The following is a 71082-nucleotide window of genomic DNA, read 5'->3' as shown; positions in this document are numbered from 1 at the left end:
TTCAAACAAGTGTCCGTCACCTCGGCTGACAACAGGAAGCCGCTGTGTTCAGAAGGAACTTCCTGTTCCTGTCAGCTGGCTGGCTTTGATGTGGCTCTGGGATGGCCTTGATGGCCTCTTTCGCGAGGAGCGGGATGAAGTGTCTGTGGAAACTGGGAACTTGGGATGGGGGGGTTGAGTTTTTAATGGCTGTCTAAAAAAGACAGCGTTATTTTTAGCGAATGCCAAGCCAAAGGCTTTCTGCTTTCTTTTTCCTGAGTGTTTGAAGGAAAAACAGGACAGAGAAAAACAGAGGTGGAGCTTTGTTATTCATTTAATAAATCACCTAAATGTTTGGCCCCTGGCCTTTGGAGCTATTTATCTGTGTTTCCTCAGAAGGTTTGATTTTTTTTTTTACTGCTAGTTAAGCCTCATCGTAGAAACATGTTTCATTGAAAGAAGAAGCCATTTGGATGAACAGTGACAAATAACAAGTGCAGCGAACACATTTTACTCATTTACTGCATTTTGACAAGCAAAATTCATGCTCAAATGACACGTACAAACACAACCAAAGCTACATGCTACTACGCTATACACTACGCTAATTAAATACATGCAGAGGGACCAGTTGGTTAAATAGCTGGTCACGGTCATGCAACGAACTTCACATTTAGTTAAATAAATTACCAAATAAAGTGAAATTCAAATATGAATTTTAAGTCTTATGGTAATAGATTCTTTCTATTGCATGATAATAAAATCACTGCTTCATTCTTTGTCTTCCCTCTGCTTCAGGAATCCAGCTCCTCCTGGTTGGACAGCATCGTATCCCACCTAGCTGACATCATCCTCCTGGAGGACACTCCCTCCATCCAGATGGAGGTTGCTGTCCTGGTGAAAGAGTTTCCAGATATACGGTGAGGCTTTAACAAATTACCACTGTGTTGAAATGTTTCTTTTGTGACCAGGAAGCGTCTATAAAAACAGATATTCTCTGCACTGTACCCCCGAAGGTCCTATATTCTTTTATGCTTACTGCTTCACATTCACAGTGCTGTTTTTGGCACAGAGCCAAAGCAAGGAAAATGTAAGGCTATGTATGTTTTTCTGTCACAATGGATCAAAACAAGGAAAAGAAGCATGGAAACATATCTACACCAACTCTGCTATTTTTGGAGAGGAGCATGGGTCTGTTTTGGGAATGGATGAGGCAGAGAGGCCTCGGGGGGGAGTCCCAGCCGCTGAGACTGTTTGTGCACAGATTAAGATTCAGGTGACGGTTGGCAACCCAAGACCGCGTGTGACGCATAACCCTCCCCGGAGCAGACAGGAAGCTGCTGCCGAGTACTTCCTGTTCCTGCTACCCTACAGGAGACAGACTGGTGCCACACTGGAGGGAGAGGTGTGGAAGAGGAGAGCAAAACATAGTAGTTCAGACCTGGAGACATGCTAACTCACTGCTTGACTCACTCTTTGTGTTTACTGTATGGCATCCCCTGCTGGTATTTTAGGAGATCAAAGCCTGCCGGCCTTCCTTGAGTTTTCTGGGTGCTTTGTGCACATGTGACTGTGCTTACACAGGGGCATACACATCAGTCCTTCAAACACAGTTCTTTCCTCTTTAGTCAAACACGTACTTAGGTGCCAACTGTTGACTTTTTGAAAAACAAAAGTTGTGTTAATGCTCTGTAGATGTGTTATAAGTCACTAGTAAGACCACCCTTTGATCCCCAGACTTTATCTTCTTCACTAACACTTCATCACTTCAACAATAATTTATCAAGACACACAACAGGAGATTTAATGGACTACTGTAAAAAGCCTATTTATAGCATTTGTACCTGCAGACGTACACATGGTACTAAAGCTGTGTCCAGGATTAGAAAAAAGAAATGCAAAGGATAAAAATAAAGAATATATGTAAATTGTACATACAAACAGTAATTGTTCTTACAGCCAATCTAGAAAGCATTAAAAAGATTTAGTAACCACTGATGTAGCTCGGGATCAATAAAGTTGATCTTATCTTAGTTACAAACATAAAACTATGCATCTATTATATCAAAAAATTCCTTCCCAGAATCATGCTCTGACTCAGAGAGATGTGACTGTAACTCAAAGTCATGACCGCCTTTGGTGACACCAAACAGACCCAAATTCCATTAACACCCGTCTATCCCTCTTCCTCCCCGTATCCTTCCTCCCCACAGGAAGAAGCATGTCTCCACCCTGCTCAACATACGGGGGATGATGCGGCAGGCGGAGCGCCAGGAGATCCTCAACATCGTCAAAGACTTTGAATGCAGCAATGCTCTCATGTGCCGGGACCATGCCCTCTTTTCTGACATCCCCATCACCTCTGAGGTGCACTGCATCAGCCTGGGTCTCCTCCGCCTCGCCATGACCGTCTCCAACTGGTTCTCAGAGCACCGTCCAAGGCGAAACCGGAGGCCAAGTGCCAGAAACACAACACCTCAACCTGCTGAGAGCCAGAATATGGAAGAGATAAACAAGCCTCACAGAGAAGACTAGCTATTGGTGTTTGTTGGTGTTAGGAGAGCAGTCACAGACATGCTGTGAAGACACTGATGAGATGTACATGCACCTTGACCAAAAACTGATTGTACCAAATATTGTTAGCAGCCACTTAAAGAAACTTGACCTCAGGTACTGCTCGTACTGTACAAGCTCACTGACTTACTGACATTTCTCCATCTCCACATGTGCATTTTTAATGGAAATGTGAAACAGTATCAAATTAGCTCACAATGATTTGTAGTGTTTCTATGTTGCTCTACACATCTACAGAAGTAAACGCATGGTATCAAATATCTTCAAAATGTAACCTCTTCAGGCTCTTGTGTTTTATTCCCCCACGTCATTGCAGAAACAGCTGCTAGCCGATGTAATGTCATATGATCTAGGATATTTTGCTGTTTAACATATATTTACTCCACAATATATGCCCATTTTCTGGTATATAGTCCATATGTATGTGAGGATATAGTGTATGGAAATGTAAATGTGTTGAACTCTCACTGTGAATGAAATGGATCTGTTGCTGGAAACATAATAAAAACCCATTGACTGGGTGGACGAAACAGATTCAACAGCTCTGTCATTGTGGATATAAATACAGTATTTTGTATGTGAGGTGAAAAACATGAAGGGATTGTTTTTGTCTGCATACTGTCACTGTCACGTCAGAATGGACATGTTATTATACAATTGTCTTATCGGCCTACGTCTAACTTTAAGTGTCGTGGCCCCTGAAATGGGAGTGTCGGACACCAAGTCTACAGCTATGTTAAACAATACATACCAAAAGGTACAAACAGATGAGGGTCTGACGTAGAACCAAAGCTGCCAGTACATATACACACTTACTTTATACCTCACTTGTTTATCTTAAGGATATGGCAGCTTTGTTCAGTATACTGAGATCTTGAAATATGGGGCTCCACCAGGGCTACTATATGACGCTCTGCCGCCATACAACAAGAGGGGTCACACACCCCGAGGCCAACAACGGGATGTTTTGCAGTAAACAAAGATTTCCTGTTGTCCACGGAGGTGCCAACGGATGCTTTTATTGGAGCCAAGTTTACGTTATGCGGTAGGAGGGAACTTCCCCTCTGCTGTTTAGAGTGAAGGTGCAGCAGCCGCGCAGCTTTTTCATGTCTGAGCTGCTCGTGAGCTTCTCAAAACAAAGTCAGGCAGCCTCAGCAGGGGTCACCCTGCACACTGACCTCTGCAGCCAGTGGCTCTACAGCTGAATGTGAATGAGCAGCTGGCTGCTTTCAAATCAAGAAATAGCTCCCAAGGTCTGATGTCAGATTGTTTGGTTTTACAGCTGAGGGTTGGACACACTGACACATGCAATCGCTGAATTAAGTCTGGTCAGGTGTTTGGACGTCTCATCATCACCAGACAGCAGTGAGCTCAGCAGAGTAACGTCACACTGGTCCCCTGGGGGACATAAGGGGCCTCAGCCCATCACGGTGATACAATTAATTTACATATTGAATTTTAAACCTGAAGTTTAAAGATAATTCCCCTTAGATCCATTAAAATGTACCACCTAATGATGGACGCACAAAACATCAAAAGTAACAGAAATTAAACACGTTTTAATGCATAAAGAACAACTATTTGTGTTTTTCCACAAAAGCGTTAAACTATCCACTCAGAAAGTCTTACAGCTACTCCCTCTCCCTCATTGAATCTGAACATATACAAATATGTTTCTTATCAAATTGTTTAACTGCTGCACACAAGACGTCTCCTACTTCACTCAGTAGTCAGTTCTCAGTGTCATTACTGATGTCTGGAAATATGATTACTTTGTAATCCCACAGTGTTTTTAATAGAGTCTACCTACTGACAATACATTGTAAGAATGGACATTATGGGCAATCCATGTTTTTAAATATTTTAGTAGATACATTTACATTTTGGATTTAAGCATTGCCAGATATCAGGCATGGTATAATAAGATCAGCTGTTACTGTTGACAGTATTTCAGTAGGTCCCACTGAAGATGTGTCTGTTTATCTGTTTTTCGTTATTGTCATTCATGATGGTGGCGGATTACTTAATTACTTCAATGCTGCTCACTGCTTTGTTGCATTCACAGGTTAAATGTGTCTGACTGTACATGCAACATATTCAGCCCTGCAACAGCAGCTCCCTGTTGTTGACAGGTGTTTGATTTACAGCTAAATATATGCAGCGTGGAAACTTACACCACAAGGGAACGATATATGTCTAGAAAAAAGCTTCTGAAATATTTCTTCATGCTTGTTACCTGTTACCAACAATCGGTCTCAGATATACATGTGACCTTGGGCTGCACTTGTTATTATTTTTTAATATGTTCCGCGAATTTGTGGGACAGAACAGGAAGAACAAGAAGTGAAGTTGGCATCAACTGAATGTTCAGTTTGGCAGTGCGTCTTCTGAGTCATATGTATATCTCAGAGCATTATCAGACATCCTTTCATATAGCAGGCTGAGGGCGGATTAGAGTCGCTGTTTTCCAGGTATCCCAGGCGGGGATTACCATCTCTGAACTGAGGAGGGCAGGTAGGAACGAGGGCCAAACTCTTGGAGGTTTCCCTCGATCAAGCTGTTGAAGGTGAAACGGTCCTCAGTATCACAATGCAGTCCCTGGGAAGCACTCCCCTGCTTCCTCTCATTAACACAGCTCTGCAATGGAAAATCCATCTGGCTGGATTCACTGTTTGTTTTCGGAAGCAAGCCGTGCCCTGTCTTTGTTCACACTGAGATGCACGTTTCACGGTTCCACTCTTTTCTGTTTGTTTGCTTCTCATGTCGTATAGTAATATCTAAACATATCCAGTTAAGAGTTAAGAATTGAGGCTGACAGGGGCACTTGTTCTTGGTCTGAGCACATGGGCTTGTTTAGTCCAGACGAAGCCGCTCCACCGATTTTTCCCCCTCTTGCTTCAGCCAATGCATCTATGCTCATAACTCAGCCTATGAGACTTGTATACCAGCTCACTGAAATATGTAACAGATATGAGTTAGTGCTGTCCACCTCCAATATGACGGGGGGAGCGTTAGTGTCAGTCTGCAAAGAGCAATAAAACCTGGCTCATCTTGGTTTAAAGGACGACTCCCGTGGCTGTGCATGTTTCAAGTGCCCCTTTTATTACTGATTTCTAAACTTACAGAAAACCAAAATTAACTTTCAGGAACCTCTGATTTTATATAGATAGGTGACTCTTCACACTGAACATTTACTTGGAGACAACTCTCCCTGCTGTTACACATAAATCCTCTCAGACATCAGATCCGACTGTCAAACAACATCCTTTAAATGCTGAAACAACTGAATTAACAGTGTCCTTTTTGCAGCGTCCAGGTTTGTTTATTGATTGACTGCATAAATAACAGCATATCTCAAGGCTTCAGTGTTTTTCAGCAGAAAACTCTCAATGCTTGGATGTCGGAGCATCTTTGAAAGCAACATTAGGCCACTTTTCAAAATGGCCCCTGTTCCCATCTTCACTGCCTCCAGACAACAATGTGGGCCCACATGTGAGTGAAAAATCTTTTGCATTTCTGTTATGTGTCTGCAAGTTGCCTGCACAGCTGCAAATGACAAAACCCACGGCAGCTTGGAAGGTAAAATGAAAGAAAGCAAAGCATACTTTTGAAAATGACAGGCAGTAAAATAGTTTATTTGTGGTACATTGGCACAACCTTTTCTGTTATGTAAATAATAAATTAAGCAATTGAGATTCTAGTCAGACTTTTACCATCATCTGTTTTATCGTACAGTGGACTCATGCTTGTGCTAGTCATGTCATTTCCTTGGTTTGAAATGACTACATTTAAGGATTTGAAAAGGGGTCATTGAATCACATCATCAAACTGAGAGTCAGTCAAAAAAGGTGGCAGTCCCATCAGATGTCTAGGCAAGGCAAATGTATTTCTATTGCATCTTTCAGACACAAGGCAATTCAAAGTGCTTTACAGGGACATAAAACACAATACAACAAAAAACACAATAAAAACAAGACACACAAACATTAAATTGCATGTTAAAGAAAATAAATAGTTAAAGCTTAAGAGAAGATGTGTTAAAAGACAATAAAAGCGTATAATGTGTATAAATAGTTAGAAATTAAAAGAATGTTATGTAGCTCCATTATTGGAAAGCCACAGTAAACAGTGATGTTTTAAGGCCTGATTTAAATACGCTGACAGTTTTAGTAGATCTTAGGTGTTTGTTCCATAGGTGGGGAGCATAGAAACTAAAAGCTGCTTCACCTTGCTTGGCTCTGATTCTGGGAACGCTGAGTCGACCTGCACTAGATGACCTGAGGGGACTGGACGCCTCAGACCTTACAAGTAAGTCAGTTATGTATTTGGGCCATTTATTGCTTTGCAAGCAAGTAATAGGATTTTAAAAACTATCCTTTGGCACGCTGGTAGCCAGAGGAGGGATTTAAGAACCGGTGTGATGTGCTCCACCTTCTTGGTATGAGTGAGGACTCTGCTGCATTCTGGACAGGCTGCAGTTGTCTAATTGATTTTTTTATCGTCCTATCCTGCTGAAGATAAATGTGTGAACAAGTTTTTCTGTATCTTGTTTAGACAAACATCTTTTGTGGAAATTGACATTTAGGTCTGAGTCCATTGTAACACCAAGATTTCTGGCTTGATTAGTGGGCTTTAATTTCTTTAATTTCTGTGCTTAGTTGTAGGAAATTCTGGCACATCCACTCAGTGATGTGTTTGATACATTTCTTTAGCGAATGTAAGGGACTGTAGTCATGTGGAGACACTGTTAACATGTCTAACATGTCCTATTCACCGGGTGGTTTTGCTTCAGGTGCGGCCCTGTCAGCCAACACATTGCGTAACCACATATAGACGACCTGCTCTGACATGACCCATCAGGGCAAGATTCAATGGAGAACCTCCCGTCCTCTCCCATGTCCATGTACACTGTCTGTCAGGATGGCTGCCCACTTGAGCCAAAACAATGGTGCACTTCGTCACTCCTGATGGGATATCCTGATTTATGCTACCCGAGTGTATCCATCAAGTGGATCTTTATTTAGCGGTGAGGAGGTGCGGGGCCCTGCCTGCCAGGGGCCCGTTCAACTCCAGATTGGACCGAAACAGACACGCCAACCCGCTTGTTTTGTTATCATCACTCACATTGAAGCGCTGTCAGGCCATGGCCGCAGACAGGGTGGAGGAAGTTCACCTTTGTTCAAAGCAGGGACTACAGTCTAAAATAAACTTCTTCAATCTTAAATCATTTGTCTTTCTTAGAATTAATCAGTAGAAAAGCGTGTGCTTGGATCAGCCTTTATTTCTTTAAATGTTTGTATTTTTGATTTGTGCTAAAAGTCATCCTGGGCGAACACGCTGATATAAATATTTTGCTCAGGTCTGCGCTGGCCTGATGCCACTTACACTGTAAACATCCCAACCTGTGGAGTTATTTGTTTTCCTTTGTTTAAACTATTTTGACGTCTATATAATAGTGAGAAAAAACAGGGGGAGGCTTTGTTGGTCCTGAATGTCTGTATTTATGCAAGCACATCCCCTGGCCTCACAGACCTGGCCTCATTACAGCAGAACGCTCAGCATCAACCAGTGATACAGCAGTAAATAGGAAGATGGAAAACCTCCAAGCTCCATCATAAAATAAGTAAACCAGGGATTTGTGGAGGCAGTGCTGGTCTGTCTGTCTGTCTGTCTGTCTGTGGATGGTGGGTGTATTACCATAAAGCTTTTTGACATCCATGGTCCCCAGAAGATGGCGTCTGCTGACTGTGGTGTTCTATATTGACTCCTTTTTATTTAGCACCACTTGGCAACTCTTGGACGGGCTGCCGTCTTGGCAGTTTAAGACCAAATTCTTACAAAACTATTGACATTCCCATGAGCTTCAGCTGTGCTTTGTGTTCAGAGCTAATAAGTGAATGTCAGCCATTTGGTTCTTATTGGCCCAAAATAGGTTGTCGAGACACGGTGCAGGGCGGTACAGTACCCTCCATGACATTCATCTTCACCTCTGACCTTCCAACAGCCTGTGTTCCTCCGCTTAGTTCCTCAAATCTGCACATCGAAGTTCCTCTTTACAATAACAGGCAGCATATTGCCAAACACTGTTGCTGCCAGCCGTTTGAGGGGAATATTAAACGTTCATATTGTCGTTATGATCCATGCAACACATAGTGAAATTCTGACTGAACATATTGTAGCTTGTTTCTTCTTCTCCTGTGCTGAGCTTGCATGAATTAAGGAGAAGAGCTCCACATGAAGAGCTGAAAAGACAAAAGATAAAAGACCTCACTGGCCCACAGAGTGACAGCATGATTAGAATAATTCTGCCTCTTCTCCTTGTTGGTGACAGAGGGCTGCTTTCTCTGCAGCTCCCACAATAACTTCACAAAAACAAGAGGTTAAAAATAGATGAGAGGCAAAAGAAAGAGGAGAGAGTGGGGATGACATTGAGTGAGTGTGCTGTCAGATCTTTTCATGGAAAACAGGGTGAACAAACGGACATCCTTAAAGGCTGTGTGTTTGTGAGGGAAGTCCACGGCCTGTCCTAGAGGCCTCACTCACCTTTACTCTCCAGAGGAATTTCTGTTGTTGTGACCCCAAACACACGGATGGTCCCGGCACCTGAATATTTTCCTGATGACAGCATATTTGTGTCTGTCAGTGTTTGTGCCAGTGAACTAAGGTCTCCCCCATGTTGTTCTGTCACAATCTCCCCCGTAAGTTGTCTACTCCTCCGGTTAACAACAAATTTATTGGCTCAGGCCATTTGCAAGAACGGAAACTACTTTGCATGGCAAGGAATAAGTCTGGAGCTAAACAATGGTTCCTCTTGTGAAATATGGCTACAGGGTCTCACCTTTGGCTCCTTGTGCCTTCTCCCCCGGCTTATTTACGTAAGCAGGTTGTGTTCTGTACCCCATCAGGAAGAGGTGTTGCAGGAAACCCAAACCTGAGCTAGGATTTAGAGTAAACTTACAGCATTAGACCCCAAAACAGAGCTTATCTGATTTCTCATGGAAGTGAAAGGAAGGGTAAACACAAGCGTGACCTGTGCACCAGAACCCACGGGGAGCCGGGGATTCACATTACTGGATGTGATTGGAAGTCGTGTTGTTTCCTCATTGCTTGGAGGTTATGCTGACCTACTGCATAGATGTCTATTGTGTTCAATTCCAGCAATTCCAATTATTCCTGAACAGCTTGATGCACATTAATCTGTCAATAGCTCAGGACCTGATAAACAACGTCGTAACAAGAGTATGAAAACAGGTGAAGATTAAACAAGTGTATTAGAAGAAATCATTGAACGTTGTGTTTATACTTAATAGACTGAAGGCTGTATTACAGGTGCCTGTCATACTACCAGTGACTATAACCTGGGAAAGGGACATTTTGGATTTAAGTGAAAGATTTAAGTAAAATCTTTCACTGTTACTGCTACATGAATCATTCTGTATTTCTTTTGAGTTAATCCCAGTGGTGGCAAATATTATGGTATCATTTACTCTAATAAGACTTTCAAGTAAAAGTACAGAAACATCATCAACAAATTAACTTGAAGTATCAAAAGTGACAATAAAGGCTCCATTCAGACTGTTAGATAATATACTGTATATTGTATTGTTGGACTACTTTACAACCTCAACGTGGTGCAGTCTGTGTCAACAACACTGTCGGCTTCAGTGTATAGCACACACACAGCATACAGTACATGAGGTCTGTGTGAGGGCACTACCTCAGTGTGGCTGAGAGCTTAGGAAATTGGTATCAAAAGGGTGAAGATGCAGTTACTTTCCATCACTGTTTAATCCTACATTTAAGAGAGCTGCTGGTGTTCATCATCTACCAGCAGCATCCCTCCCTTTCCTCTCTGCTCCAGTCTGGTTCTCTTTGTCTTTACATTTCAGACAGTTTCCTGTTGTTGCATCCCCATTTCTATGAGACATTTCTATGACACATGTCTGTGTTATGAATATATCAAACTGTTGTTATTTCATAATGGTAATTCCTACCACAGGTATCAATGATTTCACATAAATAGAATTGTTCTAAAAAATTACAATCACATGTGCTTTTTTTTGCTTTTTCAGAATAAGTCATCACTGAGATCTCTTTGAAAGAGCAAACGATGGGACAGATGCAGGTTAGATCATTGTGTCTGACTGACTTCTGAGCGTAAGTGTGATTAATCATGTGATCAGTGAAGAGCGGCTCTCTGTATGTAGGAGTAAGTCGCTTGATGAATGTGCCTTATTTTTCACTCTCACTGAAGAACTTTTTTACTTCTAAAATGCTTCCTAAGAGCCCTGTGATGACTGGCGACCAGTCCAGGGTGACCCCACCTCTTGCCCAAAGTCAGCTGGGACTGGCTCCAGCTCCCCTGCGACCCTGACGGAGAAGCTGTATAGAAAACGGATGGATGGATGAATGGATAGATGGATGGATGGATGGATGGATGGATGGATGGATGGATGGATGCTTCTTAAGAGCGATCTTCAGTATAACTCAAAGAAGTTTGACAAATCTTGGACCTGATCCTCAGTGGCTTCTTGGGCTCCAAGAAAAGTATGATTCTCATAGACAATTGTATAAAACATGTTAGAAATATACTGATAAACATAAATGTGGAACACATATGCAATTAAAACAGGCAGAGTACAGCTCACTGTGTTAGTGTGAGGCATTTGAGCTCTCCAAAAAACCTGGGATGTGCCAGGAGACATGAATTAATGCTAAATGTACCATCTGATGCAACTTTTATAACATTAATATCAGTGTAGTCCTCACAAGTGTCTCTCTTTCTCTGTAGTTCATTTTCATCTGGTTGAGAGATAAAAGAGAATAATTATCATTGATCTATAGAAACATCAGCATTCTTCTTGCAGTACAGATGAGTTCAAATGATTTCAGAGCTGTAAACACCGCCAAACAAAATGGGTTGTGAATGCAACATGAGGTCTCTGCAGATTCTCTCACCCCGTCATGAACCCTCATCCATCTTTCATCAGTAGAGAGTCAAAGTTGGAGCCTAATGACTCCACATCCTCCCTGCCCTCCTGCTGACGGTGCGCCCTCTCACACTTAACAATTGGACCGTTTGACCTTCGACACATGAACCTACTCATCTTTTTTCACACCCACATCAGTGTATCTGTATGAGCACCCCCTGCTCCTGTCTGTTACACAACAGGTCATAAGCACTGACCGGTATGGACCATGAAACAAGCAGAGGGGCAGCGGGGCACATATCTAGCACAACCAAACCCCGGAGGTATTTAGTGTTACACGGAGGCTCAGCAGTGAAACCTACAGGGCAGCAGAGGCATAGCATAACAAGGTAGCTAGGTAGTTTATATACATGTATGTATACTATGCACAAGCACCAGAAGGGATCGTTTCTTACATGTGTCAGTTGAAGCCTTGAATCTCAGCTCTTTGACATGATACCAAAAGATCCCACAAAGCATTGTATCCAGTTTTAGGAATGCAAAGTACATGTGATGGTTCTTTTAAGCTATATAATTGTTGTATTGCTCCTTTTCCTTTCACCAATGTGGACAGCAGTGGTCAGTGACAACAGTGACACTTTGTCTCCCTCTGGTGGCGGTGTGTGGCACTACAGGCCAAGAGCACAATCACAAGGAAAATAAGATCAGTTAAAACCAAATGACATTCATAATTTTGATAAAAATGAAAAAGTATGAATTGAATGTAACAGAGTTATGGTGCAATTCTAAGTTGTAAGTTGCCCCATAGTAAAAAAACCCAGTTGTCTTCTCCACTGGATTGTACCGTCTTGCTCGTCATTCTCCTTTACTCAGACATGCAGGTTTTAGTTTGCTTGTGACAAACTAAGTTTTACAATGTGTCTCTGACTGCTTGTAAAGGCAAAAGTGTTTATGCTTTTTCCAGAGTCCAAGAAGCCATAGTGTCACATGACTTTACAGCAAGTACTTGGACTTACTGAGGAAGTTGTTTGAAGTTTTAGACTCTTCCTCTGTTTCTTTCATTGATGGTGATGGCGTCTGGCCTTATTTTCACAGAGACTTGTTTTGCAGCGCAGCATTTTCTAGTTCATCTCTCGGAATATTGATTCATCACATTTTCATCCAAACGATAACAAAGTTATCTGCCACAGTTTGACACAGAGTACAGTAGAGAGATATGACGATGTATCCATTGGACAATAGAAATGTGTCAGCAGTGAGAGATTTAGAGAGGTAGCTGCTCTCTGTCGTGTCATCTCACTGTGGGAAAAGGAGCTTCATGGAAATATTTGGTTCACAGGATGTTTTGTACATCATTATGATGAAGAATCTTAATTTTGGTATTGTTGGTTTGTCAATGAGTCGGTCCAGGACTGGATTTGGTTCAGACTGAAATGTCTCAACAATTATTGGATGGACTGACATGAAATCTGCTGCAGATATTCATGGTCCTTAAAGGATGAATCCTACAGAGTGTGGTGATCCCCTGATTTTTCCTCCAGCAGCACCATGATGTTGACTTTTGTGGTTTTGAGAGAAATGTCCCAACAACTATGAGGTGGATTGTCATGGAATTTGGTTTCATGTCCCCATCAGGGTGACTTGTAATAACTATGGTCATCCCATAACATTTCTTTTCATCTAGCATCACATCAGGTCAAAATTAGAATTTTTTCTGTACCGCAAAACTTATTCCCATCAGCCTCAGCTGTACTCTCTGTTAAGTGCTAAATGGCAAATGTTAGCATGCTAACAGGCTAAACTAAGATGGTAGTCATTGCACATCAGCATGTTAGCCTTGTCACTGTGAATATATTAGCATTTAGATGTTAGCATTTAGCTCAAAGCACTGTGCCAAAGTACAACCTCACAGAGTTGTTAGCATCTTGTTTTTCGGGTATTTCAATTCCTTGGAGTCACCAAAAATAGACATTCCCATTTCATTTAAAGGTTACAAACCTTATTCATATTTCCTACTTCGAATAAAAAGGCAAAGTATCTAAGTGGACCCAAGGGCACAGATAACCCCAAAATAAGTTCCAAATGTGTGTCCAAATGGATGAAAAGATTATTAGATGAAACTCAGGTCTTGTCTTCCTTCCTCTAGAAAGAGAGGACACCATCAAAGACAAACTCAAGAGGTTATTGTAGACAAGCTCTGCTCAAGGAAAGCACTGGACCTGTGGTTAGATGACAGAAAGTATCAGCTGGACCTGAGCTACACCCTGTAACCAGAAAACACGCTGGAGCACTGGTCTGCTGCCTCCTGAGCTACAGGAAGTCAGGAGAGGAGGATGAAGGGGTCCACCTGGTAGAGCTAGTCTACCATTATGAAGATGACAGTACAGCCATTAGAGGGACAGTGGAAATGAGAGAGCAGGGGATGGGTGGGGAGTATTGGTGTTCCAATGAGAGTCAACCACGCAGCATCTAAGGTCTGGGTGTCACCTACAACAGAAAACAAAGATGTCCTGTCAGTTACGTGGAGCTCACAGGGTAATTTGGCAGACAGAAACTTTGTGGGAGTTGTAGGAGATTCATCAGTCATACACCTCTGCAGTGATGGGTCACAAAGTAGCAGGGCTGGAGGAAGAAGGAGTGAAACACCCTTGTAGACCAGGAAATCCCTCTCTGCCTCACAGCTCCAAGTGAAGCTGGAAACTGAGTTCTCGATGAGGGTCATTAATGTGGCCCCACAGTGAAGACCCTCTGATGGAGACATTAGAAGACACCAGAACTTTCTGGATTTTCTACCAAAATAGGTGGTCAATAGTCCAGAACCAGATTTTAAAATCATAAAACCCAGTACGTGTCCCACACAAATGCAGAATGTATGTATTTAACATAGCAAACTAAAACACAGGTGGTCAAGCAGCTGCAGCAAACACTCCCTTCTCCTAAAGTAAGGCTCGGGGGATGTTACAGCGCAGCACTCCTCCTGCTCAACACACGAACCAAACTGAAGTGGCCGACTGACTGTCTGACAGCACCCTGCCTTAAAGGACAGGTTCACAACAAGTCTTAAAGCAGTGGTCAGGGGCCCATATGAACACTGAAACAGTGTTTGCTTGCTGTGATCATTCCTCCTGTTCATACTCGACATAAGAGATCCATTCCTAATGAGGGACATTTATATTAAAGTTAGTACTATAACTTTGTAGGATTGCCATGCGATGACTCATGTTGGCTACAGAAAAACTTTGGAAGGCAGATTGCAGATACTGTCCCTCATCAGTTACCTACATAGAAGGTGCTTTAGGGAGTGGTCATTTGATGGAAGGAACGATTACACCAAGCAGAACCCGTTTCAGTGCTCATACGGGTACCTGACTATTGTTTTAACCCTTGTGATGTCTTAACATTCTGTATATTCCCCTTACCCTGAGGGTCACAAATGACCCCCTTCACTAAACCCCTGAAATAAAGCAGCTTAATGGAATTTTAAATCCCAAATCTAGTTTGCATGATGAAACAACCTGTTATTCATCAATTCAAGTCAATTCAATTCAACTTTATTTGTATAGCGCTGCTCACAACACAAGTCATCTCAGAGCGTTTAGGGGGGTTTCTCTGCTGCCACATGGTGGAGGGTCATTTTTGACCCTTAAGACAACAGGAGGGTTAAGACTGAATCAAACCTACCCTTCAAATCCCTGTGTGAAGCACTGACGTGTACACAAGGCCTGCTGAACATACACAGATTTCCATACAGAACACTCATACATACCACCACAAAGCCAATGAGGACCAAGCACGTAGAAGCAGAGATGACCTCTGGAAGGTAATAAGGCCATTAGTGTAGAGCAGAGCAGGCAGCGTGCCATGGACAGGGTGGGGACACAAGTATCTATAGAAATGTTATTATTTCAGGGGTGAAGAAGAGCGGAGGAGAAGCAATGCTGTCTATATTTTATAGAGGCGCCCCTAGAAGACTTATGTAATGGCTGTGTGTAGTTTTCAGTGTGCTGGGAGGAGGATAGGGCTGGCACACAAAGCCAGTGTCAGAGGCTGAACATTTGCTCTGGACTGATGGAGCTCTTATGTCAAACACCTCGTGCTTCCTTCTAAACATTTAGTCTTCTTATGATTTGTGTTTGGGGTTTAATGAGAGGTGATCCATCTGTATAACGTGTGATCTGCCTTATCTGAAAGAAGAACCTTGGCACCCATGCACAGACTCCTGCAGGCCACCGTCAACCCATCAAGAACAGCAGACCGTGTGAAAGCAGGAAACACTCCAATGCATCAGAGGTTTGTGTGTAAGCCCCTGTGCTCCGGCCATCTTTGGAGAGTTAATGCTAATTTACGTAGAAATGTACGCCGCTGAAAGCAGCAGTGGGTTGTGTTGTGTGTGGACCTGCGAGCATCTCTGATGTGGCGCATCTCAGCTGCGTCAAGCCAAATATGGTCGGACAGATCAGACAGGAAGGGGAGAGTTTTCTTCTCCAAAATTAAAGTGTTTATCTTTGAGGAAGTGGGCTGTTGATCCGTCCTCTGTGGATGCTGATTCCCCCTCAGGGTCAGGACTAGTCATGCATCCCCAGCGTGCATGGAGGGAAGGGCAGGCACAAACGTGCTCATGTGGAATATTGTGTGTATCTGGATAGACTTTCCTGTGGACCACAATGACCCCGTGTGGACAATTTGAGTGAAGTGAACTGTCTCTAAGTGGCCTATAGAGACCCAGCTTATATGGCATCATGCTTGAGGAGCTCAGACAGCAGCTGTGTATCATCATATCCCTTTATAGGGACTAATATTCAGACAGGTCTTTTATTTGGTCTCCCCACTGATGGACTTACTTTTCCTTCCCCCTTCTGCAGGCTTGTTTCACTGCTCTCTGACTGTGACCTTTTTGATGGAGCTATGTGTACTGCTTATTACTATGTGGGATATATATCTATGTAATATGGTTCAACAGCACAACACAGGGCAGCCTCCAGAATGACCGTCCGCAGCTTCTTATAACCCTGCTGCTCCTCTGCAGGCCTGCTGTGGGAGAGTTCAGCGAGGTGAACCTAATAAAGTGGCAGCAGAGTGCAGGCCACGCTACAGTGACATACTGTAGATTCATAAAGGCTTTTACTTCCAAAGCTCAGACCGGAAGTGGTGTCTGTGCGCATTCTTCCGGGCTTGACGGTGGTGCGCATCTCACCGACCGGGAATACCGACTGCTGAACACTTCGGCCTTTTCTCCCGCTGCACCGTGAGCTGTGTTTTCCTGCTGCAAAGGGGAGAGGGCTGCTTTGGCGTCGCCGGGGTGAAAGCGGAAGATTCCATCGGCCAGTGTTATGACAGGCGGAGATGACACACATCCAGGAGGAGCCGTGTTTGTTTTGTATGGAGAAATGAGGCAGGGGGTGGAGAGTCGCCACAGAGACGCTGGGCTCCGGCCAAACATCACCGCATTTTAGCACTTATTCGATGCTCGGGGTTTGCATTGCATTGCATTTGCTGCATCGTTGATCGGCCGTATTTTTTTTTGCAAAGTGCATGGTGGAAAATGCAGCTTGTTTGAGGACACCCCCCCTCCAGATATCCATTGCTGCCATGATAGGCAGAGGTCTCCTCTCGACCGCGGCTCGGCCGGTAGGAGAAGAGGCAGATTGATTCGGGACGGTGGTCGTATCTGCGGATGTCATTCTGTCTGTGGAGCCTCTAGATATCATCCGTGCAAACACACCGTGATTCTTACTCAGGGAAAGAGGAGAAAGAAAACAACATGTCTTCTCGGTCTGCATTACCGTCTGGAAACGACAGGAGTACTGGAGACCACGTAAGTGCAGTTGCAGCCTATAGCCTCCGCTTGTGTGCATGCAAAAGACAAATCGTGCATCCCTCAAAAGGATCTCCTCATATGTGGCCTTTGGCATTCTCTGGGTCTGTTCACAGTGTAGATGGGGGTCACAGATGGAGCTGTTTTTCCTCCTTATGTGGAAGGACTCCGGAGGTGATGCTGGATGGATGTTTTAGCAGATCAGGCTCTTTGAAAATGGGCTAACCTTGAGTGTGTGCGCAGGGAAGAGCTGATGGCAGGCAAACAGCCCGGAATGAGTCCATCCGCATGCGATAACACTCAGCGGATATGCGCAGAAAGCCCGACAACCAGCCGTCCCCTCTTATTATAAGGCTGTGGAGAGAGAGTGATGTCACATTATACTCATGCTGCCGCTGCCGCCTCTATACATGCATATATTGTGCGTGCATGTGTGCGCGCGCGCGTGTATTCCCCAGAAATTGGATGGGTGGGACGAGAGCAGCAGAAGGCCAAAATAAATGTATAGAGGATCTCTGGGTTGTTCGTATGAAGCGAGGGGATTACTGCGTAAAATGATGTGCAGTCCATTGCTGCGCAGCCTACAAAGCGCCCAACCCCAGAGCCAGTGGGTGTCAGACAGCGCCATACATTCAGTACAGTGGAAAACAGTAGAGGCCTGCTGTAAAGGGGGGGGGGGTCATGGGAGACAGACAGAATCTATCTATCTATCTATCTATCTATCTATCTATCTATCTATCTATCTATCTATCTATCTATCTATCTATCTTATTCATGTATACGAAATGGTGACATGACTGATTGACGTTGCATTATGTCATTTCTCTGCTCTAAACACTTCTGGCAAGAGTCCCCCCCCCATCTGTTTGTTAGCAGAGCTTTCAGCTCAGAGGGGTGGTTAAGCCAGTTGGTGTGTGTATGTGTGTGTGTGTGTGTGTGAGAGAGAGAGAGAGAGTGTGTGTAAGTGCTTAAGTGTGTGAGTTTACAAGGTGCATGATTGATTATGAATGCAGGTCCTTGCCTTGCATTAGAATGCATCTCGATCTGCTGTCATCTCTCTGCAATTAAAGCGATGATGACAGAAGGGTGAATTGACCGGGTGAAGTGCTGTGTTGTGTTGCCATGTTGGCACGGTGAGGCTTGGCTTTACACTCGGTGGATTGGTGTATTCCGCTGCTCGCTGCGTGCCCCTCCAGTGCTGCTGGTTGAGACCCGTCTTGATCATCTAGATGTGTAGAGAGAGGGTCCAACCTGGCTCTAGGTGGGGCGTGAGAACAGGAATGGAAGCATGGGAACGAGGGAGTGTCTGAAGGTGGGGCTTAAGGCTGCGTGGCTGTGTTTGTGTGTGTGTCTGTTTGTGTGTGAAGCTGAGAGCAAGATGACATGCTGGGGGGATGGAAGTGTGATGCCTCAGGGCCTGGGACTGGCCAGGGACTACTGCGCTTGCATCTGCTCCCTTTTTTTCTCTTTCCTCCCATATTTCCTTCCACAGTTTGCCCTCTCTCTGGTTGTCTGCTTCTTCTCTGCCCTTTTTTTAATCTGACATCCTGGTCTCTCCATCTCCTGGTGTTGCCCCCCCCCCCCCCCCCCCCCCCCCCACACACACACACACACACACATCTGTTCTCTGTCTTTCCTCCTCTGTATCTTTGCTTGGTTTGTCACATGACAGGATTCTTCAGATGCTTCATACTGTAATACACCCAGCTTTGTTTGTAAATGCACATTGTTGTCCTCCCATTCTCTTCTGCTCTGCTTCCTGGCTGAACATTATCTGTGACTCAAGCTTTGGACTCGCTGCACAACAATGATGCTCTGAAGCGTTGGGGTCCACAATCAAGGTGGTGACATGCAGCAGCAGCACAGCTAGCTGGTTACAGGGCTGTGGGGGCTTCCTTAGATTGCAGTGAACGTATTACCTTTATACTCTGTCATTTTGCATGGAGACATCCTCCAGCAGCCAGAAGCAGACCCCTAAAGAAGATTATGCTGAACCCAAAACGGAAATAATGTGTTGAAGTGTTCATGTGCTGGACAACAGCTGTTAACCCAGAAATGAGGGGCATATATTCACATGTAGCTCAGCTCAGCTCGGCTCCTTTTAGTGTTTATGAAACAAACATCTGGTGGACTGATTCCGGTGCTGTGGCACAGACATTTCACTTTCTCACTCTGCCAGTAGATTATATCTGAAGCTGGGCTGCTCATTGTAAGCATGTTTACCTGTGCAGTTTATGTGAGTGATAGACTCATCTGTGAAACACAGAGCTGCTCAGTGACGTCCACAGATACAGCAAAACCTCAGTGTGAGCGATGACACAGCGTGACAGCATATTGTCTCCATATTCATTGTGAGCAGAGTTCAGAACTGGCTAGCAGAGGCAGAAGGAACTAATCCAGATCATTTTGCTTTTGGAGACCATCAGCGCTGCATGGGTACAGGCCGTCTGGAGGCCCTTTGTGTGCCTGTTGCTGCTGTTCTGTGTGATATTGGTGTTGGCACAGTGAGTGACCCCTCCCCTCGCTCTCTTCCAGCATGTGTCACTGGGGGCCAGCCGCTCAGACAAGGCCACCAGCCAGTCCAGCCGCTCATTGGGCGCCCGGTGCAGGAACTCCATCGCTTCCTGCTCTGACGAGCAGCCGCACATCGGCAACTACCGTCTGCTCAAGACCATCGGCAAGGGGAACTTTGCCAAGGTCAAGCTGGCCCGCCACATCCTGACGGGCAAGGAGGTGAGACACGGGGCAGCATAGGTGCAGGGTGGGAGAAGGTGGATGGGTAGATGATGGGTGATTAAGGGAAACTGGTGTTCACAGGTTGAGGAAAGGCGAAGGCCAGTTGATGCTGTTGGTGTCCTGAAGACATGATGTGTATTGAGTGTGCAGCATCATATATGTAAAGAAGAAAGAAGTAAATCTCCTCTAACATACATTTCTCTGTTCAACAATTTGTATTAAATCAAATAGCGTCATGCCAGTAGATCGATTTCCATTACATCAAGACACCAGGACATCTCTGTGAACCGTTGTTCACTTACCTGAGGAATGACGAGCTTCAAACACTGAATACTAAATGATTGCTCAGATAGGCGCCACTTTAGGATAAGGTGCACTTTATACGAGGTGTATATGTTGTAACTAATGGCTTTTTAAATGTTTAATAAGTTATTTAATAAAGCTTTATAGATCAGTCAGAAACCATTAAGAACAACTTTAAGTCTGTTTGACTGATTGGACTGTATGACCACTTACTATCCTCTCGATGGATTACCAACATTTACAACTGCATTATTACCAAATAGAACGGATGAACAGTCAGAAAATAGATCTTTTACAACCTGGAAACACCAAATTTGATGGATCTGAAATGCTTTAGTACATGACTTATTAGTCATAATGCCATGAGAAGCCCTTTGTAATGGAAAGTGGTACACAAACTTCACTATTATTTGTATTGTTCGTTAAGTTCTCGTGGTGATGTGTTGAACTTTCTTGATGTCTCCCCCAGGTTGCAATAAAAATTATCGACAAAACTCAGTTGAACCCAACCAGCCTACAGAAGGTGAGTTTTTCCTCTTTGTACTGATGGATAGTTTAATGAGAAGTATGTGCATCATGTTGTCAGGTACAAACATGTGACACATGCTGTCACTGTCTAATGCTGTCTGCCTTCATGAGCAGCAGCGCGGCATTAGAAATGTGGATGATTTGGTCACATTGATGTAACACCGGTATGCCGTTGGGGACTTGGAGAGGTTTAGGTTTATCCTCAGCTGTTTCCTCCTCGGAGGGGGCAGGAATGAGAGAGCAGCTGATAGAGAGAGGGCTCGTGGGATGTGATGCTGTTTGGCAGGTGCTAGGGACTGGATGGGAGGGAGAGGAGACCTCTGTTCCACAGATCATCTCTCTTCTCTCTCTGGGCTAATCACTGCCCTGAGAGGGGGTGACTCATCTCAGAGACCGCGGTCACCCAACCCGTTCTTTTTTTTAATGTTTGTGTTCCTAATTTGTCTTCCCCGAACACACGTTGCTGTGGATAACAAAGAGGGCCGCGATGCTTGTGGTCAGTGATTTTGGGTTTGGTGGCCGTTTTGTCGTGAGAGATGTGTTTAGAAAAGCTTTGGCGTGTGTCACAAGGATGGCTTCTGATGGACTTGCATCTTTTTCCCTGCTGGTCAGCATGTTGAGTGCTGAGGCCGAGTGGTGGACACTCGAGGTTTGTTGTGCATGAAGGTCAGAGGCAGAGAGCAGTGGACACTTGGGTTTTGCCAGCTATCAAGGACAACCTCAGCATGGCGCAGACACACACTCGACTCAGATAGGAGCTGGATTGGTAGATATCTGGAGCAGGAGACCAGGGCCGGTAGATATCCAGACACAACATGGCTGACATGAAGGCCATAGTAATCGAGGGTAGCTCTGATATCTTATCTCCCAACCACATCAATCAAGAGCTTTCCTGCCCCGTCATGTGTGCCTCATGTAGCTGGATCACACAGAGTCAGGTATAGAACTGTCTCTCCGTGAAGGAATACATGTTAATAAAAGAGAGACAAAAGATGTAGACCTCCATTCAATCAGCCCTTATTTGCCCACAATGCTGCTTATATGCACATGTAGGCCAAAGTGTCTCCCTCACTTAGCCCTAAGTCTTCCCCTCCCTCTCTCTTATCTCTTTCTACCTCCCTCGGCCTGCGTGAGCTTCTCTGCCTGTGGGCAAGAAGTGAACAGAGCAGAAGGATCAAATCAGGGATGAAATAATTGTTCTGTATATGTGGTGTGTGTGTGTGCGATTTAGCTTGAGTGGAAGATGTCTACATGTGCTACATACATTGAACAGCGTTGAGGGCATAGCTGAATTTCTGGATCCCCTAAAAGAAATATTGCGAAGGGATCCCTGTGGTTATGTCATATATCCTGCTGGAAATGTTTATTTCTTTACTAGGAACAACACTTTGAAATGTCAGAGAAGATTTGCCCAGAATACATAGCGATTAAAAAAAATAATCCTTTTGATTCTATTCTATTTTTTCATTTGACTTTTTTTTTGTAAATAATCTTTTCCTCAATCTCTGTACTTACAGTGCAATGACAGCGATGACCTTGGGTCGTATTATTATCAGTATTATCGAGGCTCCAATGCATAAATGCAAGTTCTCATTGTTTTTTTTGTCCTCATAGCCACCCGTTGCCCTTTTGATCACTGGCTTCCTGTAATCCTGATACTTTGACTCATCATATTTCTGGTGCTTATATCATGACAGAAAATGGATTTTCTGTACCTCACCTGGCTAGAATATTAGATGCTTTGCAGGAGCTGTAATCCCAATTTGTATGTTATCCCATGTTCCCGCCTGGTGCTTTTTGTGGACCAGACTGGCTGCTGTGAGAGACAATGGTGCAACATTTGGGACAGGATTGAGGAGAGAGGCAAAGGATTGGCCACTGATTGGACAGAATACTCTACAATTGGCCGGTGATAATCATAGCGGGCTTCTTTACATACCCATAGGCTAGAGAAAATCCTTAGTACTGAAGACATGAAAGAGCCATATTAGCATAATCTGGACGGTAATGTATGTAGAGGGGAGAAGGAAAGACGGGGATGTATTGTACAGGGGTGGCTAAAGAGAAGGAAGGAAGGAAGGAAGGAAGGAGATCACTGGTGAGAAAATCAAACCTCAACATCTGTGAAGAGGGATTTTTTATAAGAGGAAACAGCAGATTATAGGAGGAGGTATTTATACTGACCTCTCCGATGTTGGAGGACACCTGGAAACAAAATATGTGTGTTAGAAATTACATTCAGTGACTATTTGATAGTATATTTTGTGACACAACACAGCCAAGCTGAAATATACATTTTAATGCAATTTTTTCCATCATAAATCTTCCATCTAGGTTTATAATTAAAGCTGGGAGCCTCATTGCCACAGAGGATGAGCGTCCATCCTGTCTGCTTTATTGTAGGATTGCTATTTATTTGCGGTCATTAACGATGACCGGGGTTGAACATGCTGCCGGGGGATTGTTTATTTGTTTTGACGGATCTGACCGCCCGGCCCCGCCGCAACGAACAGGGAATTAATGGGACGCCCGGATGATGAGAAGCTTCAGCACTACGTATCCCAAGATTCCCTGTAGCACAGCTGGAGAAGCTGGGAAAGAGCCCAGTCTTAATACCTGGGTCGCTATGGCAACAATGACGTTGGGGCACTGCTAGAGGAGAAGACTGCTAGAGGAATTGAATGAAGGAGGAGGGAATGGAGGGAGACACGTCGGAAAATAGGAGAGGGGGAGGATTGAGAAAAGAGGATAGAAAAGCTTATCGCACCATCTCTTCTTTCCAGTTGGAGTTGACGACGCGGAGGAGAGTCGCTGGTTTTCAGCGATGGCCTTTTGTTAAGGGAGTGTACTGTCATACACATGGAACCATGGGAGCTGGCTCAAATTTAATCCCCTGCTCTGCTCTGACAAAGTCTACAAATATATCCTCTAGAGTAGACATATCACACGCAATGAGGAGGACTCAGACAGAGAAGTTGGTCCGTTTTTGGCTGCAGATTCATCACATTTGTGTGTGGGCCATTTGTTGTTGTTGTTTTTAGTGGTGAAGAGGTTTTGTTGGTCGTTGTCACCCTCGCAAACTCTCATTTGGATGAATATCAGAGTGATGCTGTTATTTTTAGGACATAAGTATAAATTTGTCTGCTTGCACTGGTCCACCCCCGATCTCAGAGGGGCTCTTAGTTTGATTTCAGCAGCAGAATTGATTGCACATTAGTGTGCCATAAAGACTGTATGAGCCTACATTACAAACTGATGTTACCTCAAGTGACATCACTAAAGGCATTGCATCAGATTCAGTTCTCCTTTTACATGCTAATAATGTGATTACAGCTCATTTCTCAGGTTATCTTCATAGTGAACTCTAACACTAATCCATAACCCTAATAGGAGAGATTTAGGAGTGTAATAGAAGCAGTGTAGTAAATCATTGAGCCTCTTCATGTTTGACATATGACAGCCTGACAGCTCTCTGCCAGGGGTCATGTGAATTATGGGAACCTTAAGACAGGGTCACGAGCCACATGCTGAGAAAGCCCACCTCAACTCCCCTATATGAGCGTACATGTTCTCTCTAATCTCAATGTATTTCTTGCCATGAACATGATGCCCTCATTGCTGTCCTTTAAAGCACAGATTTATGGCAATGTGGAGAGACACTGTGTTAAACATTCAAAGACAGTGTCTGCAACACAAGCTGTGTTAATGTGATACTATCAAGACATTAAAATTCTGTTTCTTCTCCCCAGCTCTTTCGAGAGGTACGAATAATGAAAGGCTTAAATCACCCTAACATAGGTAAGGCACATACATACATCTCAATGGGCTTTATGGTTGTGTGTCTGAGTGTGTGTCCATGCGTGTGTGTTTTGCCGCCATGTGTGTGACCAGACGGAAGCATAATGCTTTGAATAAGCTTTAGAGCATTCATTGACCGAACTGTAGCAAACGACGGTGCAGGCCTCGTATAGAGGTCACGAGGTTGGATTTTCTAAAGCTGAAATGCCATATGGATCAAAAACCCCCACAGCATTATCAGCGGGTTCCTTGGTATTAAGACAGACAGGCAGACGGCGGTGATATGATTTAGAATGTGAGCAGGATTTGTTTATATATATTTGATTTTAATCTGATTCTCTTTTGGGCCACAGTGCAGCTGTTCGAGGTGATTGAGACTGATAAGACCCTTTACCTAATCATGGAGTACGCCAGTGGAGGTGAGTACATCGGCCATCACCTCCAGGAAATGCCACAAGTACAAATAGTGCAGGAGGTCACAGATTTGGTTGAACTACATCTTGTAAATTCAGCTCCAACGGGAAATTCTTATGTGAGAGATCAGCATTTGGATCATTTTACACTGGTATAGTTTGTCATTTTTGGGAAATACACTTCTTTGCATTCTTGCTGTGAGTTACATGAGAGGACTGAAAACACTCTCATGTCTGTATGCAGAGTATACTGGAAAGGCATAGCCAGGAGATGCTTAGCTTAGTTTAGTTTAACAGCAAAAACTGGAAGCAGAGAGACAGCTAGGCTGGCTCTGTCCATGGTGCTGTTTTTACTTTTTAACTTTATTTAACAGAACAGTATGTACATACAGCATATAAAAGCCTATAAAAGCTGTTCTTGGGATATAGCCAGCACGTATGTATGTGTGTGTGTGTGTGTGTGTGTGTGTGTGTGTGTGTGTGTGTGTGTATATATATATATATATATATATTTACTCTTACATTTCATTTCAAGTCAAAAGAAAGTGATACAGGTAGAATTATTTTTAAGTGAACTGCCATTAATTGTTCAGATGTCACCAGATCATCATTTTACTCTTTACCCACCCAAACACATGATGTTCAGGCACTCTTAGATAGGGGCACCATGTAGTCACCATGAGATGAGTGAGGACCTTCCTCTGATGTACAGTTAGGCATTCAAACTTAATAGAGTGTGGATCCACAACATAAATAAGTGAGCGGCCTCTGTGCAGTAGTGGTGTCACCGTTTAAACTGACTTTAAACACTGTCAGGAGTAATGGCAGCACATTCAGCATCAAATGCTGCTCTCCTTTTCTTTTTGCTTCCATTAGTATCTGCTATGTTTCTCTTTGTATCCTTTTCTTGTCACCAGTCCCTTTTTTTCTGTGTTCAGGCTCAAACCATATCGTTTGCTCACTGTGACCTTGGAGAATGTCACAGACACAGTTTCAAATGTGGTGTTCGCTTCGCCCATATTACTTTAAGTTGGGGGAAAATGCCTTCGTTAGATATTTTTCATTATTATTTTTTTTTCCATTTTATTTATTATTTATTATTATTGTTTGGAATTCAGGATGGGGCAACAATATCAAGGTGTTAATGATAACCACATATGTAGAAACAGTTAGTCAGATTAGAGAGTGGCTCTATTTCAGATTTTGAAGTCAACAGTAGCGTCCAATGAAACTATTAATAACATCGGGGTTGGACCTGCTTTTATATAACGAAATATAAGATTAAACCCCATTCTAACCTCTTCTATATCTTCTACTTCTTCTTCTTCTTCTTCCAGTCACTGAAAACAACATTGAAAAGATATTTTCTATCTAGTGTTTCCTGTTATGAGTCAAAGCTTGTGTGACAGCAATGAAAAAGATGGTGTGAATCCATCTGGTCTGAGGAATCACAGGATGATATTGATGAATCTGTGTAAGCTGATTAATGATTAAGTGTATGGGGGCTTAACAGCTCTGCATATACACACTCACATTCGATGAAGTCTGGAATTTAGATGTAAAGATGCATGTTGCTGTAGATCAGAATAACGGACAGGTTTCACCACATGAAACCAGCTGTACAATGGGTTCTGACATTTGATTATTTGTTTGTTATCCAAAGCGTCAAACAACTCCTTTATGGCTGGGTGCTTCTATGTTTCATTTGGCTATAGAGCAAATTTCCTCTTGAGGACATTGAAGCTGAAGTTGACACCGTGACACCATGATTACCTTACAAATATTAACTAATATCGACATGATTGATAAAATCTTTGTATATCAGCTTCATGTGGTCAAATAATACTATGGCTGCGATGCTTGTGGCCTCATGACCTGGCTGACCTTTCTCTGCTGCTCACACTCACAGGTGAAGTGTTTGACTACCTCGTGTCTCATGGGAGAATGAAGGAGGTTGAAGCCAGAGCCAAATTTCGACAGGTACGAACACACGGCCTCGTGATGACCACATTGTGCCAGTCCTCACATTTAATTATCAGTGCTTGAGTTTGGTGTTTCTCCTCGTGTTCACAGATTGTTTCCGCTGTCCACTACTGCCACACGAAGAACATTGTCCACAGAGATCTGAAGGTGAGAACGATCAGAAGATGTTTTGGGATGCTTGCAGAGGCGGTGGATTAAGGCTAGTCTGAGGCTCGGGCATTTCTTTCACTGACTGATTACACTGAACAGAAAGTTATAATCTGGGACTAGTCTTAATCTGTGTCTGTGAAAAGGGTCCTTTAACATCTTAATCACTCAGTAAAGCACTGATGAGTGGAAAGGCTGTGTATTTTTACCAAGCTGGGAGGGGTAAGAGGCGGTCAGAGCCAGCTCCTGTTCTAATAGATTATTCCATCCCTAAACACACACACAGTGACTTATATACAGTATGAGTCATGTCCAGTAGCTATGTTGTTGGACAACAGGCAAGCCCCCCCCTCCCCATCTGTCTCTCATTTGCACTCTCTTTTTGTTCTGCATCACAACTCCCGTTCTTGTGTCCTCCTACTTTCTCATTCCTCTCTTTCTATCCAACTATTTTCTCGGCCTCCCATCCTCCTCCTCTGCATTGATACATGTGTGACTCAGGCGGAGAACCTTCTGCTGGATGCCGACGCCAACATCAAGATCGCCGACTTCGGCTTCAGCAATGAGTTCACGCTGGGGAACAAGCTGGACACGTTTTGTGGCTCACCGCCGTACGCTGCCCCCGAGCTTTTCCAGGGCAAGAAATACGACGGGCCCGAAGTGGACGTGTGGAGCCTCGGAGTCATCCTGTACACGCTGGTCAGCGGCTCGCTGCCCTTTGATGGGCAGAACCTGAAGGCAAGTGGATGGGAGGGGGGACTGACTGACTGTCTGTAGACCTGTCTGTCTGTGTCTGTCTGTCTGTCTGTAGGTCTGGGTATATTCAGAGGTAGTTTTCCTCAGGAGTTCTGGGAACAGTAAAGTGTCTTTCCCCTGATGCACTGTCACATGTCCATATCTGAATTAGTTCTCCACAGTGTGTCCTGTTGAGCACCATTTCTGGATGACTGTTTTGCTTTAATGTAAATGTTATTCCAGATGATGTGATGAGTTTGGTTTACACGAACAGTGGATGATAGAATTTGATTGAAGCACCCCAAAGGCTTTTCTGCCCCTTGGGGTATTCTGATGAGAGTCTGAATCAGGTCCAGAGAAGCATTCACATCCTGGTGGCTCAGTGTGTGACAGGTAGACGTGGCATCCTGGCTTTGTGTGTGTGTGTGTGTGTGGCTGTGAATTATGGTTAAACCAGACATTTGAAAGAAAGAAATTATACTCTGATGGATTGGATTTTGGAGGCCAATATGGGTATATGAGAGCATGATCTCGAATCTGTTAATAATGTATTGGCCATTATCCCTGAAATTTGATATATCTTCATCAAACAATTTATCAGTCAAGCTCTAAAACGAAGGTAGTGACAGACGTGTGTAAAGTTAGCGATTATTAAGTGCACAGACGGAGTATAAGAGTGTAAGGTAGCTGATGTAGATTGCTGTTTTCTAAATTATTTAAAAAAAAACAGATAAGTATCACTATCAAGACATGGATTCAGATGTAATCATTTGCCATTTAAGTGTGTTTGTCTGTTAATCTTTGTGGGATTGTAATGGTTAAAGCGTCTGGAATGAACATGGTTCATTTGCATGTGGCTGAATTCCTGCAGGTCCTTGTGTCCTGTGTGTCAGTTATCATGATCAGAGAAAGTGGCCTCTGTAGGTGTGCAGCAGTGCACAGTCACAGCATGTACAGTATGTGTGTCTTGATGGAAACCATGGGACTTCAAGGATTCCACTTATTTTCACGTGTATTTACGTGAGAGAAGAGGACGCTGTTACTGTGGCTTCATCCTTTTCATGCTGTTTAGCCTCAGTGACAGTTGGTGGGACCTGGTAGCCCGAAGAGTCTTTTCAACCTGAACACTTCAGGAGGTCATTCAGAAAAGCTCAGGATTAGAAAAGCTAGAGTGATTTGTGTATTTAAATTAAACCTAGTGTTTAAATATTATTTTCCTAATCAGGTTTTCATACAATAATGTGCTTATTTCATGTGTATGGAGTATGTTTGCCATTTAAATCTCCTGAGATATAGAACAGATTCACATAGTGATTTCAAATGTAGCAAAATAGCAAATAGAGGAGTGAAAGCCTTATTCGGTCTTCTCTTTGTTTGCGTGCTGTGGTGTTGTTGTACTCTGCAATAGAGTGTTCTGCTAAAAAAAACTCAAACTAGTATTTTTACCCAAAATCCAGCAGATGGTAGTGAATGGCCCCCTAGAGCTCTACCAGAAGGGGGAGACAAGTGTGTATTTAACCCCTCTCATATCTGACCGCACCCCAGCACTGCCTACAGTGAGGGACCTGGGCCCTGCCACAGACACCTGCCTCACATCACACTGGCCTTATCAGAGAGCTTAAACATGAAATACTTAATGTAGTGTTTGAAAGCTCAACGGAGAAACCGCGCTTAAGATGCATCACATATAACGGCAACGGTTCAAAGTTCACATGCCATCCTGTCTCTCTGTCCCTGCATTTCCTGTCTCTGTCTCTGCTGACACTATCACATATTGGCCAAAATGCCAAAACAAATCTTGTGCGCTGTGTGTGTGTAACGTGATGGATGTGGCCAACAGGAGCTGAGGGAGCGCGTGCTGAGGGGGAAGTACCGCGTCCCCTTCTACATGTCCACAGACTGTGAGGGGATCCTTCGCAGGTTCCTGGTGCTCAACCCCGCCAAACGCTGCACCCTAGAGGTGAGAAGTGCCAAACGCACAGCACAAAAGGCCTAACTTGTTTTTTTTGTGTGAAATTCAAACGCAACTGAGCCTTTTCTGTGTTCCTGTTTCTACAGCAAGTCATGAAGGACAAGTGGATAAACACAGGGTTCGAAGGGGACGACCTGAAGCCTCATATAGAACCTGTTGAGGACTACAGCGATCCAGCTCGCATAGGTGAGTCAGCTGGGCGGCTCGTACTGCAGCTGCTGCTCGGCTCGTGCCTGCGTGTCCTGAGGGGTCTTCACCATAGCAAACCTGGTCCATGTAGTGTAGATTCAAGATGGTTTATACCTCTGTGCCTTTTCCTACCTTTCACATTTGGTTGTTTGTGTTCCTCAGAGGTGATGGTCGAGATGGGCTTCACTTCAGAGGAAATCAAGGACTCTCTGCTCAATCAGAAGTACAATGAGGTCACCGCCACCTACTTACTGCTGGGCCGCAAAGGCGATGTGAGTTATATAGATCTACCCTGTATTTCTTTATGCATGTTAAATGTTTAGCTGACATTCTGACCAGAGTAGCTGGAGTGAAATGCCCAGCTGACATTTTCCTTGACCAGCAGATGCACGTGCACAGTTACTTCTCTTCAGATATCTTCAGGTCAGGAGCCATGTGTTTGTCAGCAGGATTATGTAAAAACTAGGAGCCTGATTTTCATGACAATCTGTGAAAGGATATAGCATGAGCCACGGAGGAACCCATTACATTAACACCGGTTGCCAGTTGTTTCTGAGTGCCCTCCTAGTTTAATATTTTTCTTACTCTTTTGATGCCTAACTTTGACGGATATGATTATCATTTTCTCCAAAGAAGAAAAATCTGACCAAGCATTCAGTGTCAACTTTTGGTGCTCGACAGTTTTCAGTTCAGTGGTCACATCTCAAAGTATTGAGGTTCGATACCTAAAATATCTAATCAGAACTGTGATTCAAACTTTGCGTGGAGGAGACTAATGCCCCTGCTATATTTAATCGCCCACCCATCCATCTTACTGTCATTCTCAACTCGTCAGGTCACACTTTCTGACTCCTTTCTGTCCAAATTCACTGTGGCGTTACAGGAGGGCACAGCTAGTAGCCTGTCCCTGGCAAGGGTACGACCCAGCCCTATCACCAATGGGACCAACAAGCACTCCTCAGCCACTGGCTCCTCTTCCTCCTCCACCTCCTCCTCACATAGCAAGACGCAGCGCAGTGCCTCCACCTACCACAGGCAGCGGCGACACAGCGACTTCTGTGAGTCTCTTTTCTAACTTCCTTATTCTTTATCTCTCTTGCATTGTTTCAATAAAAAGCCCTTGTAATCCAGTCTGCGGTTTAAACAACTGTTAACACCTGACATTATAAAGACTTGCTCTAATGAGTTATAATGAAAAACTTGAACTTGAATAATACAGTGCAATATAGAACTTAAACTAGCAAGAGACCAGGGTAACATGCACTGTTAACCTTGATGATGGTAGCTGTGAATAGCTGTGTGCATACCTTGCTGTAGATACAGAATATTCCTTACATGAGTCTCTGTGTCTGCGCTCTGCTGTCCTCCACAACAAAGGCGGGCCCTCCATGCCCGTCATGCACCCCAAACGGAGCCCAACCAGCACGGGCGACAGGGAGCTGCGGGAGGGACGGATGCCTTCACGTAAGGCCAGTTGCAGTGTGATGGGGAGCCACAGCCTCCCTCCCTCCAGCCCAATGGTCAGCAGTGCCAACAACCCCAACAAGTCTGAGATCCCAGACCGCCGCAAAGACATGACTGCCACCACGGTAAGTTACAGATTCCCTCCTCAGGAAAGGAAGAGGCTGTGAAGGCATTAGACTAAAGGGGGGCAGGGTTTTACCAGCAGGACCTCTGTGCTTTGAAACAATGTGGCTGTGGAGGTTTGGCCAGAACAAACATCAACAGCAATCAAATCACTCTTCAAAGGGTAACTTTGGTATATTTAACCTTGGGCCCTATTTTTGCATGTTTTGGGTTCATAATGACTAGTAGGTACAAAAAGTGTTGGAACTGGTCCAGTAGATCATCGCAGCCTGCTATGGCTGCAGTGCAATTATTTGGGGCAATTGCACCAGATCAAAGCACGTCCCCTAAAAGTGCTTGTTTTTGCCAGTTAGTTATTCTAAGTGTCCGACAACATTATGGAAAGGATCCCTACAGAGGTAGACCTGGAGGATCCTTTTGGTGTAAACACAAACAGCCATTATATCGGCTGTCTTCAAAGCCACCAGACTCCGTTGACAAAAACAGTAATTTTACCTGACAGAACATGGACGTTGCTGGTCTACCACTGCCTCAGTCGTGTGGTTTGCTTAGGTTATTGTCTGTGACCCTAGTATTGTGTTGGGTCTGAGCTAACCCTTTAAAACAAGTCACACAGTAACACGAACAAACTAACTAAAGTTATTCTTTAATCACTTGTTCATGGATTTATTTTCATGGCATTTATTTTGCTGAAATTTACTGGAATTTAACAATTTACCCTTTGTATGTTTGTTTTCAGGTTTTTGTTCTTGTTATTCGTTAAAGCAAATTTGTTTTGAAAATGGGCAATGGATTGTAAGTGGTCTAAACGAACTTGTAAGAATAACTTTAAATGACTCTAATATCTGCCCCTTGCCTCATTCCTCTCTCTCTGTAGAATAACATCCCTGGAAGTGCCATGACACGCCGGAATACATATGTGTGCACGGACCGCTCGGGCGCTGACAGACACTCTCTTCTGCAGAACGGCAAAGACAACAGGTGCGACTTTGTTTTTGAGGTTTTGATACTCGTATTTGTCAGCACTTTAATAGATAGTTAAAGCAGATACCAAGTATCTGATGGAGCCACATCAGCACATATCATTTGGACGTGTTGGAAAAACAATAATATAAAGGCTAAAATCATACATTCATTTTTAAAAGTTAAGTGCACGATGGATGCTCCAATCGTTTTGCCTGAACATTGACTTGAAGAGGGAGCAGTTGTCACCTTCAGTTGTTCTCCTGTTTGGAGGATGTGTGAAAATCTGAAATAGAATGTCCCAGTACATTTCGTATCTGGGAAATTTGCTGGCCCAGTTTCTCCACTTCTCCTAAAATGATGCCAACATCTTCAAATTTAGGCAAAACTAGCCATATTTCTTCCATCTTTGTGGCTGTCGAGCACTAGAAGGGAACATAGCTTTAGGACAACGGCATATAGAGATGTAACCAACCTGCTTTTTACTTAAAGGGTTTTATCCAGTGAAATGATTGTACCATTTAAGCAAAAGGTCTGAACATGAGAAGTTAATGTAAACAAAGTACTTACATTTCAGGACAAATTGGTCTTTTCTTCTGCAGCTCTCTGGGCCACCGCATGCCTGCAGCGTCCCCCTCCACACTCAGCATTTCTGGGGCCGGCGCCGCCTCCTCCTCTTCCTCTACGGACCGATGCCGCCTGACCCGAGGCTCCACAATCCGCAGCACCTTTCACGGGGGACAGCTGAGGGACCGCGGGCCCCCGGTCTACTCGGCCCCACCCACTTCACCCACCTTGTCCCACCACGATGCCAGCCCTCTGCCCCACGCCCGCACCAGGGCGACCTCCAACCTCTTCACCAAGCTGACCTCGAAACTCACTCGCAGGTAGATGCGTGTAACATATCACACGGGGAGAAGAAGAACACTGTGTGGTTTTTGATTGGGTGTGAACCAAAAGTAGTTCTCACACAAGAGTCCTCTCACAGACTGAAAAATGCTTCCAGTCTATATGCTTAGTATGCTAACTGTCTCCTGGCTGTAGCTTTATATATAACAAACATTAGAGTGGGGCTCGTTCCTTCATTTAGCTCTCAGCAAAAAAGCAAATACATGCATTTCCCAAAACATCGAACTGCTCCTTTAACTGGAGATGCCATATGTTTGACTAATAACGGCATGGCTGGAATTTAAAGGCTTTTTTAATTATACTGTAGTTTATGTTTTCTTATATCTTAAACCTATTTAGAGGGGAGTTTGATGTAATTGAGACAAGCTCCTGATCTATAAAGCTGTTGTTACATTATCATTTGCTACTGTCCCTCCTGCATCTGTCCACCCAGCATAGCCTTTATTTTATCTCTGGATCTCACATGTTCTTATATGGTCACGGGGAAAAAGGCACAAGGGGCCTGATGTCTGAATTCCTTAGTTTTTGGTAGCTTTTCTTGAAATATAGGATTTGATTCTCGGCCTGCTGCTTCAGTGAGTACAAGATCAAATATAGAATATGTCTTCAGAAGAGAGGGTAAATTAAACGGAGAAAATCAAATATATGAGATGAAATCATTTAGCATTTGTTGTGAAGTTCTCCCTTTCAGCTTGAGCACAGCCTGCGTATGGATCCATGCTTATCAGAACATTTTATTCACCCCGGCCTTTTGGCAAGCCCTTCTGTGGCCCTGGATTATCCTCTGCTCCTCTCTCCCTCCCAGTCGTCATAATCACACATGTCTAATCTTATCAAACCTCAGCTTTATCCTTGCCAATCAGCTCTCGCGCTGCGCTCTTTTCCACCACTTACTCTCCTGTGATTCAATTATATTCTCTCTTACCCCACCCCCCACCCCCCTCTCCCCCATCCCCTGCGCTTACCCCTTTTCTCCATCCTTTTCTCGTTGTGCTTTCCCCTGTCATGGCATCAGGGTCAACCTTGACCCATCCAAGCGCCAGGGCTCAAACAAATCAGTCTCGGGTTGTACTCTTCCACAAGGATCAAAAACAGTTAGTAAGTTCCCATGTGTCTCGCTTCTTTCTTGTCTGCCTGTGCTGCCCCGTTTGCCTGCCTGGTCACACGGGAATTCGCTCGAGCCCGTGAATGCCTGCCTGACTTTTTCATACCTCTTTCTATGAATTCTCACTTGTCTGCATGACTTGTTCATCATCCTCATGCTGTCGAGGTCCCACATACTTGGTTTCAAGCATGGTTGCAATCAAGGACGATTCATTTGATAGCTGTCAGCAGAGACTGGCTTTAGCTAGTCTTTGATGATCCTGTCCATAGATGTCAGATCCTCAGACATGTTGTTTTATGTTTTCATCTTGTATTTGTGGATGATGGGTGTAAAGTCATTAAATGTTTATTCTATGTGTTGCGGGGAAGAATAGGTGGGAATGTGTAGTGCTTTGATTAAAAGTCAAAGATTGCATTCATATCTGCATGCTGTAAAAACTGAGGAAAAGGAAAAGTGCATTCCTGTGAGGTGAGGACACCGTGTTCTGCACATCATGTGCTTGTTGTTGTTGATGCTCGCTTGGTCTCACTGTGTGATTTCCACCGCTGAATGCCATCTCATCTGAGCGTTGTGGGTTGGTTGTAAGGCTTTTTGTGCTTACCCTGCCTGTTTGTCCTGCAGGGTCACAAATGAATCTGAGGGAATCAGGAGATTTGCGGTCACAAGGTCAGTGCACACGTTCCACTTAGAAAATAAAGAGTTCATTTCTGTGTTCAATCATGAGACTAGCAATAGCAGCTGCGGTCCAATGCCTGAACAGTTTCCTCCCCCCCTCCCTAGTTGCCATCTACCTGGGTATCAAAAAGCGTCCGAGCCCCGGGCCGTCGGACGTGGCTGGGATTTGAGAGGAGGTGGGCGGCGGGACCCTGCGGAGGTGGTACTGGCTCTGCGGGAGGCGGCGCTCGGATGTGGCTGCCAGGTCCACCATGCCGGCCCCTTTCTGCTCTCCTGCACCCACGGCGTGGCAGGGGGCCGCGTGGCTTTCGAGGCCGAGGTGTGCCATCTTTCCACGGGCACCTCCGAGACTTCTAATGGGGTGCGCTACACGCGACTCTGGGGGGCACCGCTAGCTTTTCGGGACATTGCCACCCAAATCTCGAAGGACCTTGAACTTTGAACGGAGGGTGTGTTTGCGTACCAGTGCGTGTTTTTGTGTGAGTGAGTGTCGATGTGTGTGCGCAAAGGGAGGGGGGTGGAAATAATTGAAGAAAAAAATAGCAGAGAAGGGGTGAGGGGCTGGACCCGAGAGAAAAGACTTCTCCTTCTGTCTCTTTCATGACTACCCCCCCTGCACACACACACACACACACACACACAGATACACACACATGACCCGTAAGTCACACAGACTGAAGCACCCCCCTCCACCCAATCACCCCACCCAGCTCAGCCGACTTCTTCTCTGAGCAACTGCACCCACTGGACCTGGATCAGACGGAATCTAGTTGAATATTTTTTATTGCTACTCTAGCCATAATGACTCTTTATTTTGTTATTTATTGCTCTGATCATTGTTTTTACCCACTGTCACTTTCACCACTACAGAAAAACATCATCTCTTGTGTATCAGATGTCATTGACCAGCCAGTCTTTTTTAACAATTGTTCTTTTATATGTCATCTTTACGCACACCCTTCATTTCTTTTCCTCACCAATGACGTGATTATCTGCTGACTTTTTGTCACCTGGGAACAATAACATGCACAAACATGGAGATGGTCCGACTCAGCGATCAGATAAGCAGCCACACAGGGTTGCATTGCTTTGATTGGTGTACATACAGCAGTGACGACTGCACTGGATTAAGGTCAGTGGGAGCAGGGTTGACGGGTCTCTGAAACAGCCAATCAGAGGCTGACCTGGAATCCAAAAAGCCAGTGACATGTTCCGCTTAATGAATGAGTCGAGTTGCCACCTCTCAATCACATTAGTTTCTCTGCATGGGACTAGCAGACATTAAAAATGTAGTTAGTGTTTATTGAGAAACGAGCACCGTGGTTAGCATTTTTGGTACAAGAGGAAGAGAAGCTTTTGGCGCAGTGCAGTCATGCCCCATTTAGAGTCACCAATATCAAAATGAAATCAAGACAGCTGATTTGGTTAAATATGATAAGGTTATGTAACTTTCATACCACTGTAGTCAATACTTTTTCTGTACAGGCTCTCTAAAATAATAAATAGAGAGGCCTGCAAAGATTACATGCTCACATGCTGCTCTCTGGTTGGCTGGATTCTTTGTCTGTCAGCGCTGGTCATTGTCAGCAAAACTTGTTCAAAGCATTTGGATTTTCCAACCTCCCACCCCGTTTCATCCCTTCACCTTTCGTTAGAAGCACTGTACTGAAGACACAACAGCAGAGACACACACTTGAGAACGTATCATTAATTTGAAGCTGTGTGAAAATCTATCCAGGGCATGGAAGCAAGCGTGAGCGACAAACCTGGTTTGTCGCGCAAACCTTGCCTTTGGAATCTGTCAGTTGTCCCACTGAAAAAATAAGAGAGATACTGTAAGTCTGGTCAGTGCAATGCAAATCTTTGGTTCTACTCTGTGCCATGTGATCTCACCTCATCTCAGTATGTTGATGGGAAACACCAAAAGCAGATCAGCCAAGCAGCGCAACCTTTCAGATTACACGCTCACCTTTACACACAGAGAAACATACACTTCCAAATGTCCACCCTCTCCGTTTTGTGGCACAGGCTATAACCTGGTCTGTCCATGATGACTGTGGGCTGTGGGAGTCAGGGGGGAGTGTTCTGAATCCCAAAAGGCACAATGAAGGCAGTGTGCACAGTGTTTTCTTTTTGTTAGTCCAGTTGCCTTTAAAGTGAACAACCCCTAGCGCCTTCATACAGTGCATATTTAATGTAGAAAAAAAGAGAGACAGAAAAAACTGAGAACGCTTTCTATTCTCCCTCCCTGTTTTTAGTGAATAACGTACTGTGATATTTATGTAGGCTACAGAGATCATGTTGTTTGGCTGCTGATTTACTGTTAATACTATCTCAGTTGTGGCTTTGCTCATGGTGACCCAAAACACCTCCCCACCCCACCACCATTTCCTTTCCCACCCATCATGAAATCCCCAACGCCCTACATTTAACAGGGACACCAACCTTAGCTGCCCCCCCACCTTCGTATGTACCACCAACTTTTTTCTATCTTCACAATGAGCGTTTGGCTTTCCTCGGCTCTTCGTTTGAGACCCTGTTTTCTCAGCAGGGAAACACTCAGCCATCATCCACACTGTCACATTGTAGACCCATGTATAACATCTTATCAGTCCTGTTTGGTATTTGCTCTTTCCTGGAGCCCAACAGGGGAGGCCGGTGTTGGCCTGTCCTCCCCCTCAGGGTGAGAAGCAGACACCAATGTGGACACCAGGAGTCTGTCCTTGTCCTCTCCCTGGACGTTTCTCATTGTGGTGTATATTAGCATTAGGTAATATAGACCTCAATGCACTTTGCTTTGACTTGAATCAGCTCCTTCCAGTGTACCTGTATAGGTAATACCCAGAAATAGCCACTGGAGGGCGCCAATGTCTTAAATGTGAAACACTTCAATTTGTGGATATTTGCACAGGTACTTTATTTATTTTTTAGAATAATATCATTTAAAAAAACAGGATTTATATCAGTCAGTTGATGGCTGTATATAAAATATATGAATATAGTATATATCTTAGAGCTCAAGGTTTATTTATAGCTAGAGCAAGGGAAGTAATTCTAGTTTAAAGCAGATTCTGTCAGTGACAATGGGGAACAAAACCAACCTGCAATCCTGCATGACTTCAGAGTTTGGGTTTTAGGGGGAAAAAATGAAACATGCACACCTAGGATTGGAAGCTTTGTGAAACGCAGACGGGATTGTTTTTAGACATGAGTTGATACAAAGAAATGGTGCTAAATGTAGCACCAGGTCCTCCCCCCTTTCACAAAAACAAACAGGAAGGCTTGGGTGAAATACAGTGACTTCACTTCACCTTGTTTGCTGGAGGATGGAGGAGGTTCAATACGCTCAGGAGGGACTCTGAGTTCTTAGAAGTATTTAGATATGAAATGTACCACAGCGTACAGTGTGTAAGAAAATTGTTCAGTTTTAGACTCAGAAAGGACACTTACACTGGGGAAAAAGTGTGCAGTTTGGTTCTATTTCAACTTGAATTTATATCGATCCCAGTAAGTCCCTAACATGTTGAAAGTCCTCGGTTACACTCAAGCCATAGAAACGTTACTTCACTGTCTCCTGATGGTTAACAAGCATCAGGTTGCTTCGAAGCATTTCAGTGGAAATGATTGAAGTGAAACAGGCTAAAAAGCAAATAACTTCATGTAAACCAACTCACTCTTAGTATAAAATGGATGAACATTGTGTTAAGGTGGAATCTACTGTGAAAAATTCTTGAAAAGAGTTTTGTTGACCTGAGTGTTGAGTAAACATGTGAATATCTGCTCAGAAACAGTTTGTCACTGGTCTGGTTTAGCTGGTGGATGGTACAGTATTAGGACCCCAGAGGGCTCAGTATTTAACATGCACTGTCATTTCAAAACTGATTTTGGAAACAGTTGATGTTGTATGCAAGAGACTAAAGAACACACACAGTTTGACCTGTATGGGTAATTTTACACTGATCTACTGTTTAATTCCTCCCCTCAGAAACAAACTGTTAACTGAGATCGAATGGATGTGGTATATAAGGAGAACATGGAGCTGAAGATTAATAAAATTCACTGATGTTGGCATTTTTTCCTTCATTTTGGTGTCTTGTTTTTTTAGTTATGACACACAATCAGAGCATTTGTTAAAGGCTTTAGAGTAAGTATTAATATGTGAAAGTTATACCTGTTAAACTCTCATTCTGCAACATACGAGACACAAATCATTTGTTTAGTTGTTTATGGGGCACTTTTTTATTGAGAAGTGTGAACAGCTTCAATAATCTTTGCTTTTTATAACAAAAAGTCGTTGATGCCACGTCTGCCAGGCGAGCCCAGCTCAGTGGAGGCTGATCCCAGGATGTTACCAACCAACACCGGAGAACTTTGAAAAAAGGTCTTAGGACAGAGAAAAGGAAGGAAAAACTGGAAGGAAGAAGAGAGTTGGGCAGAGTCAAGAGTCTCTTGGTGAGCGGCTGTTTCCTCTGCACGCCCGTCAGCTGGCTCGATTACACATGAATGGTCACGAGAAAAAAATAAGATTGTCCCTCTTTACTTCTGGGCGGGGATCATGCTGTCGATGGCCTCTCCCTTCTCCAGCTTCTTCTCCATCTCCACCATCAGCTTGACGCCATCAACCACCAGCTGGACCTGGTCCACCTCGGAGGAGCCCAGACGGTCAGCGTTGGAGATGTCGAACACACCACCCACAGAGGCAGTGTCCACACCACCTGAAGAGGGCAAAACACAAAGTACAGATCACACATCACAGCTCTGCAGAGATCTTAATGGAGGGGCCAAGCTGATGGTGTGCACACTGAAGAGTGGATTTGTTTGTACCTGTGCCACGCTTCTGCAGACGCAGCCTGGTGAGGATCTCCTCGAACTTGGCGTGTGTGCTGAGCTTGGGCAGCTTGACGTGGACACCACCACGCAGGCCGGTGCCCAGGTTGGAGGGGCAGGTCAGGATGTAGCCGAGATGCTCGTTCCACATGAAGCCGTGGTTGTGCTTCTTGAAGATCTCCTCAATCTGGCAGATACGAGAGAGTTAGTGGAACAGTCAGCAGTGGCCCACACTGCTCTCACTCAGTCAAATCATCGATCTTTTATGAACACGTACCTTCTGCAGGCCAACGCAGAAACGCCTGAAGACCTCCCTCATGTTGCCGCCCTGCTGCATGGAGATGACACGCAGGTGATCTTCCTCGTTCACCCAGACCAGGAAGGTCTTGTTGTCGTTGTGCCTGGATGCAGATGGATGCAGAGGATCAACATACAGTAAAACGCACAGGTGATGCTGACACATGATGAAAGTACTGAGAATTTTGTGTTTTCACAGTTTGAATGCTGACGGGTATTGGTCATACTCACCAGATGCCCCTGGCGTCGGGCCAGTCACGGGCCATTCCGGCGCAGGTCAGCAGGGGAGAGACGGGCTTGTCAAACAGGAAGTGATCGGTAATCAGCTGCTCCTGCTCGGCATCAGTCATGGACTTCAGGGGGTAGTACTTTCCCTTGAACTCACCATCCAAGCTAGTCAGAGCTGGAGAGGCAAATATATAGTTGGTAGCCTGAACATTCTCCTGTGATAGTGTAGATCAAGAAATACTAAGCAGTGGGAGCCTTTGTTGTGTGTTCTCTGTCACTTGACATGATCATTTACACTCATTTGAACAATGAGCAGCATGTGTGAACAGCCTACTGTTTGGGAGACTAGCTTACTGCCCAACCCTCTGAATACTTATGCACACAAACTATTAATAGCTTACCCTCAACGGACAGCTTCTCGATAAGTCTGCGCTCGCCACGGCTGTTGTGGGGGGGCAGGGTGAATCCCTTGATGCTGCGGCCAGTACGGACACGGCTGGACAGAACATAGTTGGGGTCCAGGTCGTCACCACCCTAGTGACAGAAGTTCGATTACAAAGTGAGACCTAGGCCACAAATATAGTGTGTCGAGCATCATCATGTGATTCCTTTTTGCCCAGTTGGAGGTGTACAAATCAATGAAATGAGAGCTCTCTGCCCTTTGTTTAAAGCTTGGGTACTGCACCTTCAGGTTCTCGAAGTTCAGGTCGGTCTTGTGCTTGTCAGTGGGCTTGTATCCACCATGACGGTCGGAGATGACGGGGTCGAGCAGCTCCTTGAAGACCTCATAGGACTCCTCATCGCCAGCGACACAGCCAACAGTCATGATGAAGGGGTGACCTGAAGGCAGGGAGTGAATAGGAAAGCAGGATGAGAGGGAGGATGATAGCTGTTGTACAGTGTGAGCCAAGCTTATGTGTATTTAATGACATCATTTCATCTACACATAAAACTAAGACATGCTCACTGCAAGCACAGTTTTGTTTCTTTAAGTAGATTCCATGATCCATAAAAAGATTTATTTGTCTAAATTCAGTTATCTCACCGGGATTGTCAACACCAGTCTGGATGACATCATCCACGGTGTAGCCACTGGGTGTCTGCCTGTCCCTCAGCTTGCCATAGATATCCTTGGTCAGGATCTTGGCCATATGGTTGTTGTGCTTGGACAGGTCGGGGAACTCCTCCTCAACTTTGTAGTTGAGCTTGAAGTTGTTGTGGGTGTTTCCGAAAGGCATGATTGCTTTCTAACACTGCAAAGAGAGGGAAAAACACTGGATGAGAAAACTTAAACATTATCAGCATGATCAAAAAAAACAGTTCATCCAAATCTGACTCTGTAGGTCTGTGACAGTGAGCTGACTGTCCACAAAACATTTTCAGCACTTGGAGATGGGATATTCTGCAGGCAGATACAGAGTTGAAGTGGTGGCGTTACCAGAGGAATCCTGGTAACAAGTGTCAGTCAATTCTCGACAGCTCAAGTTTCCAGTTGAAATGGAGCAGGGGGAGGAGCATGAGTTTGCTGGGTATTTTTAGCATCAGCGCATCTGGCAGCATACCCTCTCTTTAAAATGTCCTCTGCATATGCATGTAGCATGTTGAGTCTCTTGCCACACGCATCACTCCAGTTCTCTAATTAACAAGTTGACACAAATATATATGAAGTCTTTGGTGGTGATGTTTTACATATGTACTCCCTTTGAAAACACTCTGCACCTTCTTTGTATCACACCACTCAGCCTATAGGCTCAAACACTTAGTGCATCACCTAAAGCGGTCACCATGCTGGACTCCTGACTGAAGTCTGACAGGCAGCAAATACTTCCCTTCACCCCACTGCAACATGCTCCAACAAGCTATTCACCTCTAATTATCTGTAGGCGTATACATGTTACTTTTTAGTGCTTTATTACATCTTGGTAATGCCTGACACATGCAATGATGCACTTGTGAAATCACATGAAATGGAATCTGCAGTGAACTGCAGTGTAGAATTTATTTTTCCAATGAGCCATATTGGTTTTAAGTTGCAATCACGACTTTGCTGAGAACAATTGTCTTGTTAGCTTAAAGCCTCAAAAGCCATTTTAAAGGAGTGACTTAAATGTCTAAATCAGTGATGGCACACGCAGGGCCTTCGGTCTCTTACATATCTCAAACTGTAAAGCACCTGTCTCCATAAATCACCGTCCAAACATCAGAACCATTTGGAATCAGCATGAATATGTGCAGTGACACAAGTTAACAATGAAACAGTGCTGCAGCTACTGCTATGCTGCATCATTGTCCATGCATTTTTCCATTTAATTACATCAGTCAGAATAATCTGACAAAATTCAATGACCTCTGACACCCAATAGGTCTCTTTCTTCCCCAGAATGCATCTTATGGATTCAAACATCCCAGAATTGTTGTGCATTTTTTCTTTGATCTCCACACGTCTCCAAACATTTGCTCCTCATTCTTTAACTCCACAAAACTAATGATCTCTGCGATATTTCTTTACCTGCACACCAGACAAGAACAGAGGTAACAGTCCTGGGGATCAAATCCTGTTCACCACGGCCAAAATAGGGGTCACCCAACTCTGGAGGTCTTTTCTCCCCGTTTATATACCAGGCACGCACTCAGCCATTGGCTTGGCCATTTTAGTGCTTGCTGTGCCCTCATTGGCCAGATCCTCTGTACTGATACTCTAACAGTTTATGAAAGGGACGCATTTACATCTCAGTCATCCAAGACGGGCACTGCAGCTGTACCCACACCCTCCTCACCACCCCTCACCCACCCTTGGCCCATACATAGCACCAGTTGGACTGTGGGAGTATCTGAACGGGGAGGGGGGTCACAAGGGCAAGAGGGGTGGTGCTGGGAGGAGTGGGAGCAGCAGAAAAAAGCTGAGCCTCATTTCTGCCAAGCATGCAGTGGAGATCAGGGGTGGCCATGTAGAAATGCTTTCAATAGAAGCATTTTATCCCTCAGATTTGACGTCTGATCAGATCAGATATCTGCTTAGGAAGAACACTGATTACTAATGGCAATCCATAAAATACTATAGAGATGGATCCACACTTCTCTGACACAGACTGACAGAGACACAAATCCAAAATGTCCCTTTAACAGGGCTGTTGTCCTGGACTGTGTTAGATATTGTTGCTGTGTTCCCACCCTCTATGTTGACCCCCACTCAGTCCAGCTCTAATTGATATGCCAATTATCAGACATCAAATCTTCGATGGGAATACTGGCTGTCAAAAGGAATGTTGAGGATGAAAGATGATGCCACCTTTGACATTAGCTTCATTAGTTCCCTTCTTTCATTCTGTATTCTCTCAAATGTCTCACACTATTTTGCCAACACATGCTGCACAGCTGCTCCATACATCGCTTCAGTTACAGCAGTTTTACTCCATGCAACTTGCAGTATTGTCAGGGCTTGTGGTTCTGCCTCGGTGGCTTCCAGCCAAGCTGAACCTTCTATTTTGAGGCTGCAATCTGTGATCCAAATGTAAACAAAAGCAGCCCCCCACAATTAAAAAGTTTTTTTACAGAGACACTAGACAATAACTAAATCTGTGCTATTGATGTTTTCAAAGTAAAAGTTAAATACAATAAATAGACCCATCGAGTGCAAATCTATATGAGATCTATATGTGTGTTATCACAGGCAGTATGAGTTCCAAGAGGGGGGCATCCTAACAAGCTGCAGGGTCTGTGGGATGTCCCAACTGTCTCTGACTGGCAGCTGACTAGCTCACACCTGCTTCTTCTAGTCCCCCTCCCCTCCCACACCTCCACCCCCCCCATCTGTACAACCAGCAGGGAGAACACTCCCTCCCTCTCCCTCCCAAATATCCAGCCCAACCCTGCCACACACTCTGAGCCAACACTTTAGACCTTCTGCTTTCTACACGTACACGTTCTCTAATACTGCTCCTGTCGTATTTTGCCAATGTCTCTCTTCTTGCGGTTCTGGTGCTGCTGGTGTCTGGAGGTTGAGGCGAGTGGAGTGTCACGGTGTCACAGTGCCCTTGCCCTGAGATGAAGCTCCGTGTCCTGTTACACAGCTGTCTGCTGCCTGTCCTCCTTCGAGTCTGAGGACACCAAATTAGTCTCTGTGCAGGTTGCTACTACCACTCCATGTAACAACGTGACCCCTTTCCCTCATGCAGCATACATTTAGTCTCATTTGTATATTATTGAAGCATACTTGGAAGAGACTCATTTATTTTAGTTACATTTCTGGTATAAATGTATGTAAGACTCACGATAGGTTTGGCTAACTTTAAATCTTCAGAGGGAAGTAGCATGGCCTGTAAGGAATACTCCGGATAGAGTGGCTAGCTGCTGACATTTTACCCAGAGCAAATGAATAATGCCTGTCTAGAACAGTTATGCAACAGGGCAGTGATATGATCATATGCCTTCTGCTCATGTCGGCCACTAAGTTCCTCAACCTTCACAAGATGCTGAAACTCCCATCGGGCCACTGAAATATACACTCATTACAGCGTGGAATTTTTCTAACTGCGGGCAGATACATTGTGCTTTCCTGATGAAATACTGAGTGGTTGAGTATTTAAAAAGTAGTAATTTGGTTTGGGGATTTATTTACTTACACTGTACACAGTTTCATTACACAAACCAGATTTTTTGAAACCTTAGAGTGTTGAAGAATATCTGTCTTCTCATCCCACAGAATGTGTCAGAGGAAGTGAGCATTAGTTTGTAGCCTTGCAGGACACCTTGGTGAAATGGATACAGTTTGACCCTTGGAAAAGAATCCATGCCAACTGCACGGACCTGTGTCAGAACAGCACAGTGACAGGCTGCACAGTGTGTCACACTGGTCAGGAATTGGGAAAATGTATCATTTTAGTATCTCTGCCACAATAAGTGAGACTTGGCAGCAATTCCTTCATTATGAAACCATTTTAATGAAACACGATTGGAAAAGTAACACTAAGAGGTTTGCATCCAGATACAATGACATAGCAAGGTTCTATAAATAACACCTTTATGGCAGACTATTTTTAAAGCTTCTCTCACACATTAAATTCAACACCTGTCAGTAGAGAGCGAGCCGGGAGATGCAGATTACGCGCAGAAGGATCTGAGGGAAAGCGTTGTTCTAAAAGATTCATTTTCAGGCTATCTGTGTGTTTGAGAACAAATAAAAGAATAGCTACTGACTGCCTAAAGCCTAAAACACTCGACACACACCGAAAACAAACTTCGTCATAATAGTTTTGAATTAGTATATAGATATCATCCACGCTGAAGTTTCTTTTGCAGGCCTGTGGTGGTTTATTCGTTGCAGTGCCTGTTGGAATATAGGTGGTTGGTCTTGCTCCATTGAAACTAAAGCCACCAGGGTCATGTGTAAATAGTGTGGTCTGGAGGAGTCTATAATTATACCAGGCTTGCCAGTCCATCTGCACCCTGTCAAGCAGGAGCCCCCGCCCATCCAGGACTCAGATTCAATTTCATCGAGTCAGTTCTCTGTCCATCTCAGGCTTGACCAGACATCTCCTAGCTTTGGCTAAACCCTCTGCAAAAGGAGAACCGATCCAAACCTTTCAAAAACTGTTATGAAATGAGGCTGCATGTGGAACCAGTGCAGTGCTGTTGTGCTGCTAGAGAAGCCGGACAAAGTTTTATTTCTTTCAATCAACTTCAAATTTTATCAGTCAGTGGTCAAATGGGATTAGATTCTAAACTGTACTTGTTTTCTGTATCTTCTTATAAACATTTACATATTGAACAGGTATGGGCGCCAGACCTCCAACGCCTGATGGAGAATGAGCCCCTGGACTGGGATAACATTTGGAAATGTTTAGGTGATATCTCTAAAAAATCCCAGCCATCAGCAGATCCACCTCTTCTGACATCAAACATGTCTTACTCCCAGGAAAAGCTTCTTAATGAAACTTACTCTGTTTTGTTTTGTTGGATAAATGTATTTTTTTGTAATTAGTTATCAATACATATCTTTAACTTCCATAAAAAATGTTAGCACCAAAATGGTCAAATGAGCTTGAATATCATTGATATTTGAAAAAAGCATCACTATTTATTATTTTAATACTATTTAGCATGTGTTCTATGAATCTACAGAACATTTTAAAGCTAATCGCCTGACTAAAGATTCTGTTAAACTCTTCTCTATAAAGGAAACAGCGGAGAAGGTGAGACTAGAAAATGTGGCTTTTATCGTCCACCTCACCGCTTTACCATAGTATTAACAAGTGAGTCATGCAGGTAATGTTGCTCAGTAAATAGGTATGGCGCTCTCAGAGGGATTAACTGGACGGAAACACGTGAACATTATGTGCTCCAGTTGAAGAATGTTTACTTAAGCATGCCAAATATGTATCAGTGCATCTGAATGAAAAAAGGGCTGGCGTTCCAGAGGCTTGGAGTACAGTATGTGACCACGGATCACTGCTCATGTGGTGTGACAGCAGCTGACGCACTGTACTGTGCAGTGTAACATGCATGTACACCTGGTCCAGTGCCGTAACCCTGGGGACGATATATATATATATATATATATATAGTGTGTGTAAGTTATACCTTTACACCTTTGTCATCAGTTTACGTTACACACACAATACTAGTGATTCTGCATTGAATAGATGGGTTGGCTTAAAGTGATAATCAAATTGTCTCCTGGCATTTTTTGTCCAAACACTGAAAGGGCTTTTTCAGCCATTTACTTTTGCACTTCCATAAAGTTTGAGGCCTTGCAAGAGACATATTTAGAAAAGAATGATCAAAATCAAAGAGGCAGAAGCAGATACATCTAACATCAGAACTTGTTATTCCCTGGTGTTTCACACTCACAGATTTATAATGCCTCTAAAGTTTAATCTGGAGGTTGGTCACTTAGATTTAACAGGTCAAAAGTTTGAGGCACTATCAATTAATTCCGATGGAATCGTCTGAATTATTCATTTCTTTATGTACAAAAGTTTTACATATTGTTCACATCAACATCGATTTTGCTGAGCACTGACCTGTGAATTTGTGCTATTGACCAATAACAAGCTGTCTTGGCAGTGCTGACCTTTGAGGGGACAGAGAGCCACAGACTCCATAATGGGGGAAGCTACTGTAACATTAGCCTATTAGCAGTTTTGGACCTGGCACCTGGAGCACTGGTTTACACTGAGTTATAAGACAGGAGCCAATTGAACAAAAATGTCTGAATAAAGTGTGTAAACCTGCTGCTGTTAGAAACCACATTAAGCTAAGTTTGCTTACTGATGTTTAGCGAGCTTCATTTTCACTCTCCATTAACTTTTTAATTGAATGACATTGTGTATAATGGTGTGAGCACTACTAAAGCTGGAGAGTCACACAGATTCATTTCAACATCAACTTTCTGATATGACCTGGCTTCAAAAACACAACTCAAGATGACACTTGAGCCATAATCTAAGCTTTTGAGCCAATGAAGGACATATCATAATCCTCATAATGAGTAAACTGATATTTATGTGTAAAATTGGTGGCTTGCTCCTTTAACTGGGGTTAAAGCAGGAATATTATCGGAGGGGATTCTTCTTCATCCACCAAATGCAGAGCTAATATTTATTTCATCCCTCTGTTTGTCCAACTGCTTCACTACTTGATTCAATTAACTAATGGATTATCAGGCAGCCAGAGTTCACCCACAATGCACAGGGGCACAAGGGTAGACAGCTAGTGGGGAAGTTATCACCATCTATATGTCTCTGTGCCTGTACTGTCCAGTTCTGACAGTTCATTCTGATAAATAATGTAATTCAGCTAAAATATCATTTTCAAAAACAAATTATAATCCATTTCCATCAGTAGTTCCATCCATCTATTGTCTACACTGCTTACTCTTCAGGGTCGCGGGGAGGGGGTGCGGGGCGGCTGGAGCAAATCCCAGCTGACATTGGGAAAGAGGCGGAGTACACTCTGGATCTACACTTATTATCTCTAAATTGTATTCTAATCAGCTTGAGTTGTAAAGAAATGTTCTTTGCGAATGTTTCCATCACTGAGCCTGAGTCAGACTCCAGAGGGTGGAAGAAGTCAGCGCCTTATGTTTTAAACACTTGTCCATACAGTAACACATGTCTAACAATTGGCCACAGGGATCATATTACTGGATGCCTGTTACATAATCTTATAGTATGCTCTTCTACTTTTCCAGCACAAGAACAAACACTTTAACTACAAGGCAAGGCAAATGTATTCATATAGCACCATTCAGACACAAGGCAAAGTGCTTTACAGGGACATGAAACACAATAAATTAAAGACACAGAAACATTAAAACTGCATGTAAAAGATAATAAAAGTACAAGAAAATAAATAGTTAAAGCATAAGAGAAGCTTAATAAAAAAATAAAAATAAAAGCATGTGGATAGATAGTCACAAATTAAAAGCTCCATTATTGGAAAGCCACAGTAAACAGTGATGTTTTAAGGCCTGATTTAAATGCGCTGACAGTTTCAGCAGACCTTAGGTGTTCAGCAAGCTTGCTCCATAGGTGGGGAGCATAGAAACTAAAAGCTGCTTCACCTTGCTTCATTCTGATGCACCTATGTATCCACTCTGTTGTCCATGACCACTTCAGTACAGTGTGTAACCCTGCAGCTGCTCACTGGTCAGACACAGCGTCTGCTGCCCCCTGTTGCTTCTCTGGCTCTCTGCCATCTATAAACCCCTCTGGCTCGGGGTCCCTCTTATGTCATTGGCAGCTGAACTATAAATTAACCTCAATGACATAAGAAGACACAAGTTCAAGCTATATCAGGTATTTTCCAAACGATATACATCATCTATCTGCCTTCCTAGTATTTAAAGCATAAACAGCACCCAAGAACACGGACAAGCCGCCACACTTACACTCTTTAAATGTGCTCATGGTGATGATATAAAATATTTGATCATATTCTTAAAACAATCTAACAAAGTAAACTGTTTGTGTAGTTTGAGTGGGTTAAATGTTAAATGTTGTGTGTGCATACAGGAGGCCAAAAATAGACAGGCCACAGTAACACAAAACACACACTGACAGCAGGTGTCATCACTTTCTGCTTAGGTGAACTGTGTGTGCAAATGTTTCTTTCTCAACAAAAAACTTCATTCAATGGAAAATGACACAAGCTTAAAATGCTGGTTAATAAAACACATTCAACAATGTAAAGAATCATCTAAAGGTCAAAGGTCAGCTCAGGTGTGTTTCAGTGTGATGTTTACCCACCAGTGACTGTGACAGATACATTTCTATGTACAGAAATGTCTTTTGTATTGGCAGATGTTAAATTCTTTAGTTTGGTAATGTTTGGAAAGCATAAGTAACATCTTTCTTTAACAGGTGGTAGTTGACATTTTTCAATGCAGTGTTGAAACACCAGCGTTTAAATGATAATTATAAGACAACTTTTAAACACACTTTAGCATTTATAAGCAGTATATACACATTTCTATAATAACACACACTACTGTAAGTAGATATAACTGTTTATTTTATGTATTTGCTAGCAATTTTGTTTAGTCCTCCTGTGGGCATTCATAAGTGGAGGCTACTGTGTAAACAGATAATGAATGATAGTAACATCAAATATTTCCTCATAAAAGAAGTTGCTGTCCGTTACTGAATCATAAATACTAAGTATTGGCACTTAAAGTTAAGTGTTAACCTAAGGGGTCCTCTAAGGTTTTATTGGTAAGTGGCCATGCTGCAGTATTTTAAAGGGGCACTCCACCGGTTTTACACATGAAGTTCAATCCTCATAGAGAGTACTACTCAGCCTGTGAACACAGTTGTATAATATCTTCTGAAGATCTGAAGGAGGTTTGTAGAAAATTCAACCCATCTGTTGTGTCCTTCAAATCCTCGGGCATTACATTAGTCTCTGTTCTGTTTATGTGCAGTTAAAGTTGATTTTATGGTTGACTGCACTGTCAAACATGCTGAAAGGAATCCACAAGGTGGAGACATTGTCAAAGTATTTGCTGCGTACGTTGACCCTGCCCTTCTCTGTCGGCTTTGCAGCACTGAAAGGTTATTTTACATGTGGTTAATTAAAGGACTTCCCATATCCAACTCAACAGCCAAACCAGTGCAGACCACAAACATTGCTGACAAGATCCATTATCCATTATTACTGTATACTGGAAAGCTCTGGATAACAATGAGTAAGTCAAGGGCTCCTCACAGTCAGTCAGGCTGGTTAGGAGCAGCAGCAGGCAGGTAACGATACAGCTGATGGAGGCTGTCCATCATCTCTCCAATTCTGCTTCTGAATTCTGAAGGCCAGGATTTCCAGCAGCTGCAGCACATAGGAACCAGACACACAGGTGGATTTAACAAAAGGATGCAGTGAACAAAGCATTTGTCATGAGTCCTTCCTGTGTTTAAGAAAACCAACACCATTGCTCAAATCCTGTTGTATTAACTTTAGCTAATTTTTTTTTATCATGAAAATACCCTGCTGAACCCATGTCATTATGAACACCCTGCAATGTACCACACCCTGTTCAGGTCTGTATGTTCACGGGTAACCTGCTGAAGAAAAACATGCAGCACTAAATATACACAGTATGAAGCAGAGCAGGTAGTGTTAAATGATATAGGGCAACTGGTATTTTACATTTGAATGTGTAAAGGCTGAGTTTTGATCCTTATCAGTGCACCACAAACATGAATTCAGTACATGTACAGTATATCAATGCAAGCAGAGCAAAGGTCAGGGCAGCCGTGTCTCTACAACAGTCCTGTAACCTGAGTGATCTTGAAGGGGCAAAGTGCTGGAAAAAACCAATGGGAGCAAAGAGACGGGCCGCCACACTGACACACCTGGAGGATAGGAGTGATTCATTAAAGGTGTGTCCGTGCACTCTGCAGATGGAATACCTCTAAACCATAAACGTGTACTTTTATTGAGAATAAAGTCAATTATGTGATTAAAAAGAGTTTTCACGGTGATTAGTGACACTTGAATTGGATCGATACTGTTGAAAAATAGAACCCACAATGTTCTAATCTAAGTCTAACCCAGAGGAAACAGAGTTTGTGACTTTTAAAGTTTAAATGTATGGTAGCAAATGGTTGGTGGTGCAGAAAACCCTCTTCACTTTAAATGACTTTACTAACGTTATTATTTATTCATGTATTCATATTCTGTTTATTATATAGTATGAACACACACTAGTGCTATTAAGCTCTGGTTTGATTTATTTTTCTGTATGTTTGACCACTGTGGCTTTAAGCTGCCCGGCAGGCGCGTGCACTGCCTGGGCGTGGCATTCACTGCGCCGTGGTAGAAATCCTCCCACACTTCCTGTATGGACCAGTGACAGGTCCGCAGTGTTTGGCCGCACCATGTCTGCCGCCGAATGGAAGAGGAGGTGTGAGGAGCAGTGGAGCCTGCAGGGCGCACCGATGCCCGACAGCCTGGACTGGAAGTCCGTGTATGAAGCCAAGCCGCTGGGGAGGAACCTGCTGAGGAACCCTGCGCCCCACGGTACCGCAGCACCGCCACAACTGTGACTCCTGTTTCCCGGGATCACTGATGTTCACGTGGTTTGGAGTTAGATGCTTCTGCAGAGGGAAGAGTACAGACAGTCTAATTATTAGAGGAACTTTCAACTTTGTTTTCTTAAAGTTACATTGAGATTTACCAGAAGTTACAAAGTAGTTTACTCTCAGTCTGACCCTGGACCTTTCATCATTGAGAGACTCTGTGCAATCTGACTAATGGTTTAGGGAAGTGTGATGAAGACTAGCCTCACTAACGGTCTAAATGATTCAGTTTGGATGTCAGTATTTATTCTGTGGGCTCTGCAGTGGTCATTGTAGCCTCTATACTCAAATGATTTCTTTAATACAGACAATACACTGCTTAAACAGACCCCCCCACACCGAAAAGGAACAGCAGCTAAGAGTCTGTCTGATATTTAAGTGGAGTCCATCCATCAACACAGGGATGGGTGACAACCATAGAAGCATATCATGCCAGTTCATTTTGTTTTTCCAGTGAGACCTCTGTAGAAAATGCATTCCAGTGGAGGCAAATGGTTGTGGTGGCAGCAGTGCAGAACAGAGATGTGGTTTTTATGCTCTGTGGAAAATAATTGCGAGATATCAAAATTTCTTCATGAGACATGTGTCAAGAGGACAAAGTCATCCAGGATGTGGTGACATAAGGCTTTTAGAGGCATGTGTACCAATTATAGAACCTCATGTGATTGTTAAAGCTTCATTTAGGTGTTTACTAAACCTATAATCTATAGATGTATGTAGTGTTATACAAGATATTGGTCCAGTCCAATTTGTGTGAAAAGCAGTAAACAGAGTTTAACAAAGGTGAGAACAGAGCTTTCTCTGTTCCTGCCTGGAAGCAATTTATGGCCCGAATAAAGGACAATATAGAGGAATAAGTGAAACTAAGTAATTTGATTTCACACTATGATTTTTGATATGATTAGATTTTCGCTTTGGTTTAAACCCTACACCTACACTGGATGTTTATGTGTGAGCTTTATGAGCTGCTGAATAATACTGACCGTGTGTGTTTTTCACACAGACACACACCCAGCGACCCTGTCAGAAAGATCTATTCTCTGGCTTTGTGATATTTGCAGTGGGATTACATTGGCTTCAGCTGGTGTGGTACCACTCACAGTAGTCCCTTTGTCACATTTCTCTCAGGTTTGAGTAAGGACACTCCTCCACCCGAACCTGAGCTGCCTGAGGAGCCAACACGTGGACCTCCACAGTTTCAACCTGATGGTGAGAGACAGGAGGGGTCAGCCAATGAAAGCAAAGGAAATGAAGTTTAGTAAAGTCAGGTGAACGTTTCTCTTAATTCCCAGGTGACTTCAGCGGCTGGACCACAAGCACAGAAGTGCTCCCCTATGATACCAGTGGCATTCCAGAAGGTGCTGTGATCTGTGAATTGCCTCAGCACAGGTGGGTGTTAGTGGGATTACCAGTGAGCATATACTTCTGCTTACAGCGGGTCAGGTAGAAAATGACACATACAGTATAAGATCCCAAATAATAAGCACGTGTTGAATTTGACTGGTCTCCTCTCTTGTTCCCAGCTGGTTCACCATGGAGCAGGTTGTGGACCTTAAGGCTGAGGGACTGTGGGAAGAGCTGCTGGATGATTTTCAGCCTGAAATCGTCATCCAAGACTGGTGGGTTAATGAGCACCCCCACCCACCTCCCTCCTCCAGCCCTTTTAACAGACTGTGTGTGATTACTTATCACTGTTGCCTTATCAGCAAGTAGATGACCCCATGGGCAGTCCATGTTTCACAGTCTGTGCATTTGTATGTGTGTGTTGTAGGCTTGCCTCACAAAATGTTGGAATAGTTTGGGTATGGAGAAGTGTCAGCTTGTGTGTTTGTGCAATGATAATATAAATAATATAAAATAAATAGTCATGTTTTGGAGCTACTTGTCAAAAACTGAGCTGCCTTGACTTAAACTAATTTATTTATTTTACCTTAGCATCAAATTGCAAATCCCACCTGACAGTACATTAAATCAAATGTCTGATATTTCACCGTTGTACGAAGTTACAAAAAACAAAAACAAACTAGAAAGTGCCATTTCTGAGGAAATTGCAGTGTGAATGCTGCCTGCCCATGCCGCGCTGCACTGCTGCCTTTTGCAACTCTAATGCACGGTTTAAATTTCCATGATTTCAGTACTGGGATTTCCTACTGCCATTGAACGCATCACGAGCGAAAATTAAATATTGAACATTATGGAAACTATGAATGTTATGAATGAGAAAAGTCATTCCCGATTGAGCTGCACATTTTGCAATTTGAATGACGTTCATACGTTGAACGGTGAGGAGAAGCGTGCCAAAAAAGGCTGTAGAAGAACGTATAGTGTGAATTCACACCAAAAAAGGAGGTTGGTTAATGTTTCTCCCAAAATGTCTGACTTCTTTCCTAGGAAGTGACCTAGAGAGATCTTTATAATTTGTTACAAAATATGAGGAAAATATGAATTTCCTTTGGGGAAAAGCTCCGAGGGTTAGCTCCTGGGCACGTCAGCAGTGCCCAGGAGGTGGCACCTCTCCACCTACCAGTCCAAACGCCGTACTGTGGTCCATGCTGGACTTGAGCCATCCTCCTTCTGGCTCCCAGGCCAAGTCCCTACGGACTGAGCACATACTTATGTATTAATTTATCAGTAACTTGGAACTTTGGAAACTTAATTCTTGTGCTTGTACAGTTCTGCATGTCCAGCTGATCTGCTGTGCTCTGTCTTAAACAGTCTCCAGGTTACACTAATAATACATTGGTATTAATCAGTTGATGTACTAATAAGTGATACTCTATTTTCTATAAAACAGTGCTACTGATTAATACTACATTTTAATCATGAGGTCCTGCTCCATAAACATTTCATGGTCTGTCTTTTGTCAGGTATGAGGAGAGTCAGCTGCATAAGTCCATCTACCAGCTGCATGTCAAGTTACTGGGTGCGGACAAAAGCACCGTGATCTCAGAGCACACGGTCAGCCCCACCGAGGACCTCAGCACCTATTCACACACGTGGAAGGAGGTGAGTTCCTCAGTCTGACAGGTGCGGTGATCTGGCTGCCGAAGGGCCCGGATTGTTTCATTGCATGTCTCTGTGTTGGCCTGCAGGTGTCGCACGTGTTCTCTGGCTATGGACCCGGGGTGAGATATGTCCACTTCCTGCATCGGCTGAAGAACCAATTCATGATGCAGTTCTTCTCCACGGTGTTCACTGACAGCTCAGTGATCGTCAGACCAACCAAAACCAGCAGCTCCTAGGCTGAATCCTGCTGAGAGAAGCCAGGCAGCACGCTCAACCCAATCAACATGATCAACACTTCTTTGCTTTCAGACTAGTTATTATACAGTAGATTTGACTTGAATGATCTTAGATCTTTTTCTTCACTTTTTTATGCTGACTGATTTTAAATTGTTTAATTTTGCTTTTGCTTTGAAGTTATTTTTTTAAAATAACTGTAAATGATTTGGCACTAATAAAAGGCTATTTTCATGGTTCATTATTTCTTTCAAGCAGTGAAACCTGAATCTGAATGAAACAGACATACAGCAAACTGCACACAAACATGACCTTGTCCTGACTGACCCAAAACACATGATCGACATGAATCATGGCTGCCTATGTTAAGGAATTAGACTACTTGTACTCTAAAATAATAACATTGTGAGGAGGTAGTTTCAGAGATACCCCTGTATCTAAACTCATGTATTTTTGACCATAAAACTGGGTTAAAGTTGTGGAGTCCACAGCTGGTTATTCCAATCATTAATTATTTCCAATTTTACAATTTCAGAAATATTTAGACATTAATGTACATCTTCTCTTGTGCTGTCATTCAGTTCGTTAATGTCCAAAGTAGCTTTTAAACACTTTCTTAAAGGTCATGTTTTATATATATATATATATATATATATATATAAAAAAAAGTTGTAAGTTGTAATCTTTTGGTTTTTCAGGTGTGAAAGCCCTTGACTGGTTGGATCATTGACAACTTCAAGAAAAGGGCTGCAGGAGATCTGCTCCAAAGTCCTTTAATTATCATCTTACAGCTGCAAACTTGGTGCTTAAAACCCTGTAATAATTAAGTCTTATTGACATTTATTAACTGCAGACTTGAAGGCTTATTAGAAAGTGAGAGCATCAGTTGTAGCACATATTAACAGATTACCGACATTTACAACTGCATTATTAGCAAACCAATTACTATTACTAAAATGATCAATACAAACCAATGGGGTTTTTCACATCTGGCAGCCCCAAATGTGTTCTCTGGCTTTATTAAATGATTCATTAACCATTAGGTAAGCTATTAGGTATAATTTAAACCCTTAATGAAGGGTCCCTTTTACAGACACATGTGGAAAGGTGAAAATACATTACATACATACATACTCTCACTGTAGGGAGGGTGATATTGTTCTTTCTACTCCACCACACTCTTCTGACAGCTGGATGGATATTTACAAAAAGCTTAAACACATTGTGTGGGTCATATTTCAAGTGTCTGACTTGTTAGCAGCTCCACCAAATGGTGATTTATCTCTCTAAACTTCTCAGTCCGATGGACCAAATCAGTACTTTGCTTTAACATTAAAAGGTGCATTTCCTGCAAGTACTGCTGTGCTTTAACTTCAGGATGTGAGTGTTGATCAGACTCCACAGTGTCCGCATGAGGCAGCGCACATATCAACAAACTGATCAACTCTGCAGCTGCGCACTTTCACCTGCTTGTGCTGCCTTCAAGTGCTCTCAAAAACCACTCGGACAAAACTGTTCGAACGTAAAATACAAAATAAGACATTTGAACTTATATGCTGTTGCTGGAGCAAAAACTAGCTGTTTGACGCCTAATTAGTCAAAATACTTTTTGACCACCGAACACATTTTTGTTTTAACTTCCCGACCTCAAAGACGTAACTCAGCGTCAACAAGTCATTTTGGGAACCTCACAGTGTACGAACTTGGGAGGAGACCGTGAATGCAGCACGTCATCCGCCTCGTGGACTCGCCGCAGCATCACCGGCGTCGGTGAGCGGTGATGTGAGCGGACTGGAAAGTTGAGTGTGTGAGTTCAGCCGCGGGTCCAGACGGGGATAGGTTTACGGGCGTGTGTTTCCAGACTCTCAGAGGCAATGCCAGCCTGTGGTGGAGCTGTGCCATAAACCCGAAGGTAAGAGCCGAAGATGCGGGCGACCAAAACTGGCATTTTGGGACTCCGGTGAATGGTCCGCCCTTATGACCCAGCTGTAGTTTTGATTGGTACCACACTCAGAGGAAACACACACACACACACACACACGGCTTCCGCTCCTGTTTATTCTATGGGCCTATATAACTAATGACTTTTACTAATGCACTTACACTCCGAGCAGCGGTTTAAAAAAAAGAAAGAAAAAAAAAGTTTTTCATGAAGAAATCGAGTTAAACTTGGCGAGGACCCTCCGACTAAACATCTGTGTCTCAGTGAATCGTGCCTCGGAGGAACAGACCCTTGTCACTGCAGACATTTTGACTTGTTAAAGCAGGAAAACCACAGGTGAGGTTAATAACATTAATAAGGGCTGCGTTCCGTTTAGTAGAGCCTGCTGCAGGGTCCACTGACATCTGTCACAGGGATGGAGCCAAAGTCACTGGTACTGTTTACACCTGAGCTTCTCTTGCTTTTACGGGTCTATTGTATGTTTAGTTGTGATTCAGCTGGTGCTTATTGTAAAGGTATGAAGTCAGTAGAACAAAAATACAACATATGAGACCAATCTTAAAGAGGGGGACATTCACATGGTACAGCAGCAACAGTAGAAAAAAGAAAGAGTGAAGAAAACAGCAGTAGAAAATAAGCAATAACAAATAAATATATGTTGTAATGATAAATAGATATTTACACTATGGACACAAAATGTACAAGAGGAGATCAGATCAGATAAGATAAACTTTATTGATCCCTCGGTGTTTGCTGTTAGATGATCCAATCCAAATAGTAGTACTCTGTTCAGTGGCTGAAAAACTATGTTGTCAAACTAATTTGGACCAAAATCTTCCACATTCAGTTCCAGTGCCTGACTATGACAGACCATACCTCAAACTGTGCAGCAACACCCTGCTTGGCTGTTTAGTTTGAAAGAAACATTTTCCGCCTGTTTCTTCTGGTTGAAGGAAAATATTTAGAGTGGATGCCCACTTTTAAGTCTAGAAGGCTATTTGTGTCCCTGTTTGTATCGATGTTTGTGAGTTCCTGCTGGACACATAGAAGGTCCCATTGATTTTATTCGGAAAGATCCTTCCGTTTTCTCCCTGACATTTTCTGATAAGGCCTGAACTTCAGAGCTGACATTTACCTGACATGAAAGTGTTGCTCATTTAGCAGATTGGCTGCCCATCTCCTGTGTCCACCACAGCACTGGCTGCCCACAGGCGTGTTAAGAGTTGGTGATGTGTGAGACAGGAGGCGTTGACTGCAGATATACCCCCAGTGCCAGTCCATTATATTTGATTACGCACATGATATTGCTTATATCACTTTTCAGATAAGCATCCATTTTGTTTCACTCATGCCTGCTTCTGTGGCACACACAGTGCTCTGGTGCTTCTCCTGTTATAAACATGTCCGTATAATTATACATAGTGATGGCAACAGCAATACACTGTGGATATTACAATAAAGTGAGTCTTTGTTATACTAATACAGTGGTCAATTTACACATAGAGCAGAAAAGTGGATTGACTGATTAGTCTGCAATTATTCAACCAATAGTTTGATGAATGATTTTTTGAGTTAATTTAAAAAGAAAGAAAAGCCAAACATCAGCTGCTACCAGCTTCTTATATGTGAGACCTTTCTCTGTCTTCTTCTCTTTTCTCACATCCTTGTGAATTAAATGTCTTTAGGCATTGGACTGTTTGACGTTGTTGTATACGTGTCCTTTGGCTTTGAGAAATTGTGATGGGAATTTCTCACTTTTTTTTTTGATAATTTACAGACAAAAAAAAATCAACGAAGGAAACAATGGGCAGATTTAACCCCAATAAGAAAAACTGCCACAGCCCTATTTACGGCTGTTTGCAGTACGCAGTGTTTGTCTCAGGACCGTCTTGTCTTTGGTGGCATCTGAGCACATGGAAGACAATATGTGGTGGGGTTCAGATGCTAAATCCAAGCAGTCCACCACTAAAGCTCACTGACACTTATCCTGAAATGCAACCTCCCCCCCACGTATGTGATGGCTCAGGTAAACCAATGCTGCAGCATTGTATGCAGGCACCGATATGCGCACCATCACAGGTGCCACAGGACAAAGGGCTATACTACATCTCACGTTTCTCTCACATTTCCCGCACAATCCCTCCGTAAAATTGTAGAGCTGATCAGACTCTCCCACTCAAACTTTTTTTCGTCCACTCGATTTAGGGAAGTCAAGATGTACGGATTCCCTCAATGAATTAGACAAGTGCACCTCAATGAGTTATTGATTGACATTATAATGCTACTATAATGACTAATGAAAGCTGAAAGCCCCAGCTACATACATTAGGATAAGAGAGATGATGTAGTCCTGCTGTATGTCACTGCTGTCAGGCACGGTTGTGTTTGGTTCTGCTTAACTTGTTCTCAATAATTTTGTAGGTTGAGGTTATAGTAGTGTGTGTGCTGTAATGGATAGTGTTTGCCAACCTGTGTGTGTGTGTGTGGACGTACAAGTGATTGGAGAGGAGAGTTGGGGGGGTCTCTTTTGTTTTCACGGACTCCCTGGTCTATTGTGTGTTCAGACCTGCGGGCTGCCTCTGCACATTTTGTTAACATTTTGTTGATATAAACTAGATTGCTGCCTTGAATTCAAGCAGCCGTGGTGATGAATTAAAGGCGCCACAAAAATGTGGTTTGTTGACTTTTTTAGGTTGCTCCACCATATGATGCCACCTGGTTAATGGACATCACAAGTGATATGTAAACTTAGGCTGGGTAATAAGTAGAGATTTTTTCCTTCCTGCTTTTCAATGATTAGTAATTGCTGAAATATTGACAGATATCTCAGTGGCTGAGAAGTGCAAGCAGCAGTTTATACAGTTGTTGTGTTGTCACATCACGTTGCCCCATAAATTCCTCTGTCTGTTATTGATGTTTCTAACAGTATCCTGAATATTGCATAACTAGTGTCCCTGTCTGGGTTCATACTGAAGTTGAGAATGCTGTTCCTTCTAAGGTGACAGTGGCTGGGCAGGGTGTCTCAGGTAATGGAAACCTCAGGAGCTGCTGTCTGCTGGCTGTCACTCGTTTGTCTACTGGGTCCTTTCTGTCCACCTCACCTCCGGCCCCATGCGGCCTCTCACTGTCCATGGAGAAATCTTAGGAAAAGGAAGTGTGTAACGTTTTTAGCAGAATGACCCGAGGGGGAGAAATGAGAGCTGAGAAGGGCTTAGAGATGTCAACTGGATTGTTTACCTCAAAGTCAAACTGATTTGAGAAGAAGAGGGAAGAAGAGGTCTCCTCTGAAATCTAACAGTAACCTTAACCTGGAAGTAACCTGGAGTACCAAAAGTAAAAGTACCCATTATGCACAGTGACCCATTTCAGAATAATATATATTATATTATTGGATAATTATTGATTTTAATTTTGTTATGTGCATTTAAAATATACATATAATATGAAGTAGCAGAAAATAGAAATACTCAAGTAAAGATTTGTACTTTAGGAACAAGTAAATGTACTAATATACACCGTTGCACATAAAGTTGGATTTTGTTTTCCCCCAATTTAGTTAAAGCCTGAATACACAGTTTGCAAAGGTTAATTGTGGTTTAAGTTTCACTGTGATATGTTTGGAAGAGTTTGATCAATAAAGTTGAGAAGATATACACTTTATTTATCAAGAATAAATCACATTGTCACAATAATTTCATGAGAAGAGGTAAAAAACATTTTATTCCAACTATATGGGCAACAGTATATATATATATATATATATATATATATATATATATATATATATATATATATATATATATATATATTTCAGTCCTCAGACCTCAGATGAGGTAACATTCTGTGCAAGAACTTTGTAGTGATTGATACCTGCTAAGATCATTGTAGTAGACAATGACAATTCACCATTGGACTGTAGATAAACAGGCTAGAGAAGTGGAGCAGGACTGTGCTGACTGAAAGTAGATCACCATACCTGAGGAACTGAACAGGGTGGCAGTGTGCCCGCCATGCTGTAAACTAAACCTTGTGCTCAACCAAGCTTGCACTGCTGCTGTCCAGATTGATGGTAATTTTGACCCAGTGGACACAGAGGGAACAGAGGCTGTGCACCACCGGGTTATCTTTCCCCTGCTGCAGCTGCATGAGCATAGACTTGGAAAAAACAATTAATTCCACTGGGGTACTGATTGAGCCAGTGTAGTTAATTTATAGACTGAGTGACTTCACACAGTGTAAAGATGTGGTAAAGCACTTTGACAGACAGCTGCTGCTGCTGTCGATGTTTAACTTTTAAAATCTGAAATTTAAGATCTGGGTAGTTAACAGTTGCTCTCTTTTCCAAACAGCACCATAAACAGCAGTTCATCAAATGTATTCAAATCTACTTTTTTAGAAATAGTGTTAGCTTTTATACCTGAGGCAAAGGCCTTGACATGCACCCCTTTATAAATGAATCTGATGGCAATTAAACATTTTGGTCTCCTGTCTGCAGAAGCTCCTCTAAAAGTCACAATGGCAGTCTTACCAAGGCAGGCCTATACCAGTTGTATAACACTTGAATGCTGTCAGATTAACAGAAAGACTGCAGCAGTACAAGGTGAAACATGCAGAGAGAGATTAAATCCACATGTTGGTCCACCGTCTAAGATCACTGTAATAAATGGGTTATCTCGAGCACCATCTCTGAAGCGCAGAAGCAGTGTATGAAACTAACGTTTGTTCATGTAACCGGCATGGGTGAATAAATCAATATCTTGCAAAATGCTTTATATACAGGAATTACCAACTTCACATCTTATTATTTAGTGCCTGGGCACTGTTGGACATTACAAAATAGGCAGCAGAATTTTCTCTCAATAACGTGTTTCAGTAGGTTCACTTTAAGAAATGTCTTTCACACTCACGGTGGTCATTAAGGCTTCAGCTGCAAAATATGTTTACAATCCCTCAGTGATGCAGCCCGTGAGAAGACAGGCAACACTCTGTTAGAACTTTTTCAACTCATTCACTCTCACTCTCATTGATCCTTTTGATGTCCACACAGACTCTTCAGTCTGTCAAAACTTAAAGAGGACGTAGACAACTTATCTTTATTAATTAAATGTGGATTGCATAGTGTAATGGCTCTAGCATAATGACACCATCTATGTTTAGATTGGTTCCCTATAATCCTCACATTCATTTTACAGTTCTGTCTGCCACCTGCTACGATCTTGCTCACCAAAACTGCCATGCAGATGATGTTCTTTCTACTTGATCAGTAAATAACACATCCTGCATTGAGGTCACAGTTTGATAACGTTCTTGCAGTGGTTCTAAAATCAGCAGTGGTGAAAGTTACCATGATCTGATTGAGGTGACGATAAACAGAAATGGTTGAATATTTAAAGATGCTGATCCAGTTGTGGCACACCACTTAGAAATGTTGGGGGTGGTACATTCTCACATTTGGTGACTAACATAACTTGTGTGTGTGATGTGGCATGTTTTAAACTTGTTTAAACATTTGCAGAGAGTGTTTTGCGGAAAATTCCATGAAAACAATTTAACTAGATAACTCTTTAACAAACTGGTCTGCTTTGCACATGCTCTCTTCTTAGGACTACAACGTAGGGCCTGCATACATTCACAGTGTTGATCACCTACAGGGTACAGCTCAAATGTTTTGTTTGTAGGTTTGAGAAGCACTTTCTTATTTTAATGACACAAAGTCATTAAGTGACAGATATTCCTATTTAAAACAGGAAGGTAATAAAACGCTAACAGAATTTTAGAAATAATATAGCTAAAGGATTTATGGAAGAGGAATAGTTTTTTCATGGTGACAGTTTAGGGTTATTGTTAATGGAACCAGAGAGGTTTTCCTCCACACAGACAGACCAATGACAGAAACGTGGTCATGAGGCGTCACATCGGCAGAGCAGAGCTTTTATCTGCTGCACAGACAGACTTTCTATCTTCCATCTTCACTGTGTGCTTATTGAGTTTTACAAGGTTCTGAAACACAAGCTATATGAACTGCAGCGTTGTACTGCCTCTGGTACAATGAGGTATTTGTCTAAATCAGTTTTTAACGGATTGTACTAATTGTTTGCACAGTGTAGAGAAAAAAACAGACCTGCTGTGTCAAAGTAGAGACGATCAGTGTGGTGCCTTTTCAGCCAGTGTAACAGCTTCAGGTGCTTATATTGGAGGTGCTCTGCTGTGGCAGGCGTGTCGCACCGTGTCCGTGCCGCAGGTATTTGGGCCGTGAGACATCTGTGTCACATAAGGTGATTTTACCACAATCCAACATTAAGGCGTAAAAAACATGAAATGTTTAATGTAAACAAAACCACCATGTTTGTTTACAATGACGCATCCACGAGATCCACAAGAGACTAGCTTTATTGCCACATTAGTGGTTTGGCTCAGTCAGTCGGTCTGTCTGTGTGTCCTGGTGGATTATCTTACACTGATTCATTGGCTTCATTGACGGGCCCATAGCAGCAAGCCAAAGCCCTGTGTTACTTATTAAAGGGATGGATCTCTTTCCTTTCTTTACTTTAACTGCAAACAGAGAGACAGTCAAACAGAGAGACCGCCTAACTGCCTTGATTTGTGTGTAACTTGAACAGGCATTATTGTGCTGTAATGGATGTGTTTTGTACCGAATTGCTCAAATCCAAGACTGAATCATCTGTAGGGAAAATTGCTTGGTGCTGCAATCCATGAGACTACAGGGAAAACAAATGTTTTGGATGAATTGCCTTTTTTAAAAATTCTGATTGGTCTCCATGCATTCCTTCAAATAGTATATGAGCTGCAAACAATTCCAAAATCCAACAACACTGAACACTTTAGATACATAGAAACAAATTGAGAACAAACAGTGATAGAAACAGAAGAACTGGTTCACATGAAGAACAATCACCAACGGAGATAGATAGACAAAACGTTGTATAAATAAGTAGTGGAGTCACTCGTGATATATGAATTAACCTTTTTGTTTGAAGCAAGGTAATGCTGTAGTATAATGATATGCATGGGGCTTCACTGTGTGACTGAGTGTTAAAAATGAAATGCAAACACAGGTGATTGGCTGTCTGTGAAATGTATACAGGGTATGTTACTGGTTTACCTGTACATAGAGCTTACATCCTGGAAAGGTGATCTGTCAATGTGCATACATGTTAATATTCAAGTCACGCAGTTGATGCAATTTCATCCTGACGGTGAAGGATTGGTGATTGACTGTGTGTGTGTGTGTGTGTGTGTGTGTGTGTGCGCTAAGAGACATGTTTCAGGTCTCTGCCTCTGAATGCACTGTCAAATTGGACCAAAGTCATCAATTGTTTATAATTTACATATTTTTACAAATGTAACCAAACCTGTAACAACCTTAACCCAATTTTGAAGTAATACTTTCCTATTCTTGCTCAAATATTCCGTGCACACTGCCTGTTCGCTGCTTAACAGTAATAGATGAACCATTGGTGACCAAGTAAAGTCAACAATTGTCCGTGTGCCCGTCATCATCACCGGTCCTGCGTCTGACAGTTAGGCTCCATGTCCATGTCCACTGGTCTACTAGCACTGAAATGGGATTACAAGTTGTGAAGATACGGGAGACCATCCTGGGAAATTATTGTAAATCACTAACTATTCTTGGTAGTTTAACATCTGGAACAGTGTTTTGTGCCAAGTTTAAATAACAGAACATTTATATCCTGTTACTGATGCTTGAATTATTCATCTGTGCCTCACCCTCACACCTGAGTGCTCCACTTGTCAAGAGGAGCATCCCTCATCTGACAGTACCCCACTGCCAGGGTACAGGCAGGAAATATTAAACTGTTAAAGGTGCTAACTCCCTTTTTTGCTGGCACGTCTATCAGTGTAAGATAATCCCGGGCAATCACTTATCGGTGGTGCTGACAGATAGTGGCCGTGTCAGAGGCAGTAAGGGGAGATGGGCTGTTGCCCAGCGCACTGTCCCTGTGCGCTAAGAGGACAAGGAGACCACAGACCTGTCGACACCCTACGAGCCCCCCCCAGGCACAAAACAAGAGTAAAAAGAGAGTGTGAGATTTTTATGTTTTTTGTGGGCTTAATATCGTTCATTAGCTTAAACTTTTAACATGAACATGTAAGTCTTGAAAGGTTTCATCCTTTTTGAAGCAACATTCAGGCAAGCGTTCAGCGAACACTGCTCCTGGTGCCAAATCAAAAGTAGACTGGAATCAGTGTCGCCACAGAGGAAAGCTCTGATCTGTTTAGATGAGGGCAGGGAGTAACTGTAATCTGACCTTTTATCTCCCTATTTACTCAATCTCTCAACTGGAAAGACTAGGAAGTGCTCCCTTTATGTGTGGCTGATGAATCCACCAGACTCCTCTTCAGATTGATGTGTAGAGAGCTGCTAGTGGGTGACATGAAAAGAAGAGATATCCTGCTATATTTAGGTGAATGCATTTATTAATAATGCATCCCGCTCTTCAAGCACTGGCTTCTTGATTATCTACCACGCATACTATATTGCTCTCGGTGACTCACCTGCATTCGACATGCCACACACGTGCAAGACTCTTAAGACTCTTGCAAAGATACAATCCAGTATGTTAGGAAAGTTTATTTCTTGTAGTCCAGGTTGTAGAACTGTAACAATGTTGAAGCTTTTGGTCAACCCTTGTGCTTTTATTCAGGTGGTGTGTTGTGAGTGTGCATTAAGTGCATGTTGCTGATTCTATGTCAAAGTGTTTGCTGTTGGTTGAAAACAAGGCTGCTGCTCTCGTTACAGCCCAGCAATATTAATGATGGGCCATCATTTAAGAATGGATACAAGTCTCTCTGCTTTGTGCTGTTGTTGTCTAAATATGAACTTTGAGGAAGTTATTTTTGGTGAGCTTACAAATACCCCCCTCCTCCCAGCACCTAGTGGTGTAAGATGGCCCTCTGTCTGAGGTCGTGGTAACCATAGCAGGCCTTGGAAAGTGAAATATGATGCGGCGGGCCCTCTGGGCTGTGTTTCTGAATCACAACTCCATAATGAGCTGGCAGAGCTCAGGCTGCATCAAAGATGCAGCACCCTGGTATCTGTTTCAACTCACGATGTACAATAGTGCAGTGTCACCTGTGCAGGGGGAGTGGAGACAGTAGGCTGAGGAGGAGCACAGAGAGATTGAAGGCTTTCTACCACCCTGCTCCTCACACCCACACATCCTCAGATGAGCTTACACTGTGCCCTGCCTGCTACACTTTAAGATGTGTCTACTCTGCTCATATCTGTACTTCGACATTATTAAGCCTTTCTTTAATCCAAAATACATGTTAGAAATACTCTAAGATATCTGTCATTTTTCAAAAGCAAGTAGAAATGTAGGCATCTTGGCTGTGGTTAGATGTTTGATGATACAGTGTTTTTTTGAAAAGGAACAACGTCACAAACACGTGTTTGAAAGCATTAGAATGCTTGAGAACACCATAAGACTGATGTGTCAGATGTAATGATCAATAAATAAGTTATGGGGCACACACAAGGGTTACTCATGCAGCTTACCAGTGATGGGTGTCAAGGAGGACAGTGACACATTAGGGTTAGCCTAAGTGGGGATAGAGAAATAGAAAATAGATAAAGTAGGTTATTAATAGCAATAATCTAATGTATTTTTACATAAAAAGCTGAGATGATGCATAATCGACTGAGGTTCTTGGAGAAGCTTCACTCTTGTAGATAAATGGCTCTTCTACAGTAGCTTTTCTAAAAGATGAGATGCGTCTGAAACCCTTTCATGAGATGTTGTGTAATTCTTTTTTACATGTACTGAATGCCAGTGTTTTTGTTTTTCACATTCATAGTTGCATATGAAACTATTCTTGCATACAGTGTTCAATGGTAATTGAGTAGGACTAAGGGTCTATAGCCACGCTCTGTGACGCTGTACCATGAGGGAGGACACGGAAGTCTTTTACCGGCTGACACACCCCCTTATTGGATATCAGTTATCGATTGGATGCTGCGGCTTGTCGGACTGATCTGATACATCACAAGGACATATAACAAATTAGACTTGAGTGTATCGCTTCCACATTTTCAATGTTTTATTTGTTGTTAATTGTGTTAATTGTAAGTCTTAACAGCAAAAGAGCAACAAAGAACTGTCTTTATTAGAAAAATGTGTCATGTTATTTCCCACATTAATCATTTCTATTCAGTCACATGCAAAGCTGATCTTTCCTCAGCATTGGGTGTGATATGAGTTACATTATTTTCCCTAAACTTTTTAGCCTAATAAATAGCTTTATAAATAAATTGTTTCCCAGTATTCAAAAGACATCAGAATAATATTTTGGTTATCAACTGATATTGAAGGAATAAGAAATATGAACACATTCTGCCAGTATAAATGGTTCCTGAGCAGGACTCATACAGCCCACAGTATAAATGCAGAGAGCAGGCTGCTCTTCATGTGCAGGTGTTTGTTAATCGAGTAGCAGGCCACAGAGGGAAGACACTGCTGCTCTGGCTCTGATCCCTGTGTGCCTTCATCAGTGCTAAGACAGTACTGGTGTGTAGACACAAACTCAAAAGTCCCCACTGCTGTTAAAACTGACCAACAGCTGGTCAAGCTCTGATCAATGTAAAGGACATTTCATTTCTCTAAAAACATTTCCTAGGGTGCATGCATCCCTCCACGTGTCCTCTGTGTGACACAAGGAAAAGATGCCAGTGAGGGAAACGTGGATGCAATATCTTCGTCCTTTCCTTTGAAGAGTCTCATGAAGTGACATCCATTTGTGATGATGATGGCAGTGATCACAGCTGGATCAGATGATCACCGCTGGTCCAGCTGTCCAGAGGCGTTTGATGGAGTTTGTGTCTGCACACGTGCTCTGCACTAACACTAATGAAAGCACACAGTTCTCAGAGCCGAAGCAGTGTCTCTGTAGCCATTTATCCATCACTGTATAGGTATTTATTGATATTCTGACCCAGATCATTATTACATTGTCTTTTGAACACAGGAAATTATTTATTAGGCTAATGGACTGATGGCCAATGGAATGACCAGCCTCAGATATGACTAAATGGAAATGATGATAGATGCTGATAGACAGACTCTTGAACTCTCTCTGGCTTTAATTGTATCCATATTAAAAGTTAATGAAATAATGGGTCAGGAAAAGACAAATCTTTCTAATAAATGAGGAATGTTGTCTCTGGTCCTTGTGCTGTTCAGACACAGATTTTTAACTAGATGTTGAATTAGAAACAAATAAAACTTGGCTGTGATACCCTTGAGTTATCTCATATGTTGTGCCTACTCTGGTATGAAACTCCAGCGATGTTGATGTATCAGATCAGCTGCAGTGTCCAGTCAGTAACTGATATCCAATAAGGGAGTGTGTCGGTGGGTAAAAGACTTCTGTGAAGGATAATCTTATGCATACTCGCTCATGGATCCTCAGAGATCCCTCCTTGATCCTCCATCATCAGAGCAGAAATAAAAGCTTTAGCACTAGATGGGGGAACAGAAAGACGTATGGAGGCAAGGATCAACAATCGAGGAGCAAAGAAATATCAAATAAGAGACTTGGGATGCACCCTGTATAAAATTCAAAGATTCTTTAGACAGAGCCCAAAGAGACAGAACATGTATGGTAAACCTGTTGTGCTCCTCTCCATATCTCTTTTTCTAGAACAATGTACCTTCCTCTGTTCCCTCAGGAGTCCTCTGACCCAGCGCCTCCTTCAGTGACCCCCAGGCCCCTCCTGACTCAGGGATATCATGGGACCCCTCCCCATTCACCTCTCCCCACTCCCCTTCCTCCTCCTCTCCCTCGTCCTCCTGGCTCACCCCTGCACCTCCTTCAGGCCCCAGGTTGTGGAACGAGCATCTGGCAACGAACAGCCTCAGTCTTCTGGTAACTCTACGGGGTCTGGCAAGCGTACGTGTACAGGCATTGTGGTGTGTAAACCCGGTATCCTTCTGCCAGTGTGGTTACCACTCAATCCTCCAGTGGGGGAGCAGGCAGGGAGGGCTGCCGTCTACTTCATCTGTCTCATGTACATATTTGTGGGTGTGTCAATCCTCGCAGACCGCTTCATGGCATCCATCGAAGTCATCACCTCTCAGGTATTAATCAACTTCGTATTTATAAGAAATGAAATGCAGCCATCTGAGTGCTTTTGGTCCCATTCTACTCTCTCAGACTGTGACTGGCACGAGAATCTGGGAAATTCAATTTGCCACTATCCCATAGAGGCCGCTGGTCAGCAAGTGTCATGCAGACATTAAGACATTTTTAGACAAATACCAAAGAAAACTGTATACTCCATATCTGATTTTACTGGAGTACACTGGGAATTGAATGTTGAAGTGGAATAATGTAAGATTGAAAGCACCATACGTTGTTTGAAGTACTTACTATAAATGCAAATCAAACTATACTAGTTTATTACATGGCATTGTTGAATACTAGATTCTGATTGGTCAATCACATCATTCTGCAGTCTGTTATTTCTGTACAGCAGAACGTTCCTTTTGCAAGGACCGGCTTGCTGTACATTATCCCTTACATAACAACCGCTGCAAGAGCATAGCAGCAAATTTCATTGACTCATAAAAGCTGTTTTATAAGTCATAGTTTCACATTATGGCTGTACCATAGTCCAGGTAATCCTAAATCAGTCTCCTGCTTGTGTTTGAAACACCTTAAGGCCTGTACATACTCCGCAAGAACAGAGAAATTTGTTCTCTCTCCCAGGGCTGCGAGAAAAAAATGATGTCATTCTTTTCTCGCAGCCCTGGTTTGGGAGTTCTTGCAGCTTGTTCTTGACACATCATCTGGGCAGAACTTTTTTCTTGTGCGGTGTCCGAGAACTATTGTGTGATTGGTCAGAAATGTGAAGTGGGCGTGGTTAATGCAGAAAAGCGGAAATGTTGTCATTCCCACACGTGACGTGTGCTGCAGTGGGAAGGCCCTATGAGGACTTCCCAGGAGTTCTGCACTTGAGTTTCTCGCGAAGTATGAAAAGTACTGGCCAGAACCAACTTTGTTCTTGTTCTCGCCACCTCGAGAAAACTAACTAATTTCTCTGTTCTTGCGGTGTATGTATAGACCTTTAGGGTTTTGGTCAGAGCCCTTATTCAGTTTTGCTTCTCTCTGCTCAAGCCTTGGAGAAAATGAGACGCTGATGATACTGTCCACAATTCATCCCTTACCCTCGGTGTCCTTTGTATATGAGTTCTTTGACATTTTCACAAACTGTCTTTGTAGGAGAAGGAGGTGACCATCACTAAACCCAACGGTGAAACAACAGTAACAACAGTGAGAGTCTGGAATGAGACCGTGTCCAACCTCACACTCATGGCCCTGGGTTCCTCGGCCCCCGAGATCCTGCTCTCTGTTATTGAGGTACACAATGCTTTTTTACATATACAACATATAACATATAACAAGTGTTATCTTTCAGTGTGAATGTGCTATTCACACACCTTCAGAAGAAAATAGAAATATGTATTGCTCAGAATGTCACAGAAATCTATGGCTTGTAGTTGGAAAGAAAGAATATTAATGTTAATTGTAAAGCATCATAACCACAAATGTGAACAAAACTTATTTCATAGATTTATTTCAGCCTATAGATG

General features: G+C 43.1%; 5 protein-coding genes across 5 annotated transcripts in view; 4 read left to right on the top strand and 1 right to left on the bottom strand.

Moving 5' to 3' along the window:
• Positions 1 to 3087, top strand: part of exoc3l2a (exocyst complex component 3-like 2a) — an 11548-nt gene extending 8461 nt beyond the window's left edge. The window contains exons 12-13 of the mRNA XM_070844210.1: positions 778 to 899; positions 2193 to 3087. Of these exons, the coding sequence (XP_070700311.1) occupies positions 778 to 899; positions 2193 to 2514 (444 nt within the window). The 3' untranslated portion in view covers positions 2515 to 3087. The remainder of the gene's footprint in view (positions 1 to 777; positions 900 to 2192) is intronic.
• A 14157-nt stretch (positions 3088 to 17244) lies between these two features.
• Positions 17245 to 35914, top strand: mark4a (MAP/microtubule affinity-regulating kinase 4a). Its single transcript, XM_070843289.1, has 17 exons — positions 17245 to 17298; positions 19834 to 20031; positions 20807 to 20860; positions 24615 to 24663; positions 25017 to 25082; positions 26986 to 27056; positions 27150 to 27206; positions 27708 to 27944; positions 29782 to 29901; positions 30000 to 30099; positions 30265 to 30374; positions 30986 to 31160; positions 31480 to 31691; positions 32567 to 32670; positions 33255 to 33539; positions 35288 to 35332; positions 35447 to 35914. The coding sequence occupies exons 1-17, from the start codon at positions 17245 to 17247 to the stop codon at positions 35781 to 35783; spliced, it is 2274 nt and encodes a 757-aa protein (XP_070699390.1). The 3' UTR covers positions 35784 to 35914.
• Positions 35915 to 39552: 3638 nt separating this feature from the next.
• ckma (creatine kinase, muscle a) lies at positions 39553 to 43357 on the bottom strand. Its single transcript, XM_070844273.1, has 8 exons — positions 43203 to 43357; positions 41739 to 41946; positions 41379 to 41533; positions 41095 to 41227; positions 40697 to 40868; positions 40446 to 40569; positions 40166 to 40355; positions 39553 to 40056 (listed from the first exon to the last, which is right to left on the bottom strand). Exons 2-8 carry the CDS (start codon positions 41929 to 41931, stop codon positions 39878 to 39880), a joined length of 1146 nt encoding a protein of 381 aa, XP_070700374.1. The 5' UTR covers positions 41932 to 41946; positions 43203 to 43357; the 3' UTR covers positions 39553 to 39877.
• Positions 43358 to 52042: 8685 nt separating this feature from the next.
• Positions 52043 to 55745, top strand: nccrp1 (P1, F-box associated domain containing). The gene is made up of 6 exons (XM_070843570.1): positions 52043 to 52207; positions 53395 to 53475; positions 53559 to 53655; positions 53790 to 53885; positions 55134 to 55272; positions 55359 to 55745. The coding sequence occupies exons 1-6, from the start codon at positions 52066 to 52068 to the stop codon at positions 55506 to 55508; spliced, it is 705 nt and encodes a 234-aa protein (XP_070699671.1). The 5' UTR covers positions 52043 to 52065; the 3' UTR covers positions 55509 to 55745.
• A 13735-nt stretch (positions 55746 to 69480) lies between these two features.
• The window catches only part of slc8a2a (solute carrier family 8 member 2a), a 13047-nt gene continuing 11445 nt past the window's right edge, over positions 69481 to 71082 (top strand). Inside the window, exons 1-2 of the mRNA XM_070843285.1 lie at positions 69481 to 69567; positions 70712 to 70849. Of these exons, the coding sequence (XP_070699386.1) occupies positions 69496 to 69567; positions 70712 to 70849 (210 nt within the window). The 5' untranslated portion in view covers positions 69481 to 69495. The remainder of the gene's footprint in view (positions 69568 to 70711; positions 70850 to 71082) is intronic.

The sequence above is a fragment of the Pempheris klunzingeri genome, chromosome 14 (genome assembly GCF_042242105.1).
Source record: "Pempheris klunzingeri isolate RE-2024b chromosome 14, fPemKlu1.hap1, whole genome shotgun sequence".
NCBI lineage: Eukaryota > Metazoa > Chordata > Actinopteri > Acropomatiformes > Pempheridae > Pempheris > Pempheris klunzingeri.
The sequence above is the reverse complement of the archived record's forward strand: the minus strand, read 5'-3'. Positions and strand labels throughout refer to the sequence as shown.

What these genes read in the sequence shown, in the direction of transcription:
- mark4a (XM_070843289.1), top strand. Translation starts at nt 17,245, where the DNA reads ATGTCTTCTCGGTCTGCATTACCGTCTGGAAACGACAGGAGTACTGGA. An exon ending in CATGGAGTACGCCAGTGGAG is followed by an intron (nt 25,083 to 26,985) that starts GTGAGTACATCG and finishes TCACACTCACAG; the next exon opens with GTGAAGTGTTTGACTACCTC. An exon ending in AAGACATGACTGCCACCACG is followed by an intron (nt 31,692 to 32,566) that starts GTAAGTTACAGA and finishes CTCTCTCTGTAG; the next exon opens with AATAACATCCCTGGAAGTGC.
- ckma (XM_070844273.1), bottom strand. Translation starts at nt 41,931, where the DNA reads ATGCCTTTCGGAAACACCCACAACAACTTCAAGCTCAACTACAAAGTT. An exon ending in GACTGGTGTTGACAATCCCG is followed by an intron (nt 41,534 to 41,738) that starts GTGAGATAACTG and finishes CCCTGCCTTCAG; the next exon opens with GTCACCCCTTCATCATGACT. An exon ending in TCTGCGTTGGCCTGCAGAAG is followed by an intron (nt 40,356 to 40,445) that starts GTACGTGTTCAT and finishes CGTATCTGCCAG; the next exon opens with ATTGAGGAGATCTTCAAGAA.
- nccrp1 (XM_070843570.1), top strand. Translation starts at nt 52,066, where the DNA reads ATGTCTGCCGCCGAATGGAAGAGGAGGTGTGAGGAGCAGTGGAGCCTG. An exon ending in GAAATCGTCATCCAAGACTG is followed by an intron (nt 53,886 to 55,133) that starts GTGGGTTAATGA and finishes GTCTTTTGTCAG; the next exon opens with GTATGAGGAGAGTCAGCTGC. An exon ending in ATTCACACACGTGGAAGGAG is followed by an intron (nt 55,273 to 55,358) that starts GTGAGTTCCTCA and finishes GTTGGCCTGCAG; the next exon opens with GTGTCGCACGTGTTCTCTGG.